Consider the following 70478-nt stretch of genomic DNA (forward strand, 5'->3'; position numbering starts at 1 on the left):
TATTGGAGCATCTTCCTCTAGGTCTATGCCTAATAACTGCAGTCAGCAAGCAAACATTCATTTGACCATTAAAGCTGATTGACATTTCAGGTAGCTAGAAAAGACAAAGTGCTGCTTGTCCTGGTGGTGCAAGCCTAGAGTTCTTGAAGTGGGAGATAAAAACAAAAGGATAGGAAACTCAAGGTTGTCCTCAGTTGTGCAAGATCAAGGCCAGCTGGGCTAAAGTTTCTATCGCAAACAAAAAAAAAAAAAGGAAAGGCTGCCTTTATATGAGACTAGGAATGCAGCTCCACAGGAGAGCACTTGCTTAGCCTGTGTAAGGCACTGGATTCAACCCTCAGTCTTGTAAAACTTTAAGACAATTCTGAAGCCATTTCTGACAATTCTGAATTCTTTCAGCCTCTGTACCATTGTGCTTCCCCTCCTCCCCTGGAACCAAGGACCTAACAGCTACACATGTGCGTACGTTTTTCAGAAATTGGGGCAAGATAACCTTTAAGATGTTGATTCAGTTCCTGAACAGTTACCCATACACATGTGCTTTGATTCAGTCCCCTGGGAAATGGGGTCAAAATGACCTCTTACCTCATCTGATCTGGCAACAGCTCTACAGCCAATTATTGGTAAAAGCCCTTTCGAATAAGCCAATCATAATAGAGTGAAAGAACAAACCCCTTGCTTCTGTGGCCTTCTCCTTTAAAAGTAGCCTGTACCAGCTATTCGAGGTCTCTCGGCTTCCCGAATGCTGAGGGACCCTGTCATGACAGAATTAATAAAATCCTCATGCTTTTGCATCAGCAATGGTGTGAGGGGTGGTCTCTAGGGGCAATTCCTCCTCCATATTTGGACTGTAGACTCCGACAGTCTCACAAAAGTAAAGACTGGGCAAGGTGGGTAGTGAGTTGGCTAGAGTGGAGGAAGCAGCTCTTCTTGCTGGAGGTGGAAGAGAGGAGTAAAAACTGACTAGGGAGAGTAAAAACCCAAGAGATGCCGAGACAGCTCTTCCTGCTTCCTGAGACAAAAGGAAATCCCAGCTACCCCTTCTGAGGCCATCAACTACCAAAGGATCTCCTCTCAGAACCGACGACTCTACATTCCCAAAATGCTACTCCACACACCTTGGTGACCACCCAGAACTACACTTATTTTGACAACCTAATTGGGGCATATTTTTTTTCTGCTTTGACCTTACTAGCTACAGGGTTTTCTTTGATGTGCGTGTATCTGAGTATATGGCACATGTGCACAGGTGTCTATGGAGGCCAGAGGAGGACATCAGCTCTGGACCTGAAAGTTCAAGTGGATCCCAGCAACTATACTGTGAGCCACCTGATGTGGGTGATGAATCTGAAATCAGGGCCTACGGAAAAACAAGTGCTCCTACCTATTTCTCTAGCCTCTGTAGATTCATGTGTACCAATGTTTTGATTCCACATTTAAGTATGTGCATGTGTGTGCATTCCTGCTACCCATAGGGGTCAGAAGGGCTTATCAGATCCCCTGCAACTGGAGCTATAGATGGTTGAGAAAACGGTGGGAATTGGGAATTGAGCCCCTAGTCTTCTACAAGAGCAACAAGCGCTCTTTATTGCTGAGGCATTTTTGGGGTTTGGTTGTTGTTGTTTTGAAAACAAAGTCTTGGGACTGGAGAGATGGCTCAGTGGTTAAGAGCACTGGCTGCTCTTCCAGAGGACCCGGGTTCAAGTCCCAGCACCCACTTAGCCTGTCATACATGTCTGTAACTCCAGTTCCATGTGATACAACACCTTTACACAGACATACATGCAGGCAAAACACCAATGTAAATAAAATAAAAATAAATAAATTATAAAAAAGAAAGAAAGACAACAGGGTCTCTTCAGGGAGCCCTGGCTATCTTAGAACTCACTATGTAGTCCAGGAAGGCCTCGAACTCAGATCTGCCTGCCTCTCCCTCCCAAGTGTTGGGATTAAGCTGTGAGCCACAACCACAACCTTGGTTTGATTTTAATAGTCATTCATGGGCTGGAGAGATGGCTCAACAGTTAAGAGCATTTCCTGTTCTTCCATGGGTCCTGAGTTCAATTCCCAGTAACCACATGGTGGCTCACAACCATCTGTAATAAGGTCTGGTGCCCTCTTCTGGCCTACAAGCATACATGCAGACAGAATATTGCATACATAATAAATAAATATTTTAAAAAATAGTCATTCATATCCTAGAAAGAGCTCCAGCTTTCTATAAAACTAAGGATAACCTTGAACTCCTAATCCTCCAGTCTCTCCCTCCAAGTGTTGATATGAGATACCTGAGCCACCCCTCCTGGGGCTTTGGACAGGTAGCCTTCTGTCTGCTGACCTGAAGAACAGAGCAAGCAGTTCCCTTTTCACCCTTATCCCATGGCAATCAGATTCCTGGAGCCAATGCTAGAAAATCCCATACCCTACAGAAGTCAGTCTGACCGCGCAGAGATGGCACATGCCTTTAATCCCAGCAATCCGGAGGCCTACACCTGAAGGCAGTCAGACCTTGATCTACAAAGCAAATGCCAGGCTAGTCAAGTATAGAGAGTGAAATCCTGTCTGAAAAACAAAACAAAGCAAAAGGCCCTGCATCACTAAAGCACAGGCCTATCACCCCAGCACTCCAGAGAAGGAGGCAGTGGGATCACTGCAAGTCTGGGGTCAGCAAAAGGGACATAGAGAGAATGAGAGATTGCCTCAAAACAAATATTAACAATGATAGCGGCATTTCACTTCTATTTCAATAAAGAAAACTTGCTTGAAGATCAGAGAGTAAAACAGCCTCACTGCTCAGCCTTAAAGACCAGGCAATGGTAACACACACCCCTTTTTTTTTTTTTTTTGAGACAAGTTTTCTCTGTAGCTTTGGTGCCTGTTCTGGAACTAGATCTTTGTGTGTGTGTGTGTGTGTTCCAACGAGTCTTCATTTATAGACACTCAAATCTGAATTCATAGGACTTTCATGTATCGTGAAATGAGATTTCTCAAAGCACTTAGAAACACAGAGCCCATTCTTAGCTCACAGGCCATACACAACAGATGATTGGGCTGACCTCTAGCACACAGTCACTTCCTAACCTCTGCTCTAAGTAGTTTTGACCTTGATTTGCTGGCATGGACATAATGTCTACTTCCTTATTATGTGACATCAGTAATATACAATTTGCTTAAGGCTTTGTCTAAACTGCTGGTGTATAAATTTTTTTTTTTTGATTTTTCGAGTCAGGGTTTCTCTGTGGTTTTGGAGCCTGTCCTAGAACTAGCTCTTGTAGACCAGACTGGTCTCGAACTCACAGAGATCTGCCTGCCTCTGCCTCCCAAGTGCTGGGATTAAAGGCGTGCGCCATCACGACCCGAGTTGGTGTAAGCTGAAACAAACCCTTTCCTTCCCATCTGCTTCTGGTTACAGTGTTTTATCACAGCAATAAAATTGGTGTATATTACTTCCAAGTCACTCCCCAACCCCCAAAACCAGTCTGATATTTGCTGCCATGTTTAATTGGAACCTCTCTTTGTAGTTTCTAAACTGCTGATCGGCAGCCCCAGTCTGGTTATGGGTACACCATGAAGACACAGGCTGTCTCCGCCACCCGAGGAGAGGACCCCCCCCAGCCCCTCTAAAAACACCCATCTGACCGTCCTAGGACTTCTGCAAAGGCAGTGACGCAAACACACCAGAGGGTGTGTTCTCACGTGTGAATGTCCACAAACTACCTGTCGTAAGCCCTTTCTTTCTTGGACTTCTCCAGGGCTTTGTCCATTGTTTTCTCGTTTTCCCCCCGACATTTGGGGCAGTACCACTTGCCCTCTCCATAGGAGACCTGATTGCACAGACAGTACGTGGGCTCCTTGGGGTCGATGGGGAGGTCTGCGGGAGAGGCTTCCCTCTCTGCCTTGGCCTTGGAGCGTTTCTTCTTCTTTGAGGTTTTTGCTTTCTTCTCCTTGGGCGTTCCTGAGGTGATGTCATCATGGTCGTGATTATTAGATGCATTCTCTCAATTCTCGTTGTTTCGCTGCCTCCGGGACCTCTTGTTATTCGGCTTGTCTGCCTGAGCGATGGTCTCACTCTTTGACTTGTCCTGGCCGGCCTCGCCGCTGCTGCCAGTGCTGTCGCTGATGTCCTGGTGGGCTTCGAAGCGCTCCACATGACGACTGTCCAGCTGCCTGGTGCGGTTCTCCACCAGCTCCACCATCTGACTGACGATCTGGATCTTCTCATCGCCCAGCTCCTGGCTGCGAATCAAGGCCCTCTGGATGCAGTGCAGCACCCGCCTCTTCTGGGTGCCGCCCGTCTCCCGCTTGAACTTCTCATAGTAGTCATCCAGCTCCTTCAGGATCTCTTGGTATTTGGCATCGATCTCCCGCATCAGCGAGACCTTCCTCTGCAGGTCGAAAGGCAGTGACTCGACAGAGTCCAGGTAATCCTCCACATAGTTCACCAGGTGGATCTGCTTCCCGTTGGCAGGACTCATCATGGTTCACGGCGGAGGTCCCAGGCGACTTGGCGGCTTTTTGCTTCCTTCACCCCCAGACCCCCCTCAAACAGCACTGCAAAATGCAAAAGCTCTCACCCTCCTGCGCTCTGGGGCTGCGGCGGCCGAAGCTCTGGAACTAGCTCTTGTAGACCAGGCTGGCCTATGAACTCACAGAGATCTGCCTGCCTCTGCCTCCCGAGTGCTGGGTTTAAGGCTTGTGCCACCCAACTGGTAACACACACCTTTAATCCCAGTAGTTACACTAGTTGCTATAGAAACCGGGTGGTCCACGCCTTTAATCTCAGTCTTAGAGAGGATTATAAAAGCAGAAGAGGCAGATCTCAGACATAGCCATGTTCTGAGATTCCTGGAGGAAGGATCGCCATTTCAGACTGAGGTAAAGGTAAGAGCCTGTGGCTGACTGTTTTGCTTTTCAGACCTTCAGCTTAAACCCCAATTTCTGTCTCAGTTTTGTTGGTTTGTTTGTTTGTTTGTTTTTTCAGGCTGGGTGTCCCTGTAGTTTTAAAGCCTGTCCTGGAACTAGCTTTTATAGACCAGGCTGACTTCCAATAAATGATCTTCCTGACTCTTGAGTGCTAGGATTGAAAATGTATACCTCCACGCATGGTTTTAAATTAGATCATGTGCTTTTGGTGGGCTATATTATACCCATGGCTACTGTGGGGCCCATGTAGATTGCTGCCCACACAAGTTCGGGAGAAATACACAGAGACAGAGACAATCAAGCCTTGCATTCTGTCTCCAAGCACTTGTGAGGCTGAGACAGACCATTGAGTTCAAGGCCAACTAGACTACAGAATTCCAGGTCACTAAACCAAGTCAGGTCTCCTAGCACACACTATATCCCAGTATTTAGGGAGTGGAGGTGGGGGATGATTTTGAGTTTGGGCTTCTTGGAATCTTGTCTCAATTTTGTCTCTCTCCTCCTAGACAAAGGCAATCAGGTCAGTCTTGCCGGGAGTGGCACACCGCTTGCATTGGTGATTCTGGAGAGGCTGTGAGATCGGTCAGCCATGGAGCACCTGGGACCCATCGAAGTGATAGGTTCAGATGCGGTGGGACCCCACCCTCAGCTGGCCATCACCATGGGCTTCACAGCCTTCGGGAAGAAAGCTCGCACATTTGACTTGGAGGCCATGTTTGAGCAAACTCGAAGGACAGCTGTGGAAAGAAGCCGGAAAACACTGGAAGCAAGAGAAAAAGAGGAAGACATGAACGGAAAAAAACAATTAAGAAAACAAATTGAAGATGTCGAACCGGCACCATCCAGCTCAAGGGCAGTCAGAGAGTACTCAAAGCCATCGTCAGGGGACATGAGCAGCAGAGAAGGTGAAGACAGTTCTGATTCATCTGATGATGAGTTCTTTGGCCGTCCTTTACCTTCTAAAACGGTAGGAGGACCAGTTTCTACTGGGGATGAAGATATCCTTGGACCTTTACCTCTGCCTCTTGGTGAAGAAGGAGAAGAAGATGAGGAGGAGGATGATGACTCAGAGGTTGAAGGAGAAGAGGAAAACCCTGTCCTGAGGATTCCTGACTCGCACGAGATAACACTGAAGCATGGCACTAAAACAGTTTCTGCTTTGGGTTTGGATCCCTCTGGGGCCCGTTTGGTCACTGGAGGATATGACTACAGTGTTAAATTTTGGGATTTTGCTGGAATGGATGCTTCTCTCAAGGCATTTCGATCCCTCCAGCCTTGTGAGTGCCATCAGATCAAGGCATTACAATACAGCAACACAGGAGACATGATTCTTGTCGTATCAGGAAACTCACAGGCCAAGGTGATTGACAGAGATGGTCTTGAAGTCATGGAATGTATAAAAGGAGACCAGTACATTGTCGACATGGCCAACACCAAGGGTCACACGGCGATGCTTCATACTGGCTCATGGCATCCCAGAATAAGAGGAGAGTTTATGACCTGCTCAAACGATGCGACTGTAAGACTCTGGGAAGTCGAAAATCCAAAGAAGCAAAAGAGTGTTTTTAAGCCTCGGACGATGCAGGGGAAAAAGGTCATCCCCACTACCTGTACGTACAGTAGAGACGGGAACCTGGTGGCAGCAGCCTGCCAGAACGGAAGCATACAGATCTGGGATCGAAATCTGACAGTTCACCCCGAATTCCACTATAAACAGGCTCATGACCCTGGCACAGAGACTTCTTGTGTGGTTTTCTCCTACGATGGTAATGTACTTGCCTCCCGTGGAGGTGACGATACATTAAAATTATGGGATGTCAGACAATTTAATAAGCCATTGTTTTCAGCCTCAGACTTCCCCACCTTGTTCCCAATGACGGACTGCTGTTTCAGCCCCAACAACAAACTCATAGTCACCGGGACCTCTGTTCAAAGGGGATGTGGCAACGGCAAGCTTGTCTTCTTTGAGCACAGGACTCTCCAAAGGGTGTACGAGACCGATGTCACAGATGCCAGCGTTGTCCGCTGCCTCTGGCATCCAAAGCTGAACCAGATCATGGTTGGAACTGGAAACGGATTGGCCAAAGTGTATTATGACCCCGACAAAAGTCAGAGGGGAGCAAAATTATGTGTGGTTAAATCCCAACAAAAGGCAAAACAAGCTGAGAGCCTAACCCAGGGCTACATCATTGCCCCTCATGCCTTGCCCATGTTCCGTGAGCCCCGCCAACAAAGGACGAGGAAACAGCTGGAGAGGGACAGACTGGACCCCCTGAAGTCACACAAGCCAGAACCTCCTGTAGCAGGCCCAGGTCGTGGTGGCCGAGTTGGAGCCCATGGGGGCACCCTGTCATCCTACATTATGAAAAACATTGCCTTGGACAAGACCGACGACAGGAATCCCCGGGAAGCCATTCTGCGTCACGCCAAAGCAGCAGAAGAGAACCCATATTGGGTTTCGCCGGCGTATTCCAAAACTCAGCCCAAAACCGTGTTTGCCCAAGTGGATTCCGATGTTGAAGACTGGAAGCATGAACCAGAGTCGAAGAAGCCTAAGATTTGACTGTCTTATCAGAGCTCTGTGCTCGGAGCCCGAGGCAGGTTGCAGTGTTTCCCCACCCCTGTACTTATCAAATAAAAACATTTAAAATAAGATATCCAATCAGTCCCATAGTGCACACCTGGCAGCAGACTCTCCTCAGCAGGTACCATTTACAATAACCCCAGCGGCAAGCCATTTCCTCATCAGAGCAACAATGGTTGTCCTACATGCAGGCGGCCTCATCCAACCCAGGGAGAGAGCAATCCATCCCACACCGACCTGGGGTATCGGCATTCAATGGACACCTCTGCTTCGTTAGTTCTCAGGATGGACAGGCCGCCCACAGGGCGGGGATCGTGCATCAGGAAGGATTTGTAGACCAGGGCATTTTCTGTCACCTTAGGCAAAGTTGTAAGGTTTTTTTTGAGACAGTATTTCTGTGTAGCCCTGGCTGTTGTGGAGCTTGCTCTGTTGACCAGGCTGGCCTCAAACTTAAGAGATCTGCTGCCTGCCTCTGCCTCCAGAGTGCTGGGGTTAAAGGTGTGTGCCGCCACCGCCCGGGTGCAAAATTGTAATGTTAACCAGATCCAAACCATACACCCTGGTAATGCTCGCTTGGCCCTTGGCCTATGGGAAGTTAAGGAATCCAGCCTAGGAAGGCAGACAGACAAAGCTCAGTTCGACCTGCCCTCTGCTGGCCAGTAAAGAAGAGAGCTGGGCTGGAGAGAAGAGCTCAGTCCCTAATTAGAAGCATTTGGGTTCAATTCCCAGCACTCACATGGCAGGTCACAACTGTCCATAACCCCAGTTCCAGGGGCTGCAACCACCCTTTATGATGTACATACAAGCAAAACACCCACACATAAAAATTAAATGAAAAAAATTGTAAAGGTGGTGGCTCAAGCCTTTAATCCCAGCACTTGGAAGGCAGAGGCAGGTGGATCTCTATGAGTTCCAGGCCAGCTGGTCTACATAGCTAGTTCAAGACAGGCTTTAAAGCTACAGAGAAACCCTGTCTCGAAAACCAAAGCTGTGAGAACCAAGATGGAGCAGTCAGGTGGGCCTGCGACTGAAGCCCATGTCCCTGGAGAAGAGACTAGAAGGACACTGAGGTGGGCCAGTTACAATCCTGGGGGCGTCAGGCTCACATGTTGGACCTGGTGAGCGAAAATATCCAAGTACTGAAACTGACAGATGCCGTGGTCAGCCCTGGGTGGGAGGAGAGACTGGACGTCGATTAGAGTCAAGTGACTACCACACCCGGCCTGACAGTAATTAATAAAGGACCACTAATTCCTAGGATTAGGGAGGGACCTAACCTAGGGTCCCTGGCCGTGGCGAGCTTGTTGGCCTCAGCTGTGTTTGCTGGTTGTGTTGGAAACAGGAGCAGTGTTCGAGATGGAGGAGCAGAGTCAGTCTGTGCTTTGTGCTCATGTCCCCATTCCTCCCTGAACTGGGACGATCTTTCCTGATAGGTTGGCAGATACAAAGCTGGAGCTGTGTGAGGCTGGGGTGGTGACACAGCCTGAAATCCCAGGATGAAGGAGACTGAGGCAGGAGGCTTGTGGGATTGAAGCCAGCCTTGATGACACAACAACAACCAGTCTCACAAAATAAACAGGGGAAGCTGTTGAGAGGACTCCACAGAGTGTCTGCCTCAAGGTCTAAGGATCCGAGTTCAGTCCCCAGAACCCACAGAAAGGTGAGCGAAAGGCTGGAGAGACAGCTCAGTAATTAGGTGTGCTTACTGCCCTTCCATAGGACCCCAGTTCAATTCCCAGCACCTGTACTGGGTGGCTTCTAAACCACCTATAACTCCAGCTACAGGGGATTTGTAGAAGCCTCTCCTGGCTTCCTCGAACACTCATTTGCACGTGGCATACACTAACACGTGCATATACATATTCATAAATATATCTCTCTCTTTTTTGAGAAAGGGTTTTTCTGTTTAGCCTTGGCTATCCTGGAACTCACTCTGTAGACCAGGTTGGCCCTGAACTCACAAAGATCCACGTATCTCTGCTCCTGAATGCTGGGATTAAAGGCATGTACCATCACCACATAAATAAATCTTTAGAAAAATAAATAAAAGGCAGGAGAGATGGCTCAGTAATTAGAACATTTGACAGGCCTACAGAGGACCTGGGTTCGGTTCCCAGCACCTACATGGAGGCTCACAACTAACTGTGTGTAACTCCATTCTCAAGGGGTCAAATGCCTTCTTCTCACTTCCAAAAGCTCCAGGCACAAATGTGATGTTCAGAAATATATGCAAGTTTGACTGTAGAAATGGCTCCGAGGTTAAGAGCACTGCCTACTCTTCCAGAGGTCCTGAGCTCAATTCCCAGCAACTGTGGCTCACAATGCTCTGGAATGAGATCTGGTGTCCTCTTCTGGTGCAGGCATACTTGCAGACAGAACACTGCATACTACATAATAAATAAATAAATAAATAAATAAATGTCATATTACCGAAAAAATAAGAAAGAAATATAAGCAAGGAAAACATTCATACACATAAAGTAAAATTTTTAAATTATTCCAACAAATGAATAAAATATTAATCAAAAATTTTTAAAGACAGTGGTAGAGCTCCCGCCTAGAAGTCTCCAGTGAAGGACTGGGGGCATGGTTCAGTGATAGAGTACTTGCTTAGCATGTGCAATGCCTTGGGTTCCATCCACAGCAGGACCATAAATCGATAACTAATACAAAAAATGAAAAAAGTTAGCTCTTTTCTAAGTCATTGTCTTGAGATGTTAAAAATGAATTTTGGCTTTTTTCTCCTTGATCCCTTGACCTAAACCTAGAGCCATGCTTTCTGAATTCTGGGTTCTTCTAGAACACCACCAGAGCACATCAGAATGGAGGCCAGTGGTGCTCCACCGCTAAAATGATTCCATCTAGTAAGTAATGAAAGATTAGCATGCAAACGAAGCATTTGGTAGATCTCTGAGGTCGAGGCCAGCCTGGTCTACAAAGTGAGTTCTACGACAGCCAGGACTACACAGGGAAACCCTGCCTGGAAACCATCCCCCACCAAAAAAATAAAAAAGAAAGAAAGAAAGAAAGAAAGAGAGAGAAGCATTTGACCAGCTCTCTGTACTCTAAGGAAACTTGTTTTGTGGGCTGGTGTGATGGCTCGGCTGGGTAAGGGAACTTGCCACCAAGTCCGATGACCTACACTGTGGAAGAAAGAACTGACCGCCATATTCACGGACTGGCACATGTGCACCTACACATGTTCACACACGTAAACGAGTGTCATAGAATTTGTGTCTGTGTTTAAAACAGGGTCTCACTATTTATCTCCCCCTGTCCTGGAACTCACAGAGTCTCACCTGCCACTGCCTCCTGCGTGCGTGCGCCCCCAGGCCTGGCTTCTTTTGCTTTTCTGGGGCTTGACTTTGATTTTCCAAGCATGCTGAACAAGCACCCTCACCCTGTGAGCCATCTCCCTTGCCCTGATTGTTGATTTCCTCCCTTCCTTTCTATTTCTGTGTTGAGAGAGGGTCTTACTAGGTAGCTGAGGATAACCTTGTTCTCACAGTGTAGCCCAGGCTGCCTCTCCATCGCCTGTGTCTGATGTTGCAGCTGTCCTCTTTACCAGGCTAGGAACCCATTCAGGTTTTTCTGCAACCTGAGCCTAGAAGAGAGAGCTGGGAGAAAGGAGGGGCCACCTGGCCTCACGGCTCCTCCTTTTCCTCCGAGCCCTTCCTCTGGGCCGCTCACAGCACTAAGGACCACCTCCACTCTCCCTTCGCCTCTCTGGGCCCCAAAGGTCAGGTGGGGACAGGCTGGGGCCACCAGCAGCTCCATGGCCAGCGATATCGCCTCTTCTCTCCTTCCAGCTACGGAAAGAAAAGAAGAAAGGTCTGTGTTGATCTGCATTTGGGGGGCCCTTCCCCCTCCTAAACTTCCCAGGGCAGAGGCAGTCATTGGAACTTGGATTATCTGGAGACGAAAGGACTTAAAGAGCCCAGAACACCCCCACAGGTACGAATCCTTTAGTTTTGCTGGCGTGTGTGTGTGTGTGTGTGTGTGTGTGTGTGTGTGTGTTCTCTGTGTGTAGTAACAGTTTCCTATTAAGACCTCCAGAGACCCTTCTTAAAAAAAAAAAAAACTCTTAATATTACATTATTTATTTATGTGTGTACAGGCACACACACACAACACAACACACACACACACACACACACACGACAGTAACAGGGCAGTTTGCAAGAGTGTTCTCTCCTACCAATATGTTGATCCGGGGAGTTGAACTCTTGAACTCAGGTCATCAGACTTGGTACCAATGGCCTTTACCCGCTGAGCCAACTCATCGTTCCTGAGACCCTTCTAACCACTTTGTTCTATGACTCCATAGCCTCAATTTCATTCAGTCATTCAACAAACGTTTGCTGAACACCCTGTGCCACATATAACTGTTGACTAAGATCTGGTTCTTATCGTGGAGGGTCTGCAGATGGAGGCACTCATAGCAACTGCTAGCATATTAGAGCAGACCAGACACTGGGCAAACCTTTTATAAACGTTAGCCCATTTAATGTGGCAGCAAGTATAAGGGAGAGCCTATGAGACCATTTTGCAAATAAGAACAACGTGGCTTTGCAGCCTCTGATCACCTGCCCCACCGGGGCTGAGAAACAAACCTAAGAAGACTCAAGAACCCTGGATCAGTAGTTAAGAGTAGTGGCTGCTCTTGCTGAGGTCCAGGGTTCGATTCCCAGCACCCACATGGTGATTCACAGCTGTCTATAACAACTCTAGTCCCAACGCCCTCTTCTGGCCTCCCCAGATACCAAGTACATATGCAGTGCCCATATATACCTGCAGACCAAACACCTATGCCCATAAAACTAGAACACAAATATCTGAAAGAACCCTGGAAGGCAGATGTGGTGGGGCCCGCGCCTATAATCCCAGCGTTCAGGGTGGAAACAAGAACGTGAAGCGCACAAGGTCACCTTTGGCTACAGAGGAGTTTGAAACCCTCTTCAAAAACAAAGCACCACAGCCTCTTAGGACAGGGACAAAGCGGTCCCTCCACTGCTGTCCACTGAGAATGGGACAGGGAGAGGGACAGACTAGAGGAGTCAGTTTGGAGCTGAAGGCGGTGGGGCTGAGCCTGGGTTCCCTGGCACACCGTGATCTAGAGAGTCAGGCTGTCTGGGATTTCAAGTCCCTGTCAGCTATCCTGGAGGAGAGTGTCTGTCTCTCTGGGATCCTAGGCTGCAGAAGCAAGGAATACCTTAGGGGCATCTGAGGATTTCTGGCAGGGTCCCTCTGGGAGGGAGGTGAACGGGTCCGGGGTGGCAGGAGGGCTCCCTTAGAACCTGGGAGCCATGGGAAGGCCCAGGAAATTACGCATCCGTACCAGGAAAGACTGACTTGTAGCTGCCATCTTTACGGTTCCCAGTTCCCGGGTCCCAGCTGTCTCCAGTCAGGGTGGGAGGAAGACAAAAGGGGATTATTCTGCGGGGGACTATCCTGGGCTTCCATGAATGGAGTGTCGAAAACCTCGTGTCTGCATCCAGATCTGTTTTCAACCCTCTGTCCAAATGCACTGTCTGCTTGCCAGGGTGGAGTCAAAAGCAAGGGAGAGATCCTCCAGGGAGGGGCACCATGCCCCTGGGCACCTCGGGCTTCAAGGATCCCACACAGGGCCATTTTCTCCTCTACTGGCCCCAAAGGGGCTGGGAGGCAGGTGTGTGCTTCTCTCCTCCAGCCCACGCAAGCCTGGTCCTGCCCCCTTGGCCCTCCAGCTATTTTCTGCATCTGTGCGTTTTCCTTATTCTTAGGATCTTAGTGCACAAATTATGTAAAATTTGTTTGAGATTCGCAGGTGGAGTTGTTTTTTTTTTTTTTTTTTTTGGTTTTTCGAGACAGGGTTTCTCTGTGGCTTTGGAGCCTGTCCTGGAACTCGCTCTGTAGACCAGGCTGGTCTCAAACTCACAGAGATCCGCCTGCCTCTGCCTCCCGAGTGCTGGGATTAAAGGCGTGCGCCACCATCGCCCGGCCTGAGTTGTTTCTTTGTTTGTTTTTTGTTTTTAGGCAGGCCCTGGGTGACCTGGAGCTGTCTTCTAGACCAGGCTGGCCCTCACTCATAGAGGCCTGCCTTCATCGGGGAATTTTTTTTTTTCAAGATTTATTTTTATATGGTATCTCGCCTGAATGTATGTCTGTGTGAGGGTGCCAGATCCCTCCGGGCTGTAGTCACAGACAGTTGTGAGGCGCCATGTGGGTACTGGAAATGAAACCTAGGTCCTCTGGAAGAGCAGCCAGTGCTCTTAACCACCGAGCCATCTCTCCAGCCCGCCCCTGGAGATTTTGTTTTTGTTTTTTTGAGAGGAACAGGAAGCTGAGCCTGGGTCTCAGTCTCTGAAACTCAAGCTGGCCTGGTACTCACCAGGTAGCCAGGCTTTGCCTCAAACTTGGGACAATTCCCCTGCCTCAGAAGTAAATAACCATAACTGGGTGTTTGTTTTGTTTGATTTTTAAGACAGAGCCTCATTGTAGCCCAGGCTGACTTCGATCTTGCTATGTAGCTGAGTGTGACCTTTAATTCTTTTTTAAAATATTTATCTATTGGCTGTGCATGAGTGCTTTGTCTACATATGTGTCATGTGTATGTGCATCGTGTGTGGCTGGTACCTATGGTGGTCAGAAGAGGGCATTGGGTCCTCTGGAACTGGAGTTAGGGGTGGTTACAAGTCACCATGTAAGTGCTGGGAACGAACCTGGGTCCTTCTGGAAGAGCAGCAGATGTGAGCAGTCTTAACCACTGAGCCATCTCTCCAGCCTAATCTGATCTCTTGATCTTTCTGGCTCCACGTTTTATGTGTGTGTGTTTGCAGTTGTGCACACACATAAAGTGCATGGGAGACCAGAGGTTGATGCCAAATGTTCTCCTCGATCATTGCACTTCTTTCTTTCTTTCTTTCTTCCTTCCTTTCTTTCTTTCTTTTTTATGGTGGCACTAATTTTTATTTTATTGATTTTATTGAGCTATACATTTTTCTCTGCTTCCCTCCCTTTCTCTCCCCTCCCCTTCAACACTCTCCCATGGTCCCCATGCTCCCAGTTTACTCAGGAGATCTTTTCTTTTACTACTTCCCATGTAGAGAAGATCCAGGTATGTCTCTCTTAGGGTCCTCATTGTTGTCCAGGTTCTCTGCACGTTATTTCTTAAGGTTTTTTTTTTTGTTTTTGTTTTTTTTTTTTTTCGAGATAGGGTTTCTCTGTGGCTTTGGAGCCTGTCCTGGAACTAGCTCTGTAGACCAGGCTGGTCTCGAACTCACAGAGATCCGCCTGCCTCTGCCTCCCGAGTGCTGGGATTAAAGGCGTGCGCCACCACCGCCCGGCCTTAAGGTTTTTTGGGTTTTTTTTTGTTTTTGTTTTTGTTTTTTTTTTTTTTTGATTTTCGAGACAGGGTTTCTCTGTAGCTTTTTTTGGTTCCTGTCCTGGAACTAGCTCTTCTAGACCAGGCTGGCCTCGAACTCACAGAGATCCGCCTGCCTCTGCCTCCCGAGTGCTGGGATTAAAGGCGTGCGCCACCATCGCCCGGCTGCACGTTATTTCTTGAGACAGGTTCTGCACTCAGGAGGAAGGCAGGCAAGTTTCTGTGATCAAGCGTGACAGGGTCCACATAGCCAGTTCTAGGGTAGGCAGAGATGTGTAGTTAAACTCTGTCTTAAACAAACAAACAAACAAAAAACTCAACTGGGTGGTGATGGTGCACACATTTGATCCCAGCACTTGGGAGGCAGAAGCAGGCGGATCTCTGAGTTCAAGGCCAGCCTGGTCTACAGGGCTAAATCCAGGAAACCTAGAGTTACACAGAAAAACCCTGTCTGGAAAAACATTTTTTTAAAAAAAAGTCTCCAAAAAAGGGGGAAGAATTAACTCAATTTTTAGTTAATGGGGAATTAATTCAATTGTTAGAGTGCATATTTGTCTTTCGGGAGCTCAGAGTTTAATTCCCAACAAAATGGGGCATAATGCCACATGCCTGTAATCTGGGTGCTCAGGAGGTGGAGGATCAGAAGATCTCACTTGGCTTCACAGGAAACTGGAGGCTAGCCTGGGCTACATGGAATCAGCCTAAGTAACTTACAAAAAGAACCAGAGATGTTGTTGAGTAGTAGAACATTTGCTCTGCAAGTATGAATCCCTTGGTCTAATCCTCAACACACACAGACACACATACATGCACACACATACACACGCATATATACACACAGACACACAAACATACACTCATTCAGAAGCATATACACACAGACACACATACATACACACACATTCAGACACATATACACACAGACTCACACATACAAACACATTCAGACACATATATACACATACATATACACACATTCAGACATATACACGCACAGACACACATACATACACACATTCAGACACATATACACATAGACACACACATTCAGACACATATACACATACATACATACACACAAATGCCCCCCACAACCTCATACCACAGATACTCAGATACACACATTCAGACACACATACATACACACACATTCAGACACATACACACAGAGACACATACATGCAAATGCCCTCCACATGCTCATACATGCACGTGCCCCCCACAGACACTCAGACATACGTATACACCAACTCACACACACACATTGACAAAAAACAATGAAAATAAAATCAATAGGGCAGTTGTGGCACATGCCATACTAGAGAAGCAGAGGCAGGGGGGATCTCTGAGTTCGAAGCCAGCCTGGTCTACATAGTGAATTCTAAGACAGGCAGGACTACATAGAGAAACCCCGTTTCAAATCCAAAATAGCCGGGCGATGGTGGCGCACGCCTTTAATCCCTGCACTCGGGAGGCAGAGGCAGGCGGATCTCTGTGAGTTCGAGACCAGCCTGGTCTACAAGAGCTAGTTCCAGGACAGGCTCCAAAGCCACAGAGAAACCCTGTCTCGAAAAACCCAAAAAAAAAAAAAACAAAAAAACAAAAAACAAAATCCAAAATAATGGGGGGCTGGGGAGATGGCTCAGAGGTTAAGAGCACTGGCTGCTCTTCCAGAGGTCCTGAGTTCAATTCCCAGCAACCACATGGTGGCTCACAACCATCTGTAAAGAGATCTGGCGCCATCTCCTGGCGAGTATGTATATAATAAATAATTTTTTTAAAAAATCCAAAATAATAATGATAATGACATAATTAATTAAATAAATATATAAATAAAATTTAAATATTTACCTACAGCTCCCTAAAATTAACTGGATTATTTAAGTACCACCCATAGTAGCAACCACACTTTGGGCTATGAAGGCCTGGAGGATAACTCTGAGCCTCCGAGTCTGCCTTGGTTGGAACCCACCAGCCTGCCAAGCCCATATGTCATTCTTTGTCTTCACACACCTCAGCTACGGCCAAATGCAGCCCCTTATAAATTTCCCTGCTCACCCCATCTTCCCCTTTTGTGAATGGACCTAGGGCCTGTGTGAGTTCAGCAAGGGCTCCAACACTGAGCCACACCGCCAGCTCCTCCGTCAGGGATGATGTGTAGGCTCTCTACAGCCGAGCCATTCCCCCAGATTCTCAATGGCAGAGTCCAGGCAAGCACGCTACTGAGCCCACATGGCCTGGCCCACGTCCATCTTTCTCATCTCTTAGCTGCTGCACTTTCCCTCCACTAGGAATGTCAACCCCATGTGGATATGTTCTTCCTCCCTGCAGCTGGCCCATGCAGCTGGAAGGAAACACTGGGGATCTTGAGTTCCAGATGGTCCAGCTGTGACCTCTCCTCCAATTCTTGATGGGACCCTCTGAAGAGCCATCCACTGGCTGGACGCACAAAGAAGCAGAGATAGAAATGGGTCCCCAGCCTGAGGAGTGGAGCCAGGGATGGAAGCCTGGGGAGGGCGGTGCAGCCCCTTTGCCCCTCCCCCCAGCACTGTCCTTGCTACTTCTCTTCCCACTGGGTGAGTATCCCCAGGCAGCCCCTGCTATTCCTCTCTAACTCTCAGTTCTCCCCACTGTCAACCGTGGCGGGAGACCAGGCAAGATGGCACATATCTGTCATCCCAGTCGAAGCAGAAGAGTCAGAGAATCAAGGACATACTCAGCTACATATCAAGTTCCAGGCAAGCTGGGGCTACATGAGACCCTGTCTCAAAACAACAAAAACAAGGCAGGCAGTGGTGGTGCACACCTTTAAATCCCAGCCCTTGGGAGGCAGAGGCAGGCAGATCTCAGAGTTTGAGGCTAGCTTGGTCTGCAGCCAGGACTACACAGAGAAACCCTGTCTCCAAAAAGCCAAACAAACAAAAACTAGACTTTACCCCCAGCACTCGAGAGGCAGAGGCAGGCGGATCTCTGTGAGTTTGGGGTCAGCCTGGTCTCTGAAGCAAGTTCCAGGACAGACAGCCCTGTCTTGAAAAACAAGCAGACAAGCAAAAGGAAAAGGACAGGCAAGATGACTCAGCAAGTGAGAAAGCTTGTCATCAAGGCAGAGGACCTGAGCTAGATTCCTAGAATCTGCATGATGGAAAGAGACTCAACTTCCCAAAGTTGTCCTGTGTACATGACACATGCATGCATGAGCGTGCCCACGTGTGTGTGCACGCACGCGCACACACACACACACAACCCATATATATGTACTTGAAGAGAAGAAGCATGAGGAATGTTGGCCAAGGTCTATAACCTCAGCACCTAGGAGACAGAATCAGGAGGCTAAAAAAATTCAAAACCATACTCATTTTCACAGCAAATTCCAGGGGAACCCGAACTATGTGACATTTCCTCAAGAAATCATTGAAAAGGGACTGGAGACTATGGCTCACTGGTTAAGAACACTCACTGCTCTTCCAGAGGACCCAAATTCAATTCCTAGCATCCTCTTTGTGGTTCACAACGACCCCTAACCTCAGTTCCAGAGTATCTGATGCCCTCTTCTGGCCTCTGGCGGTACTGCTTGTAGTGCACAGACAACATGTAGGCAAAACACGCACACAATAAAATAAAATTTCCTTTTTTCTTTTTTTAATTTATTTTTGTTTTGTTTTGTATTTTTTTTTTTTTGGTTTTTCGAGACAGGGTTTCTCTGTAGCTTTGGTGCCTGTCCTGGAACTAGCTCTTGTAGACCAGGCTGGCCTCGAACTCCCAGAGATCCGCCTGCCTCTGCCTCCCGAGTGCTGGGATTAAAGGCGTGCGCCACCACCGCCCGGCACTGTATTTTTGTTTTTGAGACAAGGTTTCTTTGTGTATCTTTGGCTGCCCTAGAACTCACTCTGTAGACCAGACTGGCCTCAAACTCACAGAGATCCGCCTGCCTCTACCTCTCAAGTGCTGGGATTAAAGGTGTGTGCCACCACTCCCAGCTAGCGAATAAAATAATTTTTAAAACAATACTAAAATGGCTAGTGAAGGGCTGGAGAGATTGCTCAGTGGTTAAGAGCACTGCCTGCTCTTCCAGAGATCCTGAGTTCAATTCCCGGCAACCACATGGTGGCTCACAACCATCTGTAGTGAGGTCTGGTGACCTCTTCTGGCCTGCAGACATACACACAGACAGAATATTGTATACATAATAAATAAATAAATATTAACAAAATAAATAAATAAATAAAATAAAATGGCTAGTGAAAGCTGGGCGTTGGTGGCGCACGCCTTTAATCCCAGCACTCGGGAGGCAGAGGCAGGCGGATCTCTGTGAGTTCGAGGCCAGCCTGGTCTACAAAGGGAGTTCCAGGACAGGCTCCAAAGCTACAGAGAAACCCTGTCTCGAAAAACAAACAAAAAAACAAACAAAAAAACAAAACAAAAAAAAAGAGATTAGCCTGCTCTACAGAGCAAGTTCCAGGACATTCAGGACAACACAGAGAAACCCTGTTTCAGAAGACCACCCCACCAAAAATCCCAGGATTAGCAGGTATGGTGGCATACTGCTATAATCCCAGTATTTGGAGGCTGAAGCAGGGGAATCACAAGTTCCAAACCATCCCAGGACTACATAAAAACCTGCCTCGAAGATTTTATTCTAACCAGAGAGATGGCTTGGCAGTTTAAACAGTCACAGTTAGTGCAGAGGACCTGAACTTGGTTCCCAGGGGACCTCGGACTCCTCTGCGTAACTCCAGCTGGAGAGGCCCTAACTCCCTCTTCTGTCCTCCAAAGATTCCTGCATATACATGGAATACATCCAAACCCTGTCTTGAAAAAAACTAAAAAAAATAATAATAAAATAAAATAAAAAAATAAAATGGCTAGTGAGATGACCCAGCAGATGAAGGCACTTGCTGAAACCACCCAAGTTCGATTCCTGAGACCCATATGATAGAGGTGGATATCCAACTCCTAGAAATTATTTTTGACTCCACAGACATACACACATAAATGTTGGCCCACGCCTTTAATCCCAGCACTTGGGAGGCAGAGGAAGGTGGATCTCTGAGTTTGAGGCCAGTCTGATCTACAAAGCAAGTTCCAGGACAGCCAGAGCTGTTTTACAGAGAAACCCTGACTCGAAAAAAACAAAAACAAAACAATAATAATAACTAATTCTTAAAATGAAAAATGACACCAAAACACTGCTTTGTAGAGAGAGAAGCCTCGGCCACTCAGATCCCTTGCAGGTAGCAGAGGGAGCTACTGAGATTTTGCTATCGAGACGAATGGGTCTGGAGCCAATCTTTAAAGATTATGGACCTCTGGGATAGGGAGGGTGGGGGTGGTCCCACAGATGAGGCCTTTGGAAAAGGAGGCCTCCAAGAGGAGGAGAGTGAAGGTGAGACCGTGGGCAAGGGGAAGCTGTGTGAAGGGACCAGTTCCCCCAAACCTAGCAGAGACTCACGTTCTTCCTCTGTTTCAGCCAGTGCCCTCCAGCCAACTCCACTGCCCTTTCCAGGTAGGTTCTGCCTCTACCCCTTCAACTGTTCACGGATACTCCCAAGCTGGCATGGCCCAGCCACATGTTTGAAGACTCCCATGACATCCTGTAGTTTCGGCTCCCGATTCCCCATCGCACCAGCTTGTCCTCCTTTTTACAGAACTGAGGTTGGTAGGCGGCCCAAGCCGCTGCCGAGGGCGCCTGGAGGTCATGCACGGCGGTTCCTGGGGCAGTGTTTGCGATGATGACTGGGATGTTGTGGATGCCAACGTGGTGTGTCGTCAGCTGGGCTGTGGCCTGGCATTGCCAGTGCCGCGGCCCCTGGCCTTTGGCCAAGGCCGAGGCCCCATTTTCCTGGATAACGTGGAGTGCCGGGGGCAGGAAGCTTCTCTGAGCGAGTGCGGCAGCAGGGGCTGGGGTGTCCACAACTGCTTCCACTATGAAGATGTGGCGGTCCTGTGTGATGGTGAGTGAAGGAGGGGACACCGCGAGGCCAGGGAAGCTGACTGGAGTACTTTTCGCTCACGGACCAAAGGGACTAGCAGGGTCCAGGTGGGGCTTGAACCCCCACACAGAGTACCCCTCCTGGTTTTTCTTTTTTCATGATTAAGGATTGAACCTGGGTCCTCGTGCATGCTAGGCCATTACTTTACCACTGAGACACATGTCCAGCCTGTGTCAGAATGACTCTAGGCAAATAATCTACCACTGAGCTGTGCCCCACCCACCCCATTCATCCATCCATCCATCCATCCATCCTTCATTCATTCATTTGACATGAAGACCAAGATGGGTTGGAACGCCTGATTCTTCTCCCTCCACCTGCTAAATGCGAGAATTACAGGCATGAATCATCATACCAGACTTACCACTCCCTTTTAATAGACCCCTGGGGTCTCTGGTCACAAGCTCTGCAGTGCTTAGAGCTGCTGCAGAAACTCAGAATCTCTGGCTTTGAGAGCTGTTATCTAGCTGGCAAATGTGAGCAAGAACACAAGCTGTAGTCACAGCCTAGACTTTCTGATTCTGCAGGTCTGCGGTAGGGCCTGAGAATTTAATTTTTCTAGTAAATTCCCCAGGGATGTCAACTGCATTAAGAACTGGGCTTAAGACGGACAGTGGTGGCACACACCTTTAATCCCAGAATTTGGGAGGCAGAGGCAGATGGATCTCTGTGAGTTCAAGTCCAGCCTGGACTACAGGGTGAGTTCCAGGACAGGCTCCAAAGCTACACAGAGAAACCCTATCTTGAAAACCAAAAAACAGAAAAGAAGGAAGGAAGGAAGGAAGGAAGGAAGGAAAAAGGAAAGAGTCTGGGCTTAAGGGACTGGAGAGATAAGAGCACCAACTGCTCTTCCAGAGGACTCAGGTTTGATTCCTAGCACCCACATGGTGACTCATTAACAACCCCTAATTCCAGTTCCAGGCGATCATCTAATGCCCTCTTCTGGACTCCACTGGCACTCCATGTATGTGGGGTATAGATATACATACAGGCAAAACAATCATATACATAAAATAAAAATAAATAAAGAAGCTGGCGAGATGGCTCAGTGGTTTAGAGTTCTGGCAGGACTTGGAGAGGATCTCACCAACACTCACATGGTAATTCACAGACACCCATAACTCTTCTGATCTCTGCAGACATCAGGTATACACATGACATGGTGTACAAACATACATGTAGACAAAGTACTCAGGCACATGAAATGAGCAAATCTAAAAAGTGTTTATAATAACCAATCAATAAACAAAATGAGCAATAAAGAGCCCCCAGCATGGACCTCTGGTCCCCAGGCACACATACATGGTGCACGTACCTGCACGTATACATGCACACATGTGTACACAACATACATATACAACAGCAAAAAAATAGCAAGAACTAGGCTTTTGAACAGGCATGGTGACACATGCCTATGATACTAGCACTGGGGAGGCCGGAGAATCAGAAGTTCAAGGTCATTCTTGCCTACACAGCAAGTTTGACGTCAGACAGTGGTTCTCTATATCCAGGACTTGGGGCTGTGATCCTGAAAGCAGGCATCTTAGGGCTCTAGACTCCTCACCCTCACATGCTGTGTGAGGATGGTGAACGGAAAGATCCACGCATCTTTGCTTCCTCCCTCCTTCCTCTGCAGAATTCTTGCACACACAGCCCCCAACAAGGAAGGTGCTGACTAGTGTAGCACCTGCTACAACCCTCCAAAACGGGAAAGGTAAGTCATGCTTGTGTGGGGAGACCCTGGATAGGCTAGAGGAGGTGACAGGAGGGTGGTGAGGGCTTCAAGGTCACAATGAGACAAGGGGACAAGGAGAGGGAAGACCCCTGGGGGAAGAGGGACCCATTATCAGGGAGGGCTTTGTGGGAGAGGAAGTGTGTCAGCCACATCTTGCAAAGTGAGGGTTTCTTTGAGCCTCTGGACATGACAAACAGGAACATTGGAGAAGGCCAGTGGAGCAGGGATAGAAAAGAAAAGGCTGGTTTTAGGTCAGGATGACACATTTTAACTGGTTATCCTGGGACCCACAATCCAGCACTCTGGATTGTCAGAAGGTTTGGTCAAGGGGTGAGCAGGCTAGTTTATCCCTGCTGGGGTGAGGCCCTAGGGAGGGCACTGTCCTTGGCCTGGTGCATAGATGAAGTGAATTAAGATGCCTTCTCGTGGCTTATAAGATGCTGCTTGTCCCACCTTCTCCATCCACCTTCACCAGGTGAGGGCAGCGTGCGCCTGGTGGGCGGCGCCGGCCCATGTCAAGGCCGGGTGGAGATCCTGCACGGTGGCCTGTGGGGCACTGTCTGCGATGACGACTGGGGGTTGCCCGACGCTGCTGTTGTGTGCCGCCAACTGGGCTGTGGGACCGCCTTGGCCGCCACCACTAATGCCTTTTTCGGCTACGGCACCGGACATATCTTGCTGGACAATGTTCACTGCGAAGGTGGCGAGCCCCGCCTGGCAGCCTGCCAGAGCCTCGGCTGGGGCGTACACAACTGCGGACACCACGAAGACGCTGGGGCGCTCTGTGCAGGTGCCAGGAGCAGGCGGGGGCGGGGCCAGGAGCAGGCGGGGGCGGGGCCTTACCGGGGAGAAAGGGTGGGGGAGGAGAACTGGAGGAAGTGAACTAGGACTGGGAGGGGAAAAGGGCTTGGCTAACTCTTTCCAGATCTCTCCAGAAAGGCTGTATTACCTATCTTATCTCAGGCCTGCGCTGGGGAGGCAACTTAGAATAACCCTCATTATTCTCACATACTGAAGCTATATAGAATATATATGTTCCTCTGTTATTAGAAATGCCTCCAGAATTTTCTAGCATTTTCCAAGTATTCTTCATGGACTATTTCAGAATAAAGCAAAAAATATTCCAGGATTGCTCCCTCAGAGATATTTTCAAAGCCCCTACCTGCAGAACCCTGCTCAGTTATTTACAATTCTGAGGATATAATAAATAGAATATTCTTCTTTATGGCCTATTTCCAATTTGGAAGGTGTTTTCAGTAAATAAAAGGTAGGCATTGGGGTGGAGGATGTAGCTAGATGAAGGAGTGCTTGCCTAGCATTCATGAAGTCCTGAGTGTAATCTCTAGCCCCGCATAAACCAGGCATACTGGTATATACTGATAACTCCAGCACTCAGGACATGCGTCATAACGAATTGCTCATCCCCTACTACATAATGAGTCTGAAGCCAGCCTGGGCTACATAAAACCCTGTCTCAAAGTAAAGTAATAAAAGGCTGGGCCTGGTGGTGCATTCCTTTAATCTCAGCCCTTAGGAGGCAATGACAGGCTGATATCTGTGAGTCCAAGGCCAGGTGAGACAGGGCTACTTAGTGAGACCCTGTCTCAAAGTGAAATAAAATAGATGTGATTTTTGTCTCGCTGAGGCAGGGTCTCTCTCTAGTCTGGGTTGGCCCTCCTCCTATATTAGCTTCCCTAGTGCACTAGCCCCCCCTACCCCGTCTATCAGATGAGTTATTATCGTTGTGTGCTGGGAAATCAAACCCAGAACGTTGTGCATATAAACTAGGTACTCCGCCTCTGTGCTAAATATACCCTTAGCCCAGCAAATAAGACTCGTGGAGCCGGAACACCATTTCACAGACGGATTCTGTTCTATTAGATGGAAAGTGTTTGTGACAAACCAGGTTATCATTCCCATCTTACAGATGGGAAAGTTGAGGTAGTAAAAGGCAGAGCCTTACTGAGTGACCCAGAGCCCTAGCAGAATCACCACTGACCTCACTCAATGGAGTTCACACTCCCTCCCTTTCTAGCCTCATTTTATTTAGAGAATAGGATAAAGATTTTATCTTTTAGCCGGGCAGTGGTGGCGCACGCCTTTAATCCCAGCACTTGGGAGGCAGTGGCAGGCGGATCTCTGTGAGTTTGAGACCAGCCTGGTCTACAAGAGCTAGTTCCAGGGCAGGCTCCAAAACCACAGAGAAACCATTTTATCTTTTATTTTAGCCTGGCCTTGAACTCAGTACTTAAAGGGTGACCCTACACTTCCATTCCTCCTGCCTCTACCTTCCCAGTGCTGGGATTACAGACATATACAACCACAATCATTTCACGAGATGTTAGGATGGACCTAGGGCTTCGAGCATGCTAGGCAAGCACTCTGCCAACTGAGCTATGTCCCCCAGCCAGAAAATTAGCCTTGTTATATTCAGAAATGAGCAGAGGTCCCTAGCAGGCAAAGCTCTGCATCTTTGTATGTTGTACACATTGGGCTTCTTAAGAACACGGGACACTGAAATGAAAGCATGCAACAGGTTTGCACCCATCTATACCACACAGATTACTACGGTCAAGGTTGGACGGGGCTCTTCATGTCCTGGCTGGGCTCCCAGCCCTGCGAGTCAAATATGTTTTCTTTTGGGAGACAGCCTTGGTCCTATGTCTGACCCGCTGTCTTTTCTCCCACTCCAGCTCTGGGTCCTCCAACTTTCACTGCACCACCTTCCTTGGCCACGAAAGAAGACCGGGCATGGCGCACTGAGCCAGCAGGTGAAGAGCCCACCTTCCCAGCTGCCAGGGGTAGGACAAGGCTCCAGGAAGGGGTAGGAACTAAGGAAACTGTTCTAGAAGACACAGGAAAGTGACTTCGGCTAAGACTTTGGAGCAGATCGTAGAGATGGTCAAATCAGGGATTGCTGCTGAGGTAGGGAATTGAGAGTCCATGTGAGGGAATTCAAATTGGAAATCAAGGTGAGAAGTTTGGAATTAGAGCTACAACTATCACTATGATTCCAATTAGTATATTTGGGGCTGGAGGGATGGCTCAGTGGTTAAGAGCATTGCCTGCTCTTCCAAAAGACCTGGGTTCAAGTCCCAGCAACCACTTGGCGGCTTGCACCTGTCTATACTCCAGTTCCAGAACTTCTGACACTCTCATACAGACATACATGCAAGCAAAAACACCAATGAACATAAAATAAAAATAATAAAAATTAATATATTTAAGATTTGGGAGTTGAGGGTTTTAACTCAGTTATATTCCAGCACCACATAAACCAGGCATGGTGGTTCATACCAATTAAGGCCGGAGAGCTTTGGAGTCCAAAGCCAACCTAAAGGACACAGCAAGACCTTGTCTTCAAAACCCCAAAAGATTTTAACCCTAAACCGGGCTATGGTGGCACACGCCTTTAATCCCAGCACTCGGGAGGCAGAGGCAGGCCTCTGTGAGTTCGAGACCAGCCTGGTCTACAGAGCTAGTTCCAGGACAGGCTCCAAAGCCACAGAGAAACCCTGTCTCGGAAAAAAAAAAAAAAAGATTTTAACCCTAGAACTCTGGAGGGAGATCTGAGCTCAACCCTGTCTGTATAGTGAGTTCCAGGCCATTCAAGGTTACAGGAGAACCTGTCTCGAAAAAGAAAAAAGAAAAAAAAAAGGGAGGAAAAACTCAAAAGATGTTTGTTTTTATCAAGTTTTCTGGCGACTTCACAGATAGCACTGTGGCTCTGGGCAGAAAAGTGGGTGTGGTAAAATGGCCTCCCTGCCCCCCACCCCCTTCAAAGGCTCCCCTGTCTCGACAGCTACAGGAGTTGGTGCCCTGCCTTCCAGGGATACCATGCGGTTCACCACGGCTGCCTGGGCCTCGGGAAAGAAGAGTAAGTGGCCTCCCGGGTCCCGCCCGGGGTGGGAGCGGGTGGGATGCGGGCTGCAGTAGGGATCCCGCCGCCCAGCCCGGCCTGTGCGCCCTGCAGGCGGCAGGCTGCGGCTGGTAGGCGGCCCGAGCCCGTGCCGCGGCCGCGTGGAGGTGCTGTACGCCGGGGGTTGGGGCACCGTGTGCGATGATGACTGGGACTTCGCGGACGCGCGCGTGGCCTGCCGCGAGGCGGGGTGCGGGCCCGCGCTCGGAGCCACGGGCCTTGGTCATTTCGGCTATGGCCGAGGCCCCGTGCTGTTGGACAACGTAGGCTGCACCGGGACCGAGGCCCGCCTCAGCGATTGCTTCCACCTGGGCTGGGGACAGCACAACTGCGGCCATCACGAAGACGCCGGAGCCCTGTGCGCAGGTGAAGCTGGCGGGAGGGGTGGAGTCCGAGGAGGAATGGGCGCGGCCGCCCGCGGGCGCTTTGCGCGATGTGGGCGGGGCGCGGGCGAGCGGGACGAGACGTGAAGACGCAGACGCTGGGGTGTGCGCATGCGCTCGCAGGCAATATGGGCGGGGTTCTGCGTGGGGCGGGGCATGGGCATATGCAGCCTCGTGGGCGTGGCCTCTTGAAACCCTCGCAGCGGGGGTGGGGCCAAGCCTGAAAGGCATGGGTGGGGTCGTGCGCCTGCGCCTACTGCCCCGTGGGGACCTGAGTAGCCTTTAGGGCCGGTCCAAGATTGAAAAGACGAGCAACTGCACGCAGGCGCCCACTGTTTTGTGGGCGGGTAGTCGAGAATGGCGCGGGGCCTCGCCGCGCATGCTCCGTGGTGAGGGCTAAGCGGGTTCTGATGCGGAATGGGCGTGGCAGTCTCTGCTGCACTGCAGCGGAAGTATTACGCACAGGGGAGTAGCCGCACCCTCCAGGCGCTGCTTGCGCCTGTGCGGTAGCGGTGTGACCGGAAGGGCGAGTCCTCTGCAGGGAGAGAATAGGGCACGACGTAGGGAGGGTTCGTGCTGTGCTGTCTCCGACTTGCAAAGGGTTGTGTGATTCCATCCTTGCTGAGTCAAGGTTCCTCCTAAGTACTAGTGATGGAGAGGAAGCAGGTGGAGTAGACTACTTTCCCAGAGATAGCCTTTGACTTTTCAGAGAAATCAGTGAAAAAAGGCCGCTTACAAAGTCTGACGAGACATGGTGTACTCCTTTTGTTCATTGCTTGTTGCAGAAAGTGGCATCTCCATCTCCATTGGCTGCCCAGGCTTCGGGGGTCCTCCTGTGTCTTGGCAGTTTTGGGGGGTTCTTTCTGTCTCTATAACATGAGAAAGTTAGGAGAGATGGATGACCTGGCTCTAGGGAGTATGTTTACCAAAGTGACAGCCCCCCACTTTTTTTTCTGCCCTTGCTGAGCCAGGCCCAGAGGAGCTGGGACTCCAAGTCCAGCAGGATGGTTCTGAGACCACCCGAATGCCCAGTCCTCGGCCCAGAGATGGTAGGTGCTTACTGCCACTGAAAATGAGGTTGGAACCTTGGGATTAATATGAATCTGGACTGAAGAAGGGCAAAGCAGAACTGACCAGGACCTAGAACACTTGTCCTTTTGTGCTGTTCCCAGGCCTCACGGATGGGAGTATAATACCCAGGAAGGAGGAGGTAGATTTTAAACTAGTCTGGAACTGGGGGTCGGGAGTAGGGGATATAGTCCTGTGAGTGGAGTGCTTGCCTGGCTTGCAGGATCTTCAGGTTCAGTCTCTAGTCATGTCATCTGTGGGCCGGCCCTTTCTGACCCCTGGCTTTATCTGTGACACAGCACCTCATAAATTGGGTGTCTTGGAACACCCCTGTAATCCCAACATTTTGACTGAGGCAGAAAAATCAGTTCAAGGCCAGCTCTGTGTATTTGAAGCCCACCTGGGTCTCACAAGTCTAAATACTAGAGCAATCTAGAGACTTCTAGTGTTGGGATCGAACTGAAAGGATGGGGATCCAATCTAGGAGCTAGAGAATGCAGAATTAGCGTGATGGGCCCATGGCTTTCATCCCGTCATTATGGAGATTTAGGTTTGAAGGATAGCGAATCCAAGGCCAGCCTAGGCCACATACCTCTCAGAAAAACAACTAGTTAGCTCAGGGAATCCAGGTGCAGAAGGGGAGACAGGAAACTTTGGGGGGCAAGAGAAGACACTGTCACATAGCTAACCTAAGGGACTGAGACTGTGAGCAGAGGCCTTAGCAGAGAGCACAGCACTGAGGCACGTGTTATTTCTTCAGTCTCAAGTCCTGCTGCCCAGCTTTAATGTCCTGAGGGCTCCCAGGGCATCCCTTGACCTAGTCTAGCATGGAAGTTTCCAGCATGTTAGTTCCTCCTTTTAAAAACAGTTTTTTATTACTTTGTCTCATGAGGGTCTTACTATATAGCTCTGGTTGACCTGATATTTGCTCTGTGGGCCAGGCTGGCTTCAAACTCGCAGAGATCCCCCTGCCTCTGCCTCCCTAGTGCTGGGATTAAAGGTGTGCACCACCGTGTCCAGCATTATTTATTGGTGTCTGTGTGTACGTGCATGCATGTGTTCACACCCATGTGAACACACAACAGTATGAATGTGAAGGTCAGAGGACACAACCCGTGGGAATTGCTCTTCTCGCTTCACTGATTGGTTCTTAGGGGTGGAACTCAAACCACGTGACTTGATGGCAACCATGGAGCCATCTCTTGAGCCTGTGGGCTCTTCTGACCCTCCGGCCTTATCTCCAACCCAGGGCACCTCCGCCTGGCTAGTGGAAGCCACCGATGTGAGGGGCGTGTAGAGCTCTTCTTAGGACAGCGGTGGGGCACTGTCTGCGATGACGCCTGGGACCTACGGGCAGCCATTGTCCTGTGCCGTCAGCTGGGATGTGGCCAGGCTCTGGCAGCCCCCGGCGAGGCCCACTTTGGCCCAGGCAGAGGCCCCATCCTCTTGGACAATGTCAAATGCCGAGGAGATGAGAGCACCTTGCTACTCTGCTCTCATATCCGCTGGGATGTCCACAACTGTGACCACAGCGAGGACGCCAGTGTCCTGTGCCAGCCATTGTGACACAGCTGGCTGTACACTCTGGATCATATCAAAGGAGCCTATTGGGGAACTGCCCCTCCTTTTCAAGGATCCCCTCCTGTGATTTCTGCAGTTCCTGGTGCCCCTTTATCCCCTTGCAGGGGGGAGCTACACTGCAGTGCCCACCCCCGTCCTCTTACTGTGTGGCCTCAGACTGTTATCACCTGCTAGAGGCCCAGTACAGTGAACGTGGTAATGTGCCCAGTCAAAGCAGATGTGGGAGAATGACTCTCCTCTTCTCTTTGGGGAAACTCATATCGTACCCCCAACCATTCTTCTCTCCACCCATATCCACAAGGCTTGGGCTCACGGCAAATGCCCTTAAACACTTCTAATGACCTGTTTTGGTCTCCCCCTCTCCCAAAAGAGGGGAGGCAGAAGGGGTTGGGCTGTTCTTTCTACAGACTGTCAGGGGACTGCAGAAGATCCTAGGTCCTCACCTTCCCTGCTGGGTGAGGACCTGGACTCAGATGGTGCTCGGCTGAACAAGGGGGCTTCAGGGGACAAAGCAGGGACAGGAGGAGCCCCTTCCTGCACCGTCTCTGATTTCCACTGCCCCTGGCACAGAGCCTCCACTCTGCAGTAGCAAAGAAGCCTGGAGGCCTGTGGCCACTGTTCATAGGTGCCAAGTCAATAAAGCATTATTCCTGGGTCTTTTAACTGAGGTCATTGTTTGAGAACCTGTATTGGGGCAGTTGGAAAGACTCCAGGCAGGACTTTCTGGAGAAAACCCAGCGTAGAGATGAAAGGCTGTGGTCCAAGAGCATCATCCAGGAGTTCTTCACTGGCTCATCACAGCCTGGAAACGCTGAATCACCATGGAGCCTCAGGCTCCTCGAGGAGCTTCTGGTCATCCTCCCTATTCTATCACACACTCACAAATCTAGATCCAGGAAAGGAGAGGAAGTCCAGCTCCCAGTCCCTGTACTGAGGGTGCTGAGGAAGCAAGAACGCTGGAAGTTTCAGGCCAGAGTTAGACTGAGAGAGCCTGAGTGAACAAACCAGGAAAATAAAATGACAGTACCCACCTGTGCTGTTACCTCTTTGAAGGAGTCATTGGCTGGAGGATCAGGAGTTCAAGGTCAGCCTGGGCTACAAAAGACCTTGTCTAGAGGGAGAGACCCTGCCTGAATTGATGGTGGTGGTAGAAGTCTGTGATCCAAGCATTTATGTGCTGAAGCATGAGGATTAGGAGTTTAAGGCGGCCTGGGCTTCCAGAGAGGCCGCACACCTTCTTCCCTTGGCCATCTATGCATCTCTAGATTGGGTTTTTGTTCTTTTGTTTTGTTTTGTTCTTCAAGACAGGGTTTCACTGTATAGCCCTGGCTGTCCTGGAACACACTTTGTAAACTAGGCTAACCTCAATCTCTGGAACAAGAGTTGAAAACAGTGTGAGCTGCCCTGTGGGTGCTGAGACTTGGACCCAGGTCCTCCGGAAGAGCAGCCAGTGCTCTTAACTGCTGAGCCATCTCTTCAGCCCCTATTCAGGATATTCTTTACTGCTTTCTTTAGACTTCATTTCTGCTGTTTGTTTGGTTGGTTTTATTTTTGCAGGACTGGTGATTGAACCTAGGACCTAGTTCATGCAAGGCAAGTACTCACTGAGCCACAACTCCTCCAATTGTTTCCCCCCACACGCAGATTTTTTTTATTGTGTGTGTCTGTGCTCATGTGCATGCGTGTGCACTCATACATATATACAACATGTTTGCATGTTCCCCTGGAGATCAGAAGAGGGTGTCATATCTCCTGGAATTGGAGTTAGGAGCAAGTTGTGAGCTACCTGATTTAGGTGCTAGGAAATGAACCCTAGGCCTCTGGAAGAGCAGCCGGTTCTCTATACTCATTCATTTCTCTAGCCCCTCCCCATTTTATTTTTAGGTTAGCAAACAAGGTATTAGATACCTCTCTTTCTCTATATAGTCTCTCTCTTTCTATTTTTTAAAACAGGGTCTCACTCTGCAGCCCTAGGTGGCCTGAAACTCATTATGTAGATTAGGCTATCCTTGAACTCACGTCCTAAGTACTGGGATGAAAGGCCTATGCCACTATGCCTGGCTAATTATGCCTTTTGTTTGTTTGGTTTTTGGTTTTCGAGACAGGGTTGCTCTGTAGCTTTGGGACCTGTCCTGGAACTAGCTCTTGTAGTCCAGGCTGGTCTCAAACTCACAGAGATCCACTTGCCTCTGCCTCCCAAGTGCTGGGATTAAAGGCGTGTGCCACCACTGCCTGGCACTAATTATAACATTTTCAAACAAAGTGTGAAATCGTGGGTTTTCCTCCTCCTTATCTCCATCCCCCATTCCTATCTCTCTTAAATCTGCCCAGTCTCTTCCTCCTGTGTCATGTCGCTGATGCTTCTCCCATCTTCGTTCCTCTCTAGAGGGTTTTACCCACAGCTGCATCCTGGAGGAGCAGTGTGAGCTCCAAACCACTGAGCCATCTCTCTATCTTGTCCATTTCTCAGTTGGCATTTTGCTCATTTAAAAAAAAAAAGAAGAATTTATGTGTATGGGTGATGTGCCCGCATGTATGTCTGTGTACCACATGTGTGCCCGGTGCCCGAGGAGGCCAGAAGAGAGCATTAGGTCCCTGAAGATTAGCGTTGTAGTCAGGTATAAGCTTCCTGTGAGTGCTGGCTCAGTCCTGGGTCCGCTGAAGAGCAGCCAGTGCAACTAACTGATGAGCCCTCTCTCTGATGCCCCTTACCCACTATGCTAAATAAAAACTGGGTGTGGTGGCCCATGCCTTTAATCCCAGCACTGGGAGACAGAGGCGGTGGATGTCTGTGAGCTCAAAGCCAGCCTGGACTACAGATCGAGTTCGAAAACAGCTGAGGCTACAGAGAAACTGTCTTCAAAAAGCAAACAAAAAACTAGTTGTCCTCTGGCCCCTACATTCTGACCCTACATGTGGATTATCGCACACATGTGTATTTCCACACACAAAATAAATATGTAAAAACAAACAAAAGTCCGGGCCTTGGTGATGCACGCCTTTAATCCCAGCACTTGGGAGGCCAAAGCAGGCACATCTCTGAGTTTGAAGCCAACCTGGTCTACAGAGCGAGTTCCGGGCTAGGCTCCAAAGTTACAGAGAAATCCTGTCTCAAAAAACAAAACAAAAAAGAAATAAAAAAAATAAAGAAAGAGGTATTTCGTGCCTGTGTTTGGTAGAGGTCACAGGAGGTCTCTCCTTCTACCACGCGGGTCCCTGGGATTCGTACAGAATTCTAGAGAGAATCCCTTTACCCGCCGAGCCTTCCATCACACCAGCCCTGGCCCCTCATCATGTAGACATGAAGTCTTTGTCTCTAAGTTCCTGTAGCTTGCTATCCTCCCCGATTTATTTGTTGTTACACCTGCCTGACAACCTGGGCTGGAGCCAAACATTGAGGATTGAGGTATTAGCAAAAAAATAAAATAATAAAATAATTTTTTTTTTTTTTAAATGAGGCAGTTGAGGTTGTCTTCCTGTAAGGTCAAGCTCCAAATTTCCAGGGCTTTGCACTCGAAGGCCCTGCCCCGGGAAGTGTTGATGTCAGCTGTGCAAAGGGAGGAAACAAAAGCCCAATGACAGTTCTAGGGTTTTGCTCGGTCACCGAAAAACATCAGGGGCCAGGTGCTGGCATTCCCACTAGAGCCCCGCAAGCCTCCACGACCTGGACGCGGACACGGTAGCAGAGGACGTGACGTGGCTGTGCCCTTCCGTCCCACACAATTCGCGCCTTCCAGCTGAGTCACCGCAGGAGCGCAAGAAAGGCCGAGGCCACGCCTCATTCTCCTTGAAGGATTCTGATTGGATGGGCGGGAGCTGGTACAGCCAGTCACAGCAAACTGCAGGTTGCTGCAGGGCGGGCCGGAGGAGGGCAATGGAGCCGCCCTCTTTGGGACAAACCCTCTACCCACCCCCTTTTCCCCAGGAGAGTTCTAGGTCTGGTCGGATAATGGTTTCTGGTCCATGGTGTTGCATGCTCAAGGTTGGACGGGCTAGCCCTCCCAAGAGTTTATGCTACGTTTCAGCCCTGCAGACATTGCCAGTTACCGCCACCAACATCTGGGCCACAGGGCAGCTCGTCTTTCCTTCTTCCTTCCTTTTTTTTTTGTTTTTTTTTTTGTTTTGTTTTGTTTTGTTTGTTTTTTACTGAGCGGTGATGGCGCAGGCCTTTAATCTCAGTACTCAGGAGGTAGAAGCAGGCGGATCTCTATGAGTTCGTGGCCCGAGTGATCTACAAAGTGAGTTCCAGGACAGCTACCACTGGTACACAGAGAAATCCCGTCTAGAAAAAAGATTGTTTTAGTCAAGATCTCAGGTAGCCCAGGCTAGCTTCCAACTTTCTACACAGCCACAGATGACCTTGAACTTCTGTTCCTCCCTCCTCTACCCACCTCTCCAGTGTTGGGATTTCAGACGTGAACCACCATTCACCGCAGCTCATTCATGCTGTGCTAAGGAACCCAGAACTTCACGTAAGCCAGCACTCTACCCACCGAACTGTATCTTAACCCCCTACTGTTGTTTACATGAAGGACATTTTTTTTTTCTCAAGACTGGGTTTCTATGTGTTGCTCTGGCTATCCTGGACACTAGCTCAAAAACATACAATAAACAAAAAGGGTTGGAAAAGGTTACCCACCTCTGGCCAGCATGAGCAATAAACTGAGGGGTTTTGTTATTTTGTTTTGAGACAAGATAATATAGCCCATGTTGGCCTGAAATTTGTCATGTGACCAAAAATGAACGACCTCCTGACCTTGCTTATCCTCCTAGGTGTTCAGCTCTGCCTGACCATCCTTGACTTTGAGGTCTCTGGTGGGGGGGGGGGTGTCATCACACTGCAGTCAGGTTAACCTGGAACTCAGTTTTCCTACCGGTCTTATGGGTGTTGAGCTACTCTGTGTAGTTAAGTTTAAATCCGGGACAAAGGCTGAGGTACCTATTTAACATATCAAAAGCAAACATGGCCGCCTCTCCCAGCGTCTCTCAGTCCTCACCTGTTACTGGGTAAGGCTGATATTCCCTGTGCTCTACCCTGAACTATCCAGCCCAGAGCTGGGCTGACCTTAGGCTTTTCCTATATAACCCAGACATTTTGGTTACCCTCCCATTTGCACCTTTGGCCTCGTGGCTGCTGCACCTGGTCGTCACCGGCACCGTTGTCATTTTCCCTACCCCCACCCCCATAACCCAGCACAGTCTGCTCACGTCCACTCTGGACTTTCCCAGATGTCCCCGCCTTTGACTATGCTCTCCGACCACACCTACGAGGTCGTGTCCTTTCCTTTCGTCCTTCCGGTTAGCCTGAGGATTTTACCACGGCCTGCTCTATCACAGCAATTTATATGTGTAGGATCATCCTAACGGAGCCTGTGTTGTCTTATGATTGGCCCTGCCACTCGAGTGGAAGTCTTTACTAACTCAGTCTCAGCAGATAAATACTCAGAGCAAGGACTGACCTGCCCGAGGTCACCCACAGGCCGACTGGGACACGGGTGTTGGCACCATCATTGGCTTCTATTTCCGCTGTCTGGTTGCCCCTGTGTGAGAGGCTTCAGGCTTAGAGAGCCCCTCCATCGCTTGTCAGGTAGGCTGAGAGGCTGCAGACGAAGCGGCACCTGCTCTCTGCCACCCTGGTTAATCTACTGTCTCGAGGCCTTGGCATGAGTTGGAGGAGCCTGTGTCCATGCCTAGTTTGGCAGCAGTCAGCTCTTGGGAGTGCTTTTCCATGTGATATCTTGTTCAGTCCACCTGGACACCTTGAAAAGTGAGAGTTGTTTCTACTTAGTGAGAACACTGAGCACCAAAAATACAGCTTTGGGCAGGGTGGTGGTGGCGCACACCTTTAATCCCAGCGCTCGGGAGGCAGAGGCAGGCGGATCTCTGTGAGTTCGAGGCCAGCCTGGTCTACAAGAGCTAGTTCCAGTACAGGTTCCATAGCTACTGAGAAACCCTGTCTCGAAAAACTGAAAAAGAGGGGGCTGGAGAGATGGCTCAGTGGTTAAGAGCATTGCCCTGCTCTTCCAAAGGTCCTGAGTTCAATTCCCAGCAACCACATGGTGGCTCACAACCATCTGTAATGAGGTCTGGTGCCCTCCTTTGGCCTGCAGACACACATGCAGACAGAATATTGTATACATAATATATAAATATTTTTTTTTAAAAAAAGAAAAACCGAAAAAGAAAAACAAACGAACAAAAAACCAGTTTGGGGCCAGTGATCAAGCTGCAAAAGACTGGCAACTGGACTTCAATTCCCAGAACTAGCTAGGTGGTGGTGGCGCACGCCTTTAATCCCAGCACTCGGGAGGCAGAGGCAGGCAGATCTCTGTGAGTTCGAGACCAGCCTGGTCTACAAGAGCTAGTTCCAGGACAGGCTCCAAAGCCACAGAGTAACCCTGTCTCGAAAACCAAAAAAAGAAAGAAAAGAAAAGAAACTAAGAATCCACCAGGCAGTGGGGTTGCATGCCTTTAATCCTAGCACTTGGAAGGCAGAGGCAGGCAGGTCTCTGTGAGTTCGAGACCAGCCAGCTCTACAAGAGCTAGTCCCAGGACAGGCTCCAAAGCTACAGAGAAACCCTGTCTTGGAAAAAAAAAAAATAAAGGAAAGAAAAGAAATTAAGAATCCATGGGAGCTGGGTTCACAATCAAACTGCCTGGCTAACTTCTCCCCCTTAATTTTGTTCATAAAGCGGGGGTCTCCTATGTAATGCAAGCTGCCCACATGTCCTGAGCCTCTAGCTGCCACTTCTTGAGGACTGTGTTTACAGGTACTCAGCGCTATGCACCATTGCGCCTGGCAAAATCTTTACTATCTTAGCTGAGCATAGTGACTTGAGCCTTTGATCCTAGCACAGCTGAGGCAGGAGGATCTCTGCGAGTTCCAGGATAGCCAGAGATAATATATAGCAAGATTCTGTCTCGAAATAAACCCAAAAACAAACCCAGAAATCTTTGCATTCTTTGTCTTTCTTTTAGCTTAAAAAAAAAAATGTTTATTGGGGCTAGGGAGATGGCTCAGCAGTTAAGAGCACTGGCTATTCTTCCAGAGGACCTGGGTTCAATTTTCCAGGACCCGTATGGCAGCTCACAACCATCTGTAACTCCAGTTCCAGGGTAGCCAACACCCTCACACAGACATACATGCAGACAAAACACCAATGCACATACATTTTTAAAAATGTGCATGTATGTGTTACATGTGTGTAGAAGCCCTTGGAGGTCTAAAGACATGTCAGCTCCTCTATAACTGGAGCTTGTGAACTACTAGGTGGGTGACAGGAACCAAAACTCCCCTACGCCCCCCCCCCCCTTTTTTTTTTTTTGCTTCAGAGGAGCCTGGTGTAGCCCAACTTGTCCTTTCGTGTAGCTGAGGATGACCTTGAATTGCTAATCCCGTTTCTGCTACCTAGTGCTGCGGTTACAGGCTTGCACCACCCTACCATATCGTGCCTGCTCCAGGCTGGGCTTTTTCTGCAGATTATACTGAGAGAAGAGACAGGCCAATTGCCTAGAGTGGTGGCTTCTACCTTCTCAAAGCAGCCATCCATCTTGCCCTGATTGGGTCCAGCCCAGCAGTTTCCAGAATGACCCTGGCATCTGACCAGCTTGCTCAGCATCTTCTCTTTCACTGTCTCTGTCCCCATCAGGTTGACTTCCTGTGGTCTCTCTCTCCCTCCCCCTTTCTCTCCCCCTTCCACTCCCCCCCCCCTCGCCTCTTCCTCCCTTCCCCTCCAGAGTCTCACAGGCTGATCCTCCTCCTATCTCTGGCGTGGCCAAGACTGACCTTGAACTCCTGATCCTCCTGCCTCTACTTCCCCAGTAGGAAGTAGGAATACAAGCCTACTTTCCCTGCTGTCAGTACATAATCCTAAACCTTGTTTCTTTACGTCTGCGGGGAGGGGCGGGGGAAACCACACAATTATAGTCAAGGTGCAAGCCCCCCCCTTTTTTTCTTTTTCTTTTTTTGTTTTTTGTTTTTTTTTTTTTGTGAGACAGGTTGCAGGGTTTCTCTGTGTAGTCTTGGCTGTCCTGAAACTCTGTAGACCAGACTAGCCTTGAACTCAGAGATCTGCCTCCCGAGTGCAGGGAACGGAACTTGGGCCTTGCTCATGATGGGCTGGGCTCTACCATTGAGCCACACCCCAACCCCTCACTGGGGGATTCTAAGCAGACACTCTACTCCTGGGTCCTCAGCCCACCTTCCTAAGAGATCCGGGGAAGGTGCTCTACAGCTAAGCCACACCCCCAACTCTTGTCCAGGTCAGCCCCATTCTCCTGAGTGTTCTCTGATTGTCTAGGAGAATCTGCTCTTATTCTGTCTCTGGGTTTCAGTGTCTGCAAAGCTTCCAGTTCCCTGCTCAGACAGAGGTAAGGCCAATATCTACACCCACTCCATGCCAGTACTATCCTTCACCCATCTCGTGGCCATGCTGAATCCTGTCTATCCTGGTGGTCTGATTTCAACTTTCTCAACCTACACCGCTTAGCACTGTTAGAGAAAACCTCAGGGTGGGACAGGTGACTGGCCCCTTAGGACATGGCTTCCAGGCCCAGATGACTGCAGAATGGTCAGTCTTTCTAAGCCCTCACCCCCACCCACTTCAGGAGCTCCGGGAAACTGGCAGGCTGTCCTCTTAGCCTCCTCCCCTCCTCCTGCCATGACTCAGCAATGACTTCAGCTTCTATTTTCCAGAGAAACAGGTTCCCAGGAACCTCCCTGCTGGCCACTCTCAACCCCATCCCTCTCACCTGTCATCTCTCAGGATGCTCCTCCAGGGACAGATCTTCCCCTCAACACCTCAGATGATCCACCTGTGCCCCCCAAACCACCCCAACCCTCCAGGCTGATTGTTTCCAGGCTCCCACATTTATTTTCAAATCTGTGTTTGTTTTGAGACAGGGTCACACTATAGAACTCTGGCTGTCCCGAAACTCACTCTATAGACCCAGACTGGCCTCAAACTCAGAGATCCACCTGCCTGCCAATGCTGGGATTAAAGGTCTGTGATGTTACACCTGACCCCAATTCTTTATTATTATTTTATTCAGGACCAGCTCTTACAAACCCAGGGATCCAGACCCTACATAACCCAACAGTCTCAGTATGTAGCCCAGACTGGCCCTGAACTCTTGCCTCAGCATCTTGAATGCTGGGATTGCAAGCATGATCCATACTAGGCTATCTACATATTTTTTTCATTCATTGTTTTTTGTTTTGTTTGCATTTATTTCTTTACTGTGTATACATATCTGGCTGTGCTCATGTGGAGGTCATGTGGAGGTCAGAGGACACTTGGCGAAGTTGGTTCTTTCTACCACACTGGTCCCAAGGATCAAATTCAGGTCATCGGGTTTTGTACCCAGCACACTTACCGAGTGAGCCATCTTGTTGAGGCTGAGACAGGAGGATCACAGGATCGAAGCCAGCCTGAGTGAATAACCTAGTCCAAGGCCAGCCTGGGCTTCATTTGGAAACCCTGCATCAGAACCAAACCCACACAGATAAACAATCTCAAGACTTGGGAGGCTGAAGCAGAAAGATCAGGAGTTCAGGGTTACCCTTGGCTACAGAACGAGTTCAAAACTAACCAGGGACACATGAAACCCTGTCTCAAAGACAGGGCAGGGGCTGGTGTGATTGCTCAGTGGGCAAAGCACTCACCATGCAAAACTGATGAGTTCTGTCCTAAGAATCCAAGATGGAAAGAGAATTGACTCCATAAACTTTGCCCATCCCATGGACACCCACTACACACAGCACACACACACACACACACACACACACACACACACCAATCAAGTTTTAGGGTCAGCAACACAGGTCAGTCAGTAAAAGCTCCTGCCTAGAACCCTGATGAGTTTGGTCTCAGGGACTTACATGGTAGAAGGAGAAACATGACCCCCATGAGTCAACCTCTGACTTTCATGCCTGTGCACACACAAAAACCCAAAATAAGTAAACTAAATAGCCTAAATTTAAAAAAATCAAAATAGCCGGGCAGTGGTGGTGTATGCATTTAATGCCAACTCAGGAGGCAGAGGCAGGCAGATCGTTGTGAGTTCGAGGCTAGCCTGGCCTACAGAGTAAATTCCGGCATAGCCAGGACTGTTTCACAGAGAAACCCTGTCTCCAAAAACCAAAATAAATAAATAAATAAAATAAAATAAACAAAAACAGTAATGGCAATAAAAATAAATTGCAAATGGAAACCTGACCCCACATTACGCTTGCTCCAGGTTCTTCCCCGCTGAAGAAGCTGAAGGAGCAGCACTGGCCCTCTGCAGGTTCGCATTTCATGCTCCTCTCGAAATCAAGTGACGTTTTAGAGCTGGTGACATGGTTCCATGACACCAACCCTGAGGCTGCAACCTTTAGTGCTCTGCTGGGACTTTTTTATTTAATCCTCTCCTCCTCCACCCCTGGAACTCAGGAAATCTCCCAGGAGGCCATTGAGGGCCAGAAAATGCCCAGGATATCTCTTTGTTCTTCTGATCGGGATGGGACAGGTGGAGTTCAAAGGGCCTCAGGAGAAGGCAAGAAAATGTGGACGTTTTTAGTATTAGCCTGAATGGCTTGTTCTGAGCCCCTGCATCTCTGGTCTGTCATCTTCAAAACAGAGCTGCAAAGACCAGAAACTCAAGCCCTTTGGTTGAGGTTAATCAGGCTTTCTGGCTAAACTCAAGTATAGAAATTTAGCCCTGTAACTTATATGTGGATAGTGTTTGGTACCGGGGCCTTTAAGGAGAGAATTGGGAGTAGATGGTGTGATCAGGCTGACTTTAGTGGTATTCTAGAAGGAGAAGCCAGAGTGAGTGGTGGCTCGTACCTGGTATCCCAGCCCTCTGGGGACAGTCAGGACCAGAGTAGACCCTGTCTCAGAACAGCACGCAGTAATAACAGTAAGGGGGAGCAGGAGCAAGAGGAGGAATGGGAAGAGGAGGAGGAAGAGAGGAAGGTGCAATTCGGCTTCCCAACCAGAATAAACATAAGCCAGGTAAACTTGGTTTTGTCAGTGCCAAGAATTGAACCCAAAGCCTTGCACATGCTTGGTAAGCACTTTATCACCGAGCCATGCCCCCAGATCTTGTTGGCTTTTGTTTTTTCGAGAGGGAGTTTCTCTGTGTTACTCTGGCTGTAGCCCCACTGTCCTGGAACTTGTTCTGTAGACCAGGCTGGCCATGAACTCACAGAGATCCGCCTGCCTCTGCCTCCTGAGTGCTGAGATTAAAGGCGTGCACCACCGTCTGGCTCATCTTTTTTTTTCCTTTTAAATTATTTTTATTTCATGTACATTGGTGTTTTGCTACATGTATGCCTGTATAAGAGTGTCAGATATTGAAGTTACAGGCAGTTGTGAGCTCCCATAGTTTTGAGCTACTATGTGGGTGCTAGGAATTGAACCCAGGTCCTCTGGAAGAGCAGCCAGTGATTGTAATCACTGAGCCATCTCTCCAGCCCACATCTCACATCTCATCTTATTTTTTTTTTTGTTTGTTTGTTTTTCGAGACAGGGTTTCTCTGTGGTTTTGGAGCCTGTCCTGGAACTAGCTCTTGTAGACCAGGCTAGTCTCGAACTCACAGAGATCTGCCTGCCTCTGCCTTTCTAGTGCTGGGATTAAAGGCGTACGCCACCACCGCCCGGCCACATCTCATCTTCTTAAACATTTTTTATCTGTTTTCTTGAGATAGTGTTTCCCTCTGTAGCCCAGGTTAGCAATTCTCTTGTTTCAACCTCCCCAGTTCTAGAATTTTACACACACACACACACACACACACACCATACCTGGCTCTATATGCAGTTCTTTAAACAGAGGAGTCGAAGTCAGGTGGTGGTAACGCACACCTTTAATCCCAATACTGGAGGCAGAAGCAGGCAGATCTCTGTGAGTTCAAGGCCAGCCTGGTCTACAAGAACTAGTTCCAGGACAGGCTCCAAAACTATAGAGAAACCCTGTCTCAAAAAAAATAAATAAAATAAATAACAGAGAAGTCGAGTGTATGGGGGTCACCAGCTTAGTTCCGTGTCCTGGCCACCTTTCCCATTCCCATTATGCAGCAGGCCTTGTGGATATAGAGAAGAACATGGCCAGGTCAGGTGTGGTGCATGCAGAGGATCAGGCATTCAGGAACCTCAGCTTCATAGTAGGTTTGAGGTTAGCCTGTGCCACATCAGCCCTGTTTTAAAATGAAGAGGACAAGGTATGCTTCTCTCTTGGGGTCTGTCCAGTTGTCTAGTGTGGAGACAAACAGACCTCTCATAGGACGGGGGCCAGTTCATTAGTACAGTGCCTGCCTAGAATCCTTCAGTGAGGAACTGGGGGTGGAGCTTAGTGATAGAGAGAGCACTTTCTTAGCATCACTGATGCCATGGACTCTATACACAGCTCCACACAAAAAAGAAGGGTTTCAGGTGGGCGGTGATGGTGCACACCTTTAATCCCAGCACTCAGGAGGCAGAGGCAGATATCTCTGAGTTCGAGGCCAGCTTGGTCTACAGAGTCAGTCAGGACATTTAGGGCTACACAGAGAAATCCTGCCTCAGAGAAAACAAGAGGGGGGTGGGGAAGGGGGAGGAAGAAAGATGGGTAAGTGGTGGCGCACACCCTTAACCCCAGCATTCTGGAGGCTCAGGCAGGTGGATCCCTGAGAGTTCGAGGTCAGTCTGGTCTATAACACTAATTCCAGGATAGCCAGGGCTACACAGAGAAACCCTGTCTCCTAAAACAAACAAAAACAAAAAGAGAAAGAAAAGAAAAAAGGAGGAGAAGGAGGAGGAGGGTTTCACACCTTTCCAGCCTCATTGAGATTATCTTCCTTTCTCTTGTAACACATTGGACACAAGGGTGTGGCCGTTTGAAGGCTGTTTCCACCAAGCAAGAAGGACCCCCAAAATGGCAAATTGCCTGTGTCTGGAAGTCTGCTGGCGGGGGCTGACAACAAAGGGATGGGTGCTATACTGCAGTAAGGGCTTTCTATTCCGGATGAACAAGTCCCTCTTGCTGTCCCATCCAGTCTGCCAACCCCCAACTCCAACAGGACAGAGAAGACACCTGCCTGGCTTAGAAATTTAGCTGCTGAGACGAGCTCCGTGCCCTGAGTCACGTTGACTCAGAGGCTCAGCCTGCAATGGATGCCTCTTGTCCTTGCCCGTCCCCATGTTTAGGGCAAGGAGTGGGTGCTGGGCATCCAGGCCTCCCTCCAGGCTCGGGCACAGCCCAGGCTCCGGTCTGCATGCTTTGTCAGCACCAGTGTTCCTATTACATGACCAAGTGGGATTTGTGCTCTCCAACCATTAGCGTCGGGCTGATGCTGCAGAACCGGCTGATGCCAGCTCTTTCACCCTTTCCAGGAGATTTGATGACCACTTCACTTCCTTATCAGACAGCTCAGCCTGGCCTCCTTTCAGGGACACCCCCTGCTATGATGCTATGATTTGAATCAGAAACATCCCCCTACAGGCTCATGTTTTGAACACTTGTTTTCCCCCATGTGGCGTTGCTATTTGGGGGGGCTGTGGTACTTTTAGATGGGAGCTAGCTGAGGAAGTCAGGTCTTTATTAGTATGCAGACCTTTGAAAGTTATAGAAAATTATAGACTCTTCCCCCTTCTCTTCTTCCCTTCCCTTCATTCCTTCCTCCCTCCTCTTTTCCCTCCTCATCTCCATCCCTTCCTTCTTCGTCTTTATTGTTGTTTTAAAAAAATTGTTTTGCAGTCTGGTAGTGGTGGCACACACCTTTAACCCCAGCACTCGGGAGGCAGAAGCAGGCAGATCTCTGTGAGTTTGAGGCCAGCCTGGTCTACAAGAGCTAGTTCCAGGACAGGCACCAAAGCTACAGAGAAACTCTGTCTCGAAAAACAAAACAAACAAACAAAAATTGTTTTGCTCATGTAGCCTAGGCTATCCTCCAACTCATTGTCCTCCCTCAACTGACCAAATACTAGGGTTACAAGTGTATGCTACCACATCCAACTCTCCATCGTATTATTAGTGATATCTCTAGTAGCCCAGGCTGGCCTTGAACTGACTATGTAGTGGAGGATGATGCTGAATTTCTCATCTTTGTTTTTCCGTCTCTCTAGTGTTGGGATTGTGGGTGTGCCTCTCCACATCCAGTTTATATGAATCCTGGGCTTCTTGCACAGTAGGGAAACACTCTACCCATGAGCTCTAGCCCTGGCTGCATGCCTAACTTATCAGGAATGAAGACTGCTTGGATTGGACTGAAATTGGCCAGCCCTCAGCAGTTAGGAGTCCTCTAAACACACCAAGCACTGGTCTCTCTGCTTGTGGTCAGCAAGCTGTGCCCTATTCCCAACACTGTAATTGTCCCGTGAGTTTTTGGCCCTCTGCTGGAGTTCCAACTATCAAACCAAATACTTATTTCAGACTCTTTCCAAGTCCTGTACTGCCATTCTAGGGACCGGACTGAGGAGACGGCTCAGTGGGGTAAAATGCCTGCTGTACAAGCCTGAGGACCTGAGTTCAGATCCCCACAACACACAGAGCCGTAACCCCAGCTCTTGGGAAGGTGGAAGTCAGAGGAACATTGAAGCTTGATAGTCAGCCAGCCTAGCCAATTGGTGAACTCCATGTTCCATAAGAGACCCTGCTCAAAAAATACCGCGGAGAGCTGAGCCTTGGTGGTGCACGCCTTTAATCCCACCACTGGGGAGGCAGAGGCAGGCAGATCTCTGTGAGTTTAAGGCCAGCCTGGTCTACAAGAACTAGTCCCAGGACGTGCTCCAAAGCTACAGAGAAACCCTGTCTTGAAAAACAAAAACAAGCGAACAAAAAAATACAATGAAGAGTGATAGACGAAGATACTCAACTTCGAACTCTAGCTCACGTGCACCTTGAGAGTTAGAGAAAGGAAGATTGAAAGGGGTTTAGGGCTACCCTAGGCTACATGGCAATTATTGTCTCAATCACACCTCTCACCCACACACAGAGGGGGGAGAGAGAGGCATGGGGGTCGGCTCGTTTTATCCACAGTGTGATTCTGAGAGCCAGTTGCCAATTTTGGCTTACATGTTATAGGAAACCAAAGATCCCAATCGGTAAAGCCTGTGACCCACACTCGAACAACTCAGGTTGCTAAGAAGTTTCTAGCTCAGGTCACATTGCTCCTCTCCCTCCTGGAAATAATTTGTCTCTTTATTTGAGGCAGTGAATCTTTCCTTCCTTTCTCATTCTCTTTGTTTCCTACACAAGGTCTTACTGTATAGCCCTAGTTGGCCTGAAATATGCCACTGAGATACCAGGCTGGGGGCTGTGAGCAGCAGGGAAAAGTGCTTGCCACCAGGCCTGAGGACCTGACTTCTGTTCTCCAGATTCATCTGGTAGGACAGAACTAGTTCCCACAGGTTCTCCTCTGATCGACACAGAGACACAGATGTATGAGTGTGCATATGTGTGTATACACATGCACACACACACACAGCACACTGCAGCCCATATGTGCCATCCCACTAAAAAAAATAAAAGTCTGTAATAAAAAGAAATACATACAATACTGCTCTCAAACTAGTTTTGGTACTGCCTCTTCCTGATAGCTAGGAATATAGGTAGGTTCCTCTGTGCCCTCCCTTGTGTGTGCGTGTGTGTGTGTGTGCGTGTGCATGTGTGTTGCTATGTAGCCTATAGTGGCCTTAAACCTCTTCAAATCTCCTTGTCTCTACCTCTCAAGTACAGGAACTACAGGCATGAGTCAGCTCACCCATTTTGTATTAGTCATTTCTTTTTAGAAAGATTTACTTACTTATATATTTTACATATATGAGTGTTCTATTTGCACATATGCCGGCAGGACAGAAGAGGACATCAGACAGAAGAGGGCCTCAGATCCATTATAGATGACTTTGAGCCACCATGTGATTGCTAGGAATTGAACTCAGGACCTCTGAAAGAGCAGCCAGTGCTCTTAACCACTGAGCATCTCTCCAATTCATTCCCTACCCCTATGTCTCACATAGCTAGGGTTGGTCTCCAAAGTTCACTCTGTAGCCAAGGATAACCTTGAACTCCCATCCTTCCCCCTCCACTTCCCCAGTGCTGAGATTACAGGTGTGTGTCACCAAGACAGACACCTAATTGTTCTCCTAGATGACAGAGTAGAGTGTTTGGCCCACACACAGTAGGCGTGGCATCTGTGATGCAGCCAAAGCAGCAGATGGAGAAGCTATGACGTACATCTTCAAAGGCCTTTCAGATAATCTAAGGCAGATGGAAATATGCTGATATTGTGGGCTTAGCTGCTGCAAACTTCAGAACCCTTCTCCCCCCCGCCTCTTCTCAATTCACCTCCCTTCTTCCCTCCCCTCCTCTTCCGGATGGGTCTTGCTGTATTGTCAGCTCGTCTGAACCTTGTGGGCTCAAGGGATCCTCCTGCTCAAGCCTCCTTAGCAGCTAAGACTTCAGATGGGAACCATAGCTCAGACTGGAAGATTTTGTTGTTATTGTTGTTTGACACAGAGAATCTTTCTGTAGCCCAACCTGTCTTTGAATTCACTATGCAGACTTGAACTTGGAGCAATTCGCCTATTTTAGCCTCCCAAGTCCAGGGATTACTGTTGTGAGCCTAATACCCAACTTTTAGATTGAAAAGATTTTTTTTTTTTTGAGGCAGGGTCTCACTATAAAGCCCTGGCCCAGGTTGGCCTTGTATTTATAGAGCTCTACCTGCCTCTCTCCTGAGTGCTGGAATTAAAGGTGTGTAGCACCCTCTTTTTAAATTTAAATTCTATTTATAATTCTTCTTGTGCTTGTGGTATGTTTGTGTGTGTGTGTGTGTGTGTGTGTGTGTGTGTGTATGAACCACAATGTATGACGCCCACTATAATTTCTGGCCTAAGAATTGAATACCCTTTTAATTTTTTGGACAGCCTCACTATATAGCCTTGGCTAACCAGACCTCACAGATCTGTCTGCCTCTGCCTCCCCAGTACTGGAATTAAAGGTGCTCTCCATCTTTATTGTGGAGCATCATTTTTTTTTTCCAAGACAGGGTTTCTCTGTGGCTTTGGAGCCTGTCCTGGAACTAGCTCTGTAGACCAGGCTGGTCTCGAACTCACAGAGATCTGCCTGCCTCTGCCTCCCGAGTGCTGGGATTAAAGGCGTGCGCCACCACCGCCCGGGGTGGAGCATCATTTTTATTTTATTTTACTTTTATTCATTTAGGTGTTTTGTCTGTCTAGTGTCTGTACACAGTGTGCACTGCTCTCAGAGGCCAGAAGAGGGTAGCCAATCATCTGGAACTGGAGTTACAAACCATTGTGAGCAGCTATGTGGGTGCTGAGAACCAACCGAGTACTCTTAAAGAACAACCAGTGCTTTTAACTCTCCAAACCCTAGATTTTTTTTTTATTTTTTTTATTTTTATTTTATTTATTTATTTTTTTGGTTTTTCGAGACAGGGTTTCTCTGTGGTTTTGGAGCCTGTCCTGGAACTAGCTCTGTAGACCAGGCTGGTCTCAAACTCACAGAGATCCGCCTGCCTCTGCCTCCTGAGTGCTGGGATTAAAGGCGTGTGCCACCACCGCCCGGCTTTTTTTTTTTTTTTTTTAAACAGAGTCTCACTGTGTTATCCTGGCTGGCTTGGAACTATGTAAACCAGGCTGGCATCCTGAGTGCTGGGGTTAAAGGCATGCATAGCCAAGCCCCACTATAATGTAATATCCTAAGAATCACTCACCTGGTTTGGAAAGACAGCTCACTGGGTGAAGGGCTTGCCTTGCAAGCATGAGGACACCAGTTCAATCCCCAGCACCCATATAAATTGCTATGTGACATAGTGTGTGCTTGCTATCCCAGCACTGGGGAAGTGGACACAGGTGGATCCCTGGAGCTCGTCACCCAGGCAGTTTAGCCTTATCTGCAAGGCTGTTTTAAAGAAGGTGAATGGTATTCTTGAGGATGACACCCAAGGTTGTCCTCTGGCCTCTCCACGTGAACCTGCACACACAGACACAGAACACAGAAATACAGACACACACACAAAATAATTATATATCCATTTTTTAATATAATTTCACAATCTGAGACCCAGGGAGAGAATGTACTTGCCCAAGGTCACCCTGCAAGTCCCATGGCAAAGTCAGGGTCTTAATATCTGAGTCCTGCTTCTCAGCATAGGCCTTTTCTGCTGATCTAGGACCTCTGGGAGAGGCTTGTACCAGGCTTTTCCTTTGCGGCTACCACCCAGCTCCCAAATCATGACACAATAATTTAGTATTAGTTTTGAATGCTCTGCCTAATTTAGGCATATTTCTGGTTAGCTCTTTTAATTTAACCTGTTTTTCTTTGTCTACTTTTTGCCTAGGGCTTTTTACCTTTTCTAACTTTCTTATTGTCTCTAAGTCTGGCTGGCTGGGGCTGCCTAGCTTCCTGCCCTGGGTGTGTTCTTTGTTCTTGTTCTTTCCTCTCTACTTCTTTTGTTTTTCTTTTCTTGTCTTGTCTTTTGTTTTTCAAGATAGGGTTTCTCTGTGTAACAGCCCTAGCTGTCCTGAAACTTGCTCTGTAGACCAGGCTGGCCTCAAACTCAAAGAGAACCGGCTGCCTCTGCTTCCCAAGTGCTGGGATTAAAGGTGTGAACCACCACCACTCGGCTCTCCTTTTTCTCCTCTTTTTCTTTCTCTTGACCCTAGACTTCTCCTCCCATATTCTCACTCCCTGCCAGCCCCACCTATCCTTTTTTTTTCCTGCCTAGCTATTGGCCATGCAACTCTTTATTAAACCAAACCAATCAGGTGACTCAGGCAGGCAAAGTGAAACAGATGCAACATATTGTTACATTATTAGACACTCATCCATACTTACATCCTTAAACAAATGCAGCAGAAACAATGTAACACACCTTTCCACAGTTAAAGTAACATTCCATAGCAGAAACAAATGTAACACACCTTTGCCTAGTTATAATAACATTCACGACAGAGGCTGCCCACTGAGATTCTCCCTTCATCTGAACTGTGATGTTTTCTGCCCCTACTGCAAACTGCCCAAGCTAAGAAAGTGACAGTGAAAGCAGTCCCAGAGCACAGGATGGGTACATTGTTAGTAGGGTGTGGTTGCTGCTGCCACTGTCACCTAATTGGGGGAGGTCTTCAACTTCCCAAGGAAGCCAGCAGCCAGGGCTGTGATGATTTAGGGCTGCAGGGCACTGATTTCCATGGCTGGCCCGTTTGTCTGCCAATGGAGCCAAAGAAGATGCAGTTAGAAGGTCATGCCCTTCAGCGCAGAAGGATGGAGGGTGCTCTTGCATCAGATCAGTCCACACAGCCAAGGCCCCTCCCTCTTTTTCTGAGCAGGTGCCAAGATAGATCAGGCCTCACAGCTGGACCTGGAGTGGGTGACTCTGTTGCTGAGAACCCAGAAAGCCTGCCTGAGTTTCATTTCATACTCAAGCTAGTCAATGCCTGTGTGAACTCTGGTTTATCAGGAAGCCTCTTTGTGCCTGAAAAACGGGGACAGGGCTGGGGGCATAGCTCAGTGGAACGTAGCTCAGTAGCAGAGTGTTTGTGTTTGCATAGCATGCATGAGACCCTGGCTTTAAGCCCTAGCTCTGCATAAATCAGACGTGGTGGCTCACATCTGCAATCCTTGCACTTGGGAGGGGGAGGCAGGAGGATCAGGAGTCTAAGACCCTTCTCATCTATGTGTTTTGTTTGTTTGTTTTGTTTACACTGGTTTTCAGATTGTAGCCTTGGCTGGTCTTGAATTCACAGTGATCCTGCCTCCTGTACAAGTTGGCATTAAAAACAGGTGCCACCACTCACAGCTCCTCTTTCTTGTTTCTTTCCCAAGACAAGGTCTCTCTGTGCAGCCTTGACTGTCCTGGAACTCGCTCCGGAGACCAGGCTGTCTTCAAACTCAGAGATCTGCCTGCCTCTGCCTCCTGAGTGCTGGGATTAGAGATGTGCACCACCATCACCCAGACGTGTACTTTTAAAAAAATTTGGTTTTTACATTTTTATTTATTTGATAGTGTGTGAATGTGAATGCATGTGTGTGTGAGTGTGTGTGAGGAATGTGGAGGTCAGAAGGCATTTTTCTTTGGAGTCAGTTCTTTCCTTCCACCGTTAAGTGTGTTCTGGGATTGACTCGGATTGTCAAGCTTTCTCTGCAAGAGGCATTATCCGCTGAGCTACCTCGCACACTCCCTACTCTCCCCTCTTACTCCCCCCACCCAGTTTTCCTTTGTCGCCTATCTTGGTGATAAGGTTTATAATTCAGAGTGTGTGAGGTGGACTGGTGAGGGAAGCAGTTCAAGGAGTTGAAGGCTAGCTTGGGGCCACAAGGGGAGTTGAAAAACAGACCATCTCAGAAAAGAAATAATTTTTTTTTTTTTTGGTTTTTTGAGACAGGGTTTCTCTGTGGCTTTGGAACCTGTCCTGGAACTAGCTCTGTAGACCAGGCTGGTCTCAAACTCACAGAGATCTGCCTGCCTCTGCCTCCCAAGTGCTGGGATTAAAGGAAGAAACAAATTTTTTAAAAAAATTCTTTTTTCTTATGAGGGCCGGGTGGTGGTGGCGCACGCCTTTAATCCCAGCACTCGGGAGGCAGAGGCAGGCGGATCTCTGTGAGTTCGAGGCCAGCTACAGAGAAACCCTGTCTCGAAAAAAAAAAATTATTTTTTCTTTTGAGGTAAGGTCCAAGTTAGTCTAGAGGTCCTTAAATAAATGAGTAAACAAATTGTTTCTCTTGCTTCTCTGAGACAAAGTCTCACCCAAGATAGCCTTGAACTCCCGCTCTTCCACCCTCCACTTCCCAACCTCCCAACTCCTGGATTTACTCATTTCTCTGCTCCCCTAGGCTTCATTTATTGGCCTGTTGAAGGACTCTCGTGTTGCAATAGGGATGAACCAGCACAGACCAGATCAGGTTTACAGGGAGGAGGACTGACTTCAGGAGGCTTCTGCTGAGCTAGAAGGAAGTGGGAAGGATTTTTTTTTTTTTAACACCAGGGGTCTGAATATTGCCCAGTGTTGTGGCAGGAGAAGAGGCAGGACCAGATCCTGTGCAGGAGATGGTGGAGAGAAGAACCATTTCTAGAACTTCTCTCCTGGCCATCTGTGTCTTACGTGCTAGAGTGGTCCCCCAAACTGCATTCATTCACTTTACTCATCTTCTCATTCATTCATTCTTAAAAATGTTTTAAAATAATTTATTTATTTATACTTGCATGTATGTCTATGTGAGGGTGTCAGATCCCTTGGAACTGGGGTTACAGACAGTTGTGAGCTGTCATGTGGGTCCTGGAAATTGAACCCAGGTCCTTTGGGAAGAGCAGCTAGTACTCTTATCTGCTGAACTATCTCTCCAGCACCCAATCATTTTTTGTTTGTTCATTTTTGGATTTTTCTTTCCATATTTATTTTGTGTTATGTATGGCGCGGTGCATACACCATTATGTGTGTGTGTGTGTGAGAGAGAGAGAGAGAGAGAGAGTGTGTGTGTGTGTGTGTGTTTGTAGATTATCTGTAGGGCAGAGAACAATTTATGTGAGTCAGTTCTCTCCTTCCAGCATGTGGGTGTCTGGGATTGAACTCTGGTTGTCAGGTTTGGTGGCAAGCACCTTTACACCACTGAACCATCATGCTGGTTGGTAATCTTTTGGGATTAATTTTTTTAATTTTTAATTTTATGTGTATGGGTGTTATGTCTGCATGTATGGTGTGTACTATGTACATGTCTTGTGCCCATGGAAGTCAGAAGAGAGTGTCAGATCCCTGGGAACTGGAGTTACAAATGGTTGTGAGCTAGAAACTGAACCCAGGTCCTATGGTGCAGTTAGTACTCATAAACATTAGCCGGGTGGTGGTGGCGCACGCCTTTAATCCCAGCACTCGGGAGGCAGAGGCAGGAGGATCTCTGTGAGTTTGAGACCAGCCTGGTCTACAAGAGCTAGTTCCAGGACAGGCTCCAAAACCACAGAGAAACCCTGTCTCGAAAAATAAAACAAACAAACAAACAAACAAAAAAAGTACTCGTAAACATTGAGTCATCTTGCCAGCCAATCTTTTTGGACTTTTCAGACAACTTGTTATTCTGTAGCTGAGTCTAGTCTTTATTATTATTATTATTATTATTATTATTATTTATTTTATGTACATCAGCATTTTGCCTGCTTATGTCTGTGTGAGGGTGTCAGATCTTAAGAGTTACAGACAGTTGTGAGCTGCCATATGGGTGCTGGGAATTGAACCATGGTCCTCTGGAAGAGTAGTCAGTGCTCTTAACCACTGAACTGTCTCTCTAGCCTCCCTGAGTCTAGTCTTGAATTTATAGGAAATCCTTCTGCCTCAATCTCTCCAAATGCTTCGATTAGAGGGTTTCGATGCCATACCTACATCATTCATTGGTTTAAATTTTTTTTTTCATTGGTTTAAAATTTTTAAATTTATTTATCATTTGATGTGTATGAGCATTTTGCCCACATGTATGTAATTGCATCACAAGTGTGTCTGGTGCCTGCGAAGGTCAGAAGAGGGCATCAGATTTCTCTGGAGCTGGAGTTATAGACAGTTGTAACCTGCCATGTGAGTACTGGGAGCTGAACCCAGATCCTCTGCAAGAGCAGCCCGTGCTCTTAACTTCTGAGCCATCTCTCCAGGCCCTTCATTCATTGCTTGATGTTATATGTTCTGTATACTTGCTGTGGACCAGGTCCTGTGTGAGGCTGGCCTGGCTACAGAGTGAGGCTGTGTCAAAAGAAAAAAATAATAATCTAATAAAACCAAAAGTAAACACCTGATACACTTGAAGTATCTTAGGATACACACCCTAATGCCTCAGAGGTGGAGGCGGGAGGGTTAGGTGTTCAAGGTTCTCCTTGGTTACCCAGGTAGAAGTTTACCTGAACTATGTGATGTGAGGCCAGATCTCAAAACAGAAAACAATGGCCACTTTAAAAAAGAGAAAGTTGCAAAAATAAACAAACCACCACCAACTACGTGAACAAAATTGATCAAAAAATAATATAAAGGTTTCATTTATTATTTAAAAATGCCATGATTCCTGGGCAGGGGAGGGGCTAGGTGAAAAACAATTCCCAGGCTAGGGAATAGGATTCAGATGGGGAACATTCCTATAAGACTCTGGGTTGTAGTCTCAGCATTTTAAAACTAAAAAATGAAAACAGTCCTGCCCAACGCCATCTCCCAACTCCTGAACTACTTAACCTACCACTCAATGCCTCTTAGAAATTAATAACCCAAGCCGGGCGGTGGTGGCGCACGCCTTTAATCCCAGCACTTGGGAGGCAGAGGCAGGCGGATCTTTGTGAGTTCGAGGCCAGCCTGGTCTACAAGAGCTAGTTCCAGGACAGGAACCAAAAAGCTACAGAGAAACCCTGTCTTGAAAATCAAAAAAGAAAAAAAGAAATTAATAACCCCATTAGAATTTTATGAGGCAGCCAGACAGCTGATTAATAAATATGTCCCAACTAGGTGTGACAGCACATACCTTTGATTGCAGCACTAGGGAGGCAGAGGCAGGATGATCTATCTGAGTTTGAGGCTAGCCTGGTCTACAAAGGGAGTTACAGGACAGCCAGGACTACACAGAGAAACCCTGTCTCAATATAAAAAGAAAAAAAGAAGAAAAGAGAGAAAGAAAAAAGGAAGAGGCTAGAGATATAATCCAGGTCCAGAGTGATATTTAACATATTTAATTCCCAGTCTACAAAAAACAGACTATAGCCAGATAGTCTACTCTTTATTTGGTTTTTGGAGACAGGGTTTCTCTGTAGCTTTGGAGCCTGTCCTGGAGCCAGATCAGAGCCAGATCTGCCTGCCTCTGCTTCCCAAGTGCTGGGATTAAATCTTGGAATTTGCTAAGTAAATTAGCCTTGCTGGCCAAGAAACCCCATGAATCTGTTTTGCAGTGCTGGGATTACAAATCTGTGGCACCACACCCAGCTTTTTTTTTTTAAATATTTATTTATTATGTATACAGTATACAATATTCTGTCTGTGTGTATGTCTGCAGACCAGAAGAGGGCAGCAGACCTCATTACAGATGGTTGTGAGCCACAATGTGGTTGCCGGGAATTGAACTCATGACCTTTGGAAGAGCAGGCAATGCTCTTAACCACTGAGCCATCTCTCCAGCCCCACACCCAGCTTTTTTGTTGTTGTTGTTGTTGTTTGTAGGTGCTGGGGTTCAAGCTTCAGACCTCATGTTTACAAGACAAGCACTTTACGTCTGTCTCAGTTTCCTTCAGTCTTGCAGGAGCCTCAGCTGGAAATGTTGCTGATCCCCTTGTAGAATCTGTGTAGCCCTGGCTGTCCTGCAACTTGCTCTGGAGACCAGGCTGGGCTCGAACTACCTGTTTCTGTCTCCTGAGTGCTGAGATTAAAGACAATGGTGTCATGCCTTTGGAACTCACACAATCTGCCTACTTCTGACTCCCTGATGTTGAAATCAAGATGATTACTATCAAGCTTTTTTGTCTCCTGTCGTCTTTCCTTCTTTTTTCTTCTTCCTTTTCTTTTTCTTTCTTTTTTTCTTTTTTTTGGGGTAGGGGTGAGGTTTCGAGACAGGGTTTCTCTGTGTAGTCCTGGCTGTCCTGTAACTTGCTTTGTAGACCAGGTTGGCCTTGAACTCAGGTAGATCTGCCTGCCTCTGCCTCCTCAGTGCTGGGACTAAAGGTGTGCACCACGTAGCACAGCCTATCTCCTTTTCTTGGGCAGGCCCAGTTGTCTATTTTGTTCATTGCTGGGCCCCTCTGTACACAATGACTGGAACAGGGTAGGTGCTCAGCATGTTGAAGAGATGAAGCAAATAAAATATGCAGTCAACGCCAATGTGTTGGTACTTGCCTGTCAAGAATTTTCTGGGAAGGAAGGAATTCAAGGCCAGCTTTAGTTATATAAGAAGTTCGAGGCCACCTGAAGAATAATGGGACTCTGTTTCAAACGAAACAACCCACAAAAACCTAACAAAAATAAGATACGCAGTAAAACTATAGGTGGGGGTGTTCGCGGTGAGCTTAGGCAGCTGAACTGAATCTTCAGTACTCTCCACTGGAGAGGAAGAAGGGTGTTCCCCAGGGTCAGCCTGCACACAGCTACATCACTAAAGGAAGTTAATGGATGTGCAAGGCGGATATGTGTCATTCCATGACTTCACCCAGTGAAGTCTCATGTCAAAGTGCAACCTTGGTGTGTGTGTGTGTGTGTGTGTGTGTGTGTGTGTGTGTGTATGAGACAGTCCTCTGAGGGTTGCACCATTTACGCAGCCATCTCTCGGGCAGGCTCACCCTTTCAATGATGCGGATCGGGCAGTTTGGATTTACCGTGTCTGCCCCTATCTTGCCTACTCTGTATCTGTGTTCTTCCTTGATCTTCCGGCCACGATCTGTTTCACAGAGTTCACAAGTGAGGCTGTGGCCTTCTCTCCTCTCAACTGCCCAGAAGCCATGGTGCGGGGCCGTGAATCAGCACTCGTTTGGACTAGTGCAGGCTGCATCCCGCCAGGGGTCCCCAGCGGCTGCGGGCTTAGACCCTACCCCCACCCGCCCTCTGACTGCGCTATGCCCGCTGGGAGATGTAGTCTCCACCGCCCCTTTGTCCTTAGTCTCCTCTGCCGGTCCGTTCGCTGCGGGTCGAACTACTACTCCCAAGAGTCCACGCTCCAGAAGCTAGGCGAACTGTGGGGGCGCTCAGAGGGCGAGGAACGACTTGAGGAAACTGAGGCGAAGGATTGGGGTGAAGAAAGGGATACAGTAGAGATCAGTGGAGAATTGGGGAGACGCTGAGAAAACCGCTAGGAATCACAGGGAGTGTTCCAATAGGGGAGAAACCCAGTGAAGGAAGGGTTGGGCGGGGCCGGGCGGGGCGCGCGCATGCGCGAGTGGGAGGTGACTTTTACGTCACTTGTGTGGGCGGGACCGCAGGGGGTTGTCCGCCCGCGGCACGCATTGGAGCCGCAGCCTTCTTGCGCCGGGTCCCGCGGTTGCATCTCGTGCCGCCTCTTGCGAGTCCTCGCCTGAGCAGCTTGCTTCGTGGGTCGGCTGTCCGACACGCGAGCTCCAAGCCTCCTCTCTCTTTCCCTAAAGCCCTTCAAGGCGGTCTTCGATTTCCTTCTTTCCAGCCGACCCGCTTCAGCCCAGTGAAGATGGTGGACCGCGAGCAACTGGTGCAGAAAGCCCGGCTGGCCGAGCAGGCGGAGCGCTACGACGATATGGCCGCGGCCATGAAGAACGTGAGTGTCTCCTCCCCTCCCCCCTGCCTCGCCCTAGCGCTCCCGACACCACGATCCTCGGCGTGGAAGGCATGCCCAGGGGCAAGTCACCTCTCCATCTCACTCTTTGGAGGGGATTAGGGACGGGTCCTAATGAGCGACTCCGGCACCCGAGTGGTGACGCGGCCTCTTTCCCAGCCTCTCCGAGCTCGGGGCTGGGGCGGGGTCTTGTGTGGCTGGTCTCTGGTCGGGGGTGGGGGGTGGTCTCTATGTGACCCTGAATGTCCAGGGATCTGAGTTGGGGGCCGTGCGCATCCTTTGTGCCCCACTTCCCCTCCTCCCAGCTCAGGCGTGGGGGCGGGGGGACCGCATGGATGCGGTTCCTCTTTTCTCTCCCTGGTGTCTGGGCGGCGCCTTTCCCATTCACTCAGCAGGTCTCCCAGTTTTCCGCCTCCCCATTCCCAACACCCCCCGTCATCTTCACCACTGACACAACCTTTAAAGAACATTTCGGGGAGAAAAAAAATGTAGATTCCCCCTCCCCCCCAAAAAAACCGAGCTTAATGGTGTAAAATCGAAACCACCTTGCTCACGTTTTCTTAACAAAAGGTTTCCCTTCGCCCATTCCCCAAAGCAAGTCCTCCGGTTTTTACGGAGGGAGGGATAAGTGTGTCGCTGGCATTTCCGTTCATGGCCCTCAATATGCCATCTTCATTTTTCATTTTTTTCATTGAAAAGGGTTAAATATGTCTTTGAATGTTAACTAATTCAATTTGTAACATATGCAGTTTCTCTTTTGAATGTAGGCACGAGTCTCCCGAAATTCCCATAAGTGTAAAAAAAATATTCTGTCTGATCTGATATTGCAAACAAAGCGCTGGTGGGAGGCAGTATCAAGTCATTCCAGAAGATTCTGCATTTGTCATATTGCAGAGAGCCTAGACTGGGTGGAGGCTGGGAGGAGTTATTTTAAAGGGGAAAAAGTCTTTTAAAATTTTTTTTAAGTTAAATGTATCTGAGGCTTTTTCCCTCTGACCTAATGCATCCTTATACTAAAGAGAATACTGGTCTCCATCTCCAGTGGTCGCATTTTTGTCTTAGATGCAAAATCCTTCCTGTTTGCATCATTTTGTCAGTAACACTCATTTATTAATGAGTTGGGGTCCAGTTTGCCAGCAGAGGAGGGAGCAGTCCTTCATATTGCAAAAAATTAAGTAGAAAAATGAATAATTGGGTTTCCCACTCCCTTAATATTTAACTTCCTGCCTTATGTAACAAAGGTTTTAAATGCAGCTCTTGGTGTGAAGTGGATGCCAGAGTGTGCCTTGTATGTTCAACCTTTCAAGGAAAAGAAGAGAGAGATGGTATTATTTTTTTTAGCTAATTTTTTCTAGTTTTTTTTTCAAATGCCAGGTTCTTATCTTTCCCCAATTCAATGAGCTACAATTTTTTTTGTCATCTCCTGAAAAATTGACTTTAAAATCAGAAATACTGTTGCATTAGTGTGTTCCAGTTGCCTTTTTATAAGGCTTTAGCAACTAAAGGATACAAGCTGGACTTGAGTAGGTCACTAATGTTGGAAATGTCTTCAGATTGTGATATTTAGACTCTAATTCTCCCCTATTTCTAGTTCCACAGGAGAGCGAGTGACCTCGCACCTATATCCATAGCAACCCAGTGATGTCACACACAATGACACAGAGGCTGCAATGCACCTAAGGGCTGGTAGGGAGTTTTCTTATGGCATTTGTCCAAGGTGATGCAGAAAGAGCCGACAAGCCAGGTGGCATCGAACACGCCATCTTCTACCAGATAGGCCTTGGTCTCCAAAATAAAAAAAAAAAAAAAAAAAAAAAACGATTTCCCTGTAGACACGCACAAGGGCAGTGACTTCTGGAGACAAGCCCATTCACCGTAAACGTCCCTCACAAAGCACTATAGGATACTTTGATATATTTTTAAGTATTCATCTCACTTATTTTAAAAGCCCAGCAGTGAAGAAGTGAGGGAATTTCTAAATAAGAAATGCCCCTGTGGTCGTAGTGCAGAGGTGGGGTGTGCATTTGGGGATATCTCAATGCGGCAGGCTTTCATCAAAGCCGGAAAGCTGATGGCTGACCCTCTGCAGTGACTGTTAGGGAATGAGCACCCGGTGCACAGTGTTTCCCTTCTAAATGTGGGGAGGTTGTGTCTGCTCAAGCTTACCATGTGTGAAAGGGAGAATTGATTTGTAAAATAAAGGTCTCGTAAAAACGCTTTTCCAAACCACATCAGCCATCAGCCTGCCTCTCACCCCCGGTTTCCACATAGTACTTATTTGAAACAGGAGCAGAGCTGGTTCCCAGTGTGGTGCTAGCTCACCCACCGTGTCTCATGTGTGACTCTCTGGGTTCAGCCCCCGCCACCAGAAAGATGGAACAGTCGTCATTGGGGAGATTTTTAGTCTTCCTGCCCCAGTTGAGCTCTCCTGTAAGCTTTAACTTTCCATGGTGAAAGAAATTAAGGTTTAGTTGCATCTAGGGAGATTAGTCTGGGAAAGCCATGTTTGGAATCCATGCATAGCCGTGTGTGTAGGTGACTAGGATAGGAATAGTTAAGGAGAGTTAAGAGAATAGTTAAGGAGAGTTAAGTCATTTTAAGATAAACGTGTAATCTTGCAGTCGAGCCGAGTGCCTACAGGGTTCCAGCTGGTTAGGTAGTATCACTGTCCCCCTAGCCACATTTTTAGTTGCTGTCTTCTCATTTGCCTTTGACTACTCATAGGCCAAAATTATTACAGTGTAATAAAGTCTTCAATTTCTGTTCCAGCCTGTTGTTATAATTGTTCTGTTTTATTATCAGTTATTACTCTTACTCTGCCTGTCTAAAAGATTAAATTCACAGGTATGTGTGAGAGATGCAGTATTTGGAGTTAGCTGCAATTTCAGGTATCCTATGGATCTTGGAACACATTCTTTTGGATGAGGGGGAGACCACTGGGCTACCCTGTCTTTGGCTTTCAGTAGCCTCTTGAGAAGTTAATATACTAAGTAGGCCGCGGGTACTTGCATTGTCGGGGAGAGGAGGTTCTGGACTACTCAATTCCTTGGAGTTCCTGGGTTAGGAACTCTCAGCTGGGAAGTCACAGTGGCTGAAGGCGGCCATAGTTACATAAACAGATCTTCTGGTGGAATCAATGGATTTTAGAATTCTTCCTCTCTGCTAGTTCTTCCAGGAGCCAGATCAATAGCTATTATCCCTAATGGAGTAATGATGCCTTCGCAGCTTCCTCCGAGGTGGCTCTCTGCCAGCTGTTCTCCTTAGAGTGGAGAGAGCATATAACTTTGCTTCTCACGTGATCCTTCACAACACCAAGATGAAGATTAAATTCTATTACCAGCCAGAGGGCCAGCTTGCAGGAGTTGGTTCTCTTTCCACCATGTAGGTCTGGGGGATTGAACTCAGCTCATGAGGCTTGGCAGCAAGCATCTTTACCTGCTGAGCGCCCCGAAGTACTTTATTCTCCCAAATAATCGAAAATACAAAAAGCCCTCGTGTGCTTCCTGAATTCTTTAAAAGATGTGTTTGAATATCTGTTGTCATTATATTCTTTTAAAGGTAGAGCCTAGCAGCTGGATCCCGAGTCTTAATACTTGAGGAGCTGCCATTTATGAAGAATACTTCTATATTGTTGAAAAGAAGGGCTGGGCAGTGGTGACGCACGCCTTTAATCCCAGCACTCTGGAGGCAGAGGCAGGTGGATCTCTTGAGTTTGAAGCCAGTCTGGTCTATAGAGAGAGTTCTAGGACAGCCAGGGATACACAAAGACCCTGTCTTGAAAAGAATGTTGTTTTTTTTTTTGTCCCCCCCCCCCTTTTTTTGAGTCAGGTTCTCACTATGAAGACCAGATAGGCTTTGAACTCAGTTCCAGCTGTTTAGCCCCTTTGTCTCCCAAGTGCTGGAATTACAGGACTGAGACACCACACCCAACTGATATGTATGTGGTTTTTTTTTTTTTTATAAAAGTCACAACATCTTAATCTCACTCAGTCCAATAACAAAATTTAATAGTACAATTTAATGATATTTAATATTTCCTACATAGTTAAGCAACCATTGCCCTTATTTAGTTCAAAAATGGAAGCTGGGTATGTCTTAGAAAGTGGAGGCAGGAGAACCTCCCAAAGAGGAGAAAGACGAAGCCGTCTGTTTAAGAAGAGATACTGGCCTGGACTATAAAACCAGCTTGCTGGACTGAAATGATTACCAGCTCTGGACGGTACCCACTGCCACCCTCAGCCATTGGTAATTAGTTGGTTGTCCCTTGGTCTTTATTATCAGACCTCTCGACTGTTTCCTAAAGCAGAGGAAGGGACCTAGCTTTTAACTAGGTTTGTATTTCCATGTAAAGAGTCACAGAGCTTAAAAACCATATGACGTTCACCTAAACAAACAAGAGTAATTCATCTGAAATCTGAGCCTACTGTTAAGCCTTGGGAGATTGTGGAAACACGGCTGGTGTTCTCACAAGCCCAAGACTGACTCTTGTGAATGACTTCCCTGCTGTGTGGTAGTAGGTCCCACGTGGGCACTCCCCAGGCAGTGACTGAGCCTGGCGAGCTATAGAAGCCTGCGCTTTCTCTGCACTGGGAGATATTGAATGTATCTTGGTTCCCAGCATGTTCTGTGGCTTGCCAGGCTCAGGGGCGCATGCTCCTTTCTCACTCACCTGCAGTTCCACCAGCCATAGCCCTTTATCTGGCCGGACTTTGATTGTTCTGTATTTCTGCCAGGTCCATGAGAAACATGGAAGAAAAAAAAAAGCAAAGGATTTATGTGTTGGAGGGCTTTGCCGCCATGTAAGTGCACCAGGTGCATGCAATCAGTGCCTTTGACGGTCAGAAGAGGGCGTCGGATTCCTTGGAACTGGAGTTACTTATAGCTTTGGGCTGCCTTGTAAGTGCTGAGAACTGACGCAGGTCCTATTCAAGAGCAGCCAGCCATTGCTCTTTCACAACCAAGCATCTTCCTTGGCCCTTTTAGTTTTTGGTTAGTTCTGAGGCAGGTCTCGTGTAGCCCAGGCTGGCTCCAAACTTGCTTTGTAGGTGACTGTCTTGCATTCCTAATCCTTCTACCTTCCAAGCCATCTTTCCCACTATTTTAAAACTGTAAGCTGTATACAGCTACTGTGTGGCCTTTAGTAGTCATTTTTCTGCTCTCAGGTTTCATTTTAGGTATCAGGTATCATTTTGATTATGAAACTATCATCTGGTTGGCTCTAAAAAAGATTTGTTTTTATTTTAGTTATTTATATGTATGTGTCTGTATGTGGGTATGTGCATGTGAGTGTAGGTGCCCACAGGGGGGCAGAACCATTGGCTCCTTCTGAATCTGGAGTTAAAAGCCCAAGCCCTCTAGTTAGGCGGTGGTGGCACACACCTTTAATCCCAGCATGTGGGAGGCAGAGGCAGGTGGATCCCTGTGAATTCAAGGCCAGCCTGGTCTACAAAGCGAGGTCCAAGGCAGGCTCTAAAGCCACAGAGAAACCCTGTCTCAAAAAAACAAACAAAAAAAGCCCGAGTAGTCTTAACCAGTACCCTGGAGACAGGAATCAGGCAGGCAGCCTATGCTGTTTTAAGGTTTACTATAGTAGAAACTGGCCTTGAATTTAGTATCCTCAGACATGGAGTGCTGCCCTGGTAGGCCTGTGTCCTTGCACTCAGTGGGCCCTGGAATTTTACAAAAGTAACACGTGTAGCCTTTAAACATTATTGTCATGTTATTTGCATGTAGACTCTAAGCTCCTCTTTCTTATTTGCAGGGCTGGAGATTCAACCCAGGTCCTCTGCATGCCAAGCACGCGATTTAGCTGAGATAGATACATACATGCTCAACACTCTTGTTTTTGAGACAGTTCTAAGTTGCCCAGGCTTGTCTTGAACTCTATTATCAGTAGGCCTTGAAATTATGGTTGAACTGCGGTTATGACCTGTGCCATCAGCGCCCCCCCCCACTTTTATTTTTTTGAAAGCAGGGTCTCTAGTCCAAGACTGTAGACCAGGGTATCCTCGAACTCACAGAGACCTGTTTGCCTGCCTCTGCCTCCGGAGTGGTGTGCTGCTGGTGTGTCACCATGCCTTTCTTTTTTAATTGGTTTGCGAGGGAGCTTTAGACTAGGCAGTAGCTGTTTCACTGAGGCAGACACTTGTTGAGTAGCTCTTACTGGCCTGAAACTTTGTAGCCCAACTGGGTGGTGGGATTACAGAAATAAACCATGTCTAACTCTTGCAAGGGGCTATTGGAGGTAAGCAAATTACCACCGGCATTTCACCTGATTGGAATGCCTCCGATGTGCCCTGAGCATTAGCTTTGTGAAATGGTAAAAAGGAAAAAGTTGTCGTTTTTCCATTTTCAAATGTGTTCTCACATATGGAAAAAGAAAAGCCAGACTGGCATTGTACTCACCGTGTAACCTGATCTTGAACATCTGATCCTCCTGCTTCCACTGCCCTACTACTGGGATTACAGGTACAGGTACCAAGACAGGCTCGGGATCTTTTTAGATAGAGACTTTTGCGTTGGCTTTTTTTTTTTTTTTTAGGTTTACTTTAGTGTGTGTGTATGTGTGTTCATTCTGGAATGTATATAATGTGCAACGCATGCTTACACATGCCTTCAGGGACCAGAAGAGGGCATTGGATACCCTAGAACTGGAGTTCCAGGTGGTTGCGAGCCATTTGATATGGATGCTAGGAATTTACGCAAAAGCCCCCAGACCCCAGAGCTCTTAAACTTCTGAGCCATCTTTCCAGCTCCATTACTGGCATTTTTTTTTTTTTTTTGGTTTTTTCGAGACAGGGTTTCTCTGTGGTTTTTTTTGGAGCCTGTCCTGGAACTAGCTCTGTAGACCAGGCTGGTCTCGAACTCAGAGATCCGCCTGCCTCTGCCTCCCAAGTGCTGGGATTAAAGGCGTGCGCCACCACCGCCCGGCCATTACTGGCATTTTTTGAGATGGTATCATGATCTAACCAAAGCTGACCTGTGTAACCAAGGCTAATCCCTGAATTTATGTTTTCTCATTCCTCCACCTCCCAAGTTCTGGGATTATAGGAGTGTACAATCATGTTTTATACAGTGCTGGGAATGGGATCATTCTTCTGTATGTTAAGAGGGCCCTCTGAACTCAGCCACATCCTCAGCCCAGGCTATAGAACATTGCTTTGGATGCTGTGGAAATCATTTTGGTATCCTCAGCTTACTGAAAGCTGATGTGATGTGGTACTCGGGATCTGCGAGATGCCCTGTGGTGTTTGTACTTTGAAGGTGTGGGAGGCCAAGCTGTGGGGTTTTTTTTGTTTTGTTTTGTTGGGTTTTTTTTGTTAGCAGTTGAACTCAGATGTTTACCTGCTACTCCCCTAGACTAGATTTCCCTGTGTTGCTGAGGCTAGCTCCAAACTACTGAGCCATCTCTCCAGCCCCTAAACCTGTGGGGTTTTGTTTTGTTTGTTTGTATTTTTTTTTGTTTTGTTTTGTTTTGTTTTTTCTTTTTTGGGGGTAGGAGAAATAGCTCAGCAGTTAACACTTGTCCCTCTTGTAGAGGACCTGGGTTTGATTCCCAGCACCCCTATGGCTCACAGGCATCTGTAGCTCCAGTTCCAGAGGGCTTGACTCTGCTGACATCTGGGCATTGTATACACATGGGACACAGACATGCATGCAGGCAAAACACCATATACATAAAGCAAAGGAGGAATGTTACATTTTACAAATAATTTTTATCACATTGTGCTTATATTGAGAGTGTATTTAGGTCTGAGACTAGCGTGGGAGGTGACTGTCTCCTTACACCATGGAGATTCCAGAGAACAAACTGGTGTTGTCAGATTTAGTGACAGACACCTTTACCTGATGAGCCATCTCACTAGCCCGAATACCTTTTTCCCTTACTGACAAGATTCTACTGTGTAGCCTAAGTTGTCCTGGAACTTGATCTTTCTGCCTCAGCCGTTTGAGTTCTGGGCTAAAACTAAAACTGCAGTTGGATGTTGTGCAGCTCAGTGGTTAGAGTATCTGTGGCTCATAGGGAACACTCAACACCCATCACCCATGTTGGGCAGCTCATAGTGTTTGTTACTTCTTGGGGTTGGAACAGTGGTACGATAAACAAACCCCTACACACACACACACACACACACACACACACACACCCAGTGTTCCACTTTGCAACATATTGGCAGTCTGTGTCTAAATACTTTGCTGCTCTCTTGGCCCCCTTTGGGATTATTTACCATTTCAGAAAATGGCTTTTTGACTACTTAAAATTACCCCTTATTTGCCACAGATGCTCAAATTACCAGCAGTATCTTTAAATTCACAGTTAGCAGCCTCAGAGTGTAGTGTTTTTTTTTTTTCTGCAGATGGTAGGTAATTTCCTTTCCCCATTGGTGTTAAAGAGATGCTTACCGTCAGCTCCTGCTCCCATGAGGGACCTGGAATCTTGGGTGGGTTGGGAGTGGGTGGAGAGAGTGATGCTGACTGCTGAGCTGGTTGGTAGGTGAACTCTGCTCAGTAGAGTGGGCTTTTCTGTGCCTTGTCCATGCTGCTCTTCTGCTTGATTGCTTTCTCACCCGCCCCCCCCATGTTTTTTTGTTTGTTTGTTTTTTGGTTTTTCGAGACGGTTTTTTTTTTTTTCTGTAGCTTTGGAACTCGCTCCGTAGACCAGGCTGGCCTCTACCTCACAGAGATCCACTTGTCTTTGCCGCCCGAGTGCTGGGATTAAAGACAGGCAGGCAGCACCACTGCCCGGCTCTTTTCTCTTTTTGAGATAGGGTTTCACTGTGTAGTTTTGGCTGCCCTGAAACTCGCTATGTAGACCAGGATCTCCTTGAACTTGGAGACTGACCTGTTGAGACTGACCTGTTTCAGCCTCCTGAGAACTGGGATTAAAAGTATGCACCATTGTGCCTGCTTGGTGCTGCTTCGAAGCCTAAGGGGCAGTTCTTTTAACTCGTAGGCTAGTAAACACCCAGTTGATTTCTTGGCAACTGCATGTTTTAAGTCCATTTTGCTTTAGCTTGGCACTTTTGCCTGCCTAGCGTGTGTGTGCACGCCAGTTCGTGTTTTTCTCCTCTGTGGCTTTGGGTGGAACTCCCTGAAGAGTCCAGGTTGACCTTGACTTTCTGTTCTGCCTCTGCATCTTGTGTGCTGGGATTTCAGGCTTTTGACACAATAGGCTTATGTTTTTCTCCAACAGGGTCTCTCTAGGTAGCCAAGACTGACCATAAATGTCATCTTTGTTTCCCAGTCTCCCAAGTGTTGGGATTACAGATATTCTTAATTGGTTTAGTTGATGCATGTGTTAATATTGGTATGTATTCCATTGCAGTGCATGTGAGAGTCTTCGCATTTATTTATTTAGCCCCTTGATCTTGTAACTGCTGTCTAGTTTAGGGCTGTTTTGTTTGGGGAATTTCAAGATTGTTTTATTAACTATCATTGACCCCATCTTTCAGTATGCTTAAATGTCATTTAACCAAGGAGAACTTGGACTTTTTAGCATGAGAAGGTAAGTGCTGTAGTTTTCACCATCAGTCTTGGAGATTTTGTCTGGAGGAAAGAGATGAAGGTAGACAACTAAACGGAAGCCTCACCAGAAACAGATCTGGGGGAAGGTGGAACCTTTTTGACACCAACAGTGTTGCTATTTTAGCCAGCTGTGGTGGCATGCACTATAGTCCAGCTCTTTGGGAGGCCAGTGCAAAAGAATTGCTTGAGCTCTGGTTGAGGCCAGCCTGGATAACCTAGTGAGTGAGTCTGGGTCTTTAGAAAACAACAGATGGACAGGTGAGATGATTCAGTGTTGAGAGGCTCAAATTCGGAATTCCTAGGCCCACCCAAAGCCTGGTGTGGTAGTGCCCATTGTAACCTCAGTGTTACTTTAGTCCAGGTGGGATGAATCAACATTCACAGGCTGGTGTACGCTGCGGACAAAAATGAAGGGACCTCATTTCAAACAAAGTAGAAGGAGAAGACACTCGTTTTGGGAGCTGAACTGTGGTGGGTGGTGGGTTCAGGGCCCTTTTCACAAACACTGGGTTGGATTGATCCCGTGCATTTGAGAACTGCCTGTCAGGACACTGAATCAGGGCTTGGGGTACAGGGTGAGGACGAGTGGGGCACTAGTGAAAATGGCCTTTTGGAGGCCTGCAGCTAAGATCAGAGCTGCCTGGAGATAGGATCGGGTTGTCGTGTCTCAAGTGTGTGGTCTAAAGTAGGTCTTCATCCTGACCGTTGGTAGAGGTGCAGTGGTGCCCGCGGCCCTGCCGCCCCCTTTCAGGAGGAACAAGCATGGGGCTGGGGAGTTCCTGCCCCAGGAGAAAATCTGAATTTGCAGTTCTAGCACTCATATAGAAAGACACGAAGGGTGGCACATGTCTGTAATCCGAGCACTAGGGAGGCGGGGGCAGGGGCTCTCTAGAACCTCCTGGCCAGCTAGTTTTGCTGACTCTGTAAGGTGTAGTAGGTTCAAAGAAACCTGCAGAGTTGGTCCTGGCCGCCATTACACATATCAACAAGGACACAGAAGGCAGATGCTTTGGAGGGTGGTTTTATAATTTAAGATTCATTATTTTAGCCGGGCGATGGTAGCGCACGCCTTTAATCCCAGCACTCGGGAGGCAGAGGCAGGCTGATCTCTGTGAGTTCGAGACCAGCCTGGACTACAGAGCTAGTTCCAGGACAGGCTCCAAAGCCACAGAGAAACCCTGTCTCGAAAAACCAAAAAAAAAAAAAAAAAAGATTCATTATTTTAAATTGTGTGTCTAAATGGAGATATGTGCCCTTAGAGGCCAGAGGCATTGGAGCCCTTGCAGCTGGAGTGGGCAGACCTGAGCTACTTGACCTGGGTGCTGGGACTCGGGTAGCAGCAAGTGCTTCTCCCTGCTTAGCCATCTCGCAAGTGCTGTGCTCCTACTCCCCCCCCTTTTTTTTTTGAGACAGTTTCTTTATGTACCTCAGACCGCCCCTGAAACTCAATGTGTAGATCAGGATAGCCTTGAACTCACAGAGATCTATCTGTCTGCCTCTGCCTCATTCCAGACTGGCCTAGAATTTGTGGCGACCCTCCCCCTCGGTCTCCCTAGTGCTGAATTTCCTGGTCTGGGTCACCCTTGTTTGTAAATGGCAGTTCTTCTTTCTCTACCCCTCTTTTTTTTTTTTAAGTATTTATTTATTTACTTATTATGTATACAATATTCTGTCTGTATGTATTCCTGCAGCCCAGAAGAGGGCACCAGACCTCATTACAGATGGTTGTGAGCCACCATGTGGTTGCTGGGAATTGAACTCAGGACCTTTGGAAGAGCAGGCAGTGCTCTTAACCTCTGAGCCATCTCTCCAGCCCCTTCTCTACCCCTCTTTGAGATAGGGTTTTTCTGTAACCTGGCTCTCCTAGAACTCACTTTGTAGACCAGGCTGGCCTTGAACTCAGATATCCTCTTGCCTCTGCCTCCCGAGTGAGGATTCAAAGGCCTGCACCCTCACTGCCTGATGAGAAGAGTTAGTTTTTAGTGGAGAGTGTTTAAGATTTGGAACTAGTTGATGTGAGTTCTTTTGGCTCTTAAGTCAGTCTCTTTAATGGAGCCTTTATTTATAGATACATTTTTATGAGATGGGGTCCTGTGTAGCCCAAACTATCTTCAAAGTCACTGTGTAGTTGAGAATGACCTTGACTTTCTCATCTGCCTGTCCCTATCAAGTGCTACCACCACAGTTTTATTGGGGGAGGGGGACACAGGCTTCATATATGCTAGGGAAGGCAGCCTTCTATATCTCTACCGACATCACAGATGTCAAAAATTTATTGTGATTTTTTACAAAATTATTATTTTGGGGGATAGGATCTCACTGTAGCCCCAGCTGCCTATAACTTGTGCAAACCAGGCTAGCTTCAAACTCATGGAGGTCTGCTTGCTTTTGTCTCCCGTATGCTGGGATTAAAGATCTGTGCTACCATGTCTGGCCCTATTGTTGTGAGACAGGGTCTCACATAGCCTGGGCTACCCTTGAGTACACGCACCTCCTGCTTTCAGATTCCCAAATGCTGAGATTATAAGCCAGCCTGGATCACCACACCCAGCTTTATCTTTCTCATCTTTAGGAATAACAGCACTTAGTCCAGTTGAGGGCTGGAGGATGGGCTCAGGGGTTAAGAGCACTGACTTCTTCCAGAGGTCCAGTGTACAATTCCCAGCAACCACATGGTGGCTTACAACCATCTGTAATGAGATCTGACACTCTGTTCTGGCCTGCAGGGATACATGCAGACAGAATACTATAAACATAATAAATAAATAAATCTAAAAAAAAGACAGTTGAGTAGGAACCCATTTCTGGTTATAAAGTTTGAGAATTTTATAATGTGGAACCAGGCACATAGTTATAATCTCTCACAATCTCTGCAAAACCCAAATGTCGAACTGCACTCATTCTTTTAAAAATGTGTGTTTGGATGTATTCCATGTATATGCAGGAATCTTTGGAGGACAGAAGAGGGAGTTAGGGCCTCTCCAGCTGGAGTTACGCAGAGGAGTCCGAGGTCCCCTGGGAACCAAGTTCAGGTCCTCTGCACTAACTGTGACTGTTTAAACTGCCAAGCCATCTCTCTGGTTAGAATAAAATCTTCGAGGCAGGTTTTTATGTAGTCCTGGGATGGTTTGGAACTTGTGATTCCCCTGCTTCAGCCTCCAAATACTGGGATTATAGCAGTATGCCACCATACCTGCTAATCCTGGGATTTTTGGTGGGGTGGTCTTCTGAAACAGGGTTTCTCTGTGTTGTCCTGAATGTCCTGGAACTTGCTCTGTAGAGCAGGCTAATCTCTTTTTTTTTTTTGTTTGTTTTTTTGTTTGTTTTTCGAGACAGGGTTTCTCTGTAGCTTTGGAGCCTGTCCTGGAACTCCCTTTGTAGACCAGGCTGGCCTCGAACTCACAGAGATCCGCCTGCCTCTGCCTCCCGAGTGCTGGGATTAAAGGTGTGCGCCACTACTGCCCGGCTGAGCAGGCTAATCTCAAACTCACAGAGATCCTCCTGCCTCTGCCTCCCGAATGCTGGGGTTAAAGGTGTGCACAGCACCACCTGGTGATCTTTAGGAATTCTTAGTCTTTAAGTATTTGTTAGTGAAGCTGCCGTTTTCTCTGATATGACTGGACCTACATCATCCCTTGCTCCTGTGCAGAACACGTGTGAGCTCTGGGACTGGGGAAGGACTTTCTCACTCATGGTCACATCTGTAAAGTGAGTTTAGTTGTAAAAAGACCTATGGACTCAGTGACTGTTACAAAGTCTTGGGTTCTAGCTCAGTTTTATCCCCTCTGAGACCTTGATCTTGGGTCTGAATGTATTCTCAGTGTCTCATGATTCTTGTAGGATTTTTTTCTGGGATGTTTCCCTTTTGTCCCATTTGACTCGGCGTGATAGCTGTTAGCAAAACCTCCAGCTTCCGGGGCTGTTTTGTAACCTTAAGGACACAAACATTCCTGAGCTAAGCCTGCTGGTCCACACTAACTATCTCTCCGGAGGTGGAGCTTGGAGGATCAGAGGGCAGCCTGGGCTACGTGAGATCTTGCCTCAGACAACGAAGGACAAAGCCTGATCCACAGAGAGTAAGCCTGGTTCCTCACCGCAGCACCGGGCAGTGTGGCTGGCTCCGGTGCCCCATGAGGCTCAGTGCATTGTTTGATAAGTGCTGTCCCTTTAAGGGCATGTTCCTTTGTCATACTTTTTTTTTTTTTTTTTTTTTTTTTTGAGACAGGGTTTCTCTGTAGTTGGAGCCTGTCCTGGAACTAGCTCTTGTAGACCAGGCTGGTCTCGAACTCATAGAGATCCGCCTGCCTCTGCCTCCCGAGTGCTGGGATTAAAGGTGTGCGCCACCACCGCCCGGCATTTTGTCATACTTTTTTTTTATTTATTTATTATGTATACAATATTCTCTCTGTGTGTATGCCTGAAGGCCAGAAGAGGGCACCAAACCCCATTACAGATGGTTGTGAGCCACCATGTGGTTGCTGGGAATTGAACTCAGGACCTTTGGAAGAACAGGCAATGCTCTTAACCTCTGAGCCATCTCTCCAGCCCTTTGTCATACTTTTTGACAGGGTCTTACTGCATAGCCCATGATCTTCCTCCCCTGGGCTGCTGAGTGCTAGCTCATCAGATCTTAAGAGGTGTGCTGACTCAAAATTTCTGGGATAAGCTTACTTTGGGGTCCCCAAGGTTACCCTTACATTCATTAATTATTCAAGGCCAGTTTGCTCATGGCTAAGATCCGGTGCTGCAAAAGTTGGCCAGGCATAGGCTTCCAGGGACAGCACATGGGGTACACTTCAGCCAGACGGGTGGCAGATGACTAGTGCTCACCAGGGGAGTCCTAAAGACTAGTACCTTAGGTGTTTCTGGGCACCTGTCGACCTAAACCATATAGTTTGTACAGATGGATCAGCCTTACAGAGAGGCCTTCTAAAAATAGCAGTGCTGAAGTTGTCTCTCAGCTCTTCTGCACAGATGCTCTTCAGTTATCCAAGGTACAACATTTCTCAAGTTTTAGTTTATTATTTAGTAAGTATGGGCCATCTGTACAATACACACATCACTATAACTAAGCAGAACACTCTAGAACATTCTGTAGATGCCCATGCTTGTCTATGGAGAGAAAGTGTGTGTGTGTGTCTAACTAGGTGAAGCAGGCTAGCCTCAGATTCCCAGAGAGCT

At 47.9% G+C, this 70478-nt stretch overlaps 3 protein-coding genes and 1 pseudogene across 3 annotated transcripts in view; 3 read left to right on the forward strand and 1 right to left on the reverse strand.

Moving 5' to 3' along the window:
• Positions 1-3713: 3713 nt before the first annotated feature.
• On the reverse strand, positions 3714-4478 carry LOC121446544 (annotated as a pseudogene).
• A 1034-nt stretch (positions 4479-5512) lies between these two features.
• LOC121446618 (WD repeat-containing protein 70-like) lies at positions 5513-7486 on the forward strand. The gene has a single exon (XM_041649344.1). The coding sequence runs from the start codon at positions 5513-5515 to the stop codon at positions 7484-7486; it is 1974 nt and encodes a 657-aa protein (XP_041505278.1).
• Positions 7487-17269: 9783 nt separating this feature from the next.
• Positions 17270-30190, forward strand: Ssc4d (scavenger receptor cysteine rich family member with 4 domains). Its single transcript, XM_041648843.1, has 10 exons — positions 17270-17446; positions 20338-20373; positions 20516-20821; positions 22497-22574; positions 23071-23385; positions 25289-25366; positions 26398-26472; positions 26569-26880; positions 27869-27946; positions 29215-30190. Exons 1-10 carry the CDS (start codon positions 17281-17283, stop codon positions 29529-29531), a joined length of 1761 nt encoding a protein of 586 aa, XP_041504777.1. The 5' UTR covers positions 17270-17280; the 3' UTR covers positions 29532-30190.
• A 25233-nt stretch (positions 30191-55423) lies between these two features.
• The window catches only part of Ywhag (tyrosine 3-monooxygenase/tryptophan 5-monooxygenase activation protein gamma), a 23235-nt gene continuing 8180 nt past the window's right edge, over positions 55424-70478 (forward strand). The window contains exon 1 of the mRNA XM_041648126.1: positions 55424-55754. Within this exon, the coding sequence (XP_041504060.1) occupies positions 55668-55754 (87 nt within the window). The 5' untranslated portion in view covers positions 55424-55667. The remainder of the gene's footprint in view (positions 55755-70478) is intronic.

The sequence above is a fragment of the Microtus oregoni genome, unplaced genomic scaffold (genome assembly GCF_018167655.1).
Source record: "Microtus oregoni isolate MIOR12 unplaced genomic scaffold, Mior012 000003F_ref0000135, whole genome shotgun sequence".
NCBI lineage: Eukaryota > Metazoa > Chordata > Mammalia > Rodentia > Cricetidae > Microtus > Microtus oregoni.

Bases quoted from the DNA above. Each gene is read 5' to 3' on its own strand.
- LOC121446618 (XM_041649344.1), top strand. From the start codon at position 5,513: ATGGAGCACCTGGGACCCATCGAAGTGATAGGTTCAGATGCGGTGGGA.
- Ssc4d (XM_041648843.1), top strand. From the start codon at position 17,281: ATGGGACCCTCTGAAGAGCCATCCACTGGCTGGACGCACAAAGAAGCA. The intron at 20,374-20,515 runs GTAGGTTCTGCC...TCCTTTTTACAG, and splicing joins AACTCCACTGCCCTTTCCAG to AACTGAGGTTGGTAGGCGGC. The intron at 22,575-23,070 runs GTAAGTCATGCT...CACCTTCACCAG, and splicing joins AACCCTCCAAAACGGGAAAG to GTGAGGGCAGCGTGCGCCTG.